This window comes from Rhinopithecus roxellana, chromosome 19, assembly GCF_007565055.1.
Source record: "Rhinopithecus roxellana isolate Shanxi Qingling chromosome 19, ASM756505v1, whole genome shotgun sequence".
In the NCBI taxonomy this organism is placed as follows: Eukaryota; Metazoa; Chordata; class Mammalia; order Primates; family Cercopithecidae; genus Rhinopithecus; species Rhinopithecus roxellana.
The window spans coordinates 41,328,744-41,400,832 of record NC_044567.1 but is presented as its reverse complement, the minus strand read 5'-3'; the positions used below and the strand labels follow the sequence as shown (position 1 = coordinate 41,400,832).

At 41.6% G+C, this 72,089-nt stretch overlaps 1 protein-coding gene across 2 annotated transcripts; it reads right to left on the bottom strand.

Annotated features, from left to right (window-relative positions):
• Positions 1-42,666: 42,666 nt before the first annotated feature.
• Positions 42,667-69,220, bottom strand: SLFN5 (schlafen family member 5). 2 transcript variants are annotated; one of them, XM_010379547.2, is made up of 5 exons: positions 69,097-69,220; positions 52,992-54,043; positions 51,599-51,724; positions 47,766-48,486; positions 42,667-47,584 (listed from the first exon to the last, which is right to left on the bottom strand). In XM_010379547.2, the coding sequence occupies exons 2-5, from the start codon at positions 54,001-54,003 to the stop codon at positions 46,774-46,776; spliced, it is 2,670 nt and encodes an 889-aa protein (XP_010377849.2). In that variant the 5' UTR covers positions 54,004-54,043; positions 69,097-69,220; the 3' UTR covers positions 42,667-46,773. The 2 variants fall into 2 exon arrangements, with proteins under 2 accessions (XP_010377849.2, XP_030778916.1); XM_030923056.1 differs by having other exon boundaries at positions 69,006-69,119.
• Positions 69,221-72,089: the final 2,869 nt, after the last annotated feature.

The following is a 72,089-nucleotide window of genomic DNA, read 5'->3' as shown; positions in this document are numbered from 1 at the left end:
GATTGTAAACTAGTTCAACCATTATGGAAAAGAGTATGGCAATTCCTCAAGGATCTAGAACTAGATGTACCATATGACCCAGCCATCCCACTACTGGGTATATACCCAAAGGATTATAAATTAGTCTACTACAAAGACACATGTACACGTATGTTTATTGCGGCACTATTCACAATAGCAAAGACTTGGAATCAACCCAAATGTCCATCTGTGACAGACTGGATTAAGAAAATGTGGCACATATACACCATGGAATACTATGCAGCCATAAAAAAGGATGAGTTTGTGTCCTTTGTAGGGACATGGATGCAGCTGGAAACCATCATTCTTAGCAAACTATCACAAGAAGAGAAAACCAAACACCGCATGTTCTCACTCATAGGTGGGAACTGAACAATGAGATCACTTGGACTCGGGAAGGGGAACATCACACACTGGGGTCTATCATGGGGAGGGGGGAGGGGGGAGGAGGGAGGGATTGCATTGGGGAGTTATACATGATATAAATGATGCATTGATGGGTGCTGACGAGTTGATGGGTGCAGCACACCAACATGGCATAAGTATACATATGTAACAAACCTGCACGTTATGCACATGTACCCTAGAACTTAAAGTATAATAAAAAAATAAATAAATAAATAAATAAATAAATAAAAAAAAAAAACATACGTGTGCATGTGTCTTTATAGTAGCATAATTTATAATCCTTTGGGTATATACCCAGTAATGGGATGGCTGGGTCAAATGGTATTTCTAGTTCTAGATCCTTGAGGAATCACCACCCTGTCTTCCACAATGGTTGAACTAGTTAACAGCCCCACCAACAGTGTAAAAGCATTCCTATTTCTCCACATCTTCGCCAGCATCTGTTGTTTCCTGACTTTTTAATGATTGCCATCCTAACTGGTGTGAGATGGTATCTCATTGTGGTTTTGATTTGCATTTCTCTGATGGCTAGTGATGAAGAGCTTTGTTTCATGTGTCTGTAGCTTGCATAAATGTCTTCTTTTGAGAAGTGTCTGTTCATATACTTTGCCCACGTTTTCATGGGATTGTTTGTTTTTTTTCTTGTTAATTTGTTTGAGTTCTTTGTAGGTGCTGGATGCTAGCCTTTGTCAGATGAGTAGATTGCAAAAATTTTCTCCCATTGTGTAGGTTGCCTGTTCACTCTGATGGTAGTTTCTTTTGCTGTGCAGAAGATCTTTAGTTTAATTAGATCCCATTTGTCAATTTTGGCTTTTGTTGCCATTGTTTTTAGTGTTTTAGTCATGAAGTCCTTGCCCATGCCTATGGCCTGAATGGTATTGCCTAGGTTTTCTTCTAGGGTTTTTATGGTTTTAGGCCTAACATTTAAGTCTCTAATCCATCTTGAATTGATTTTTGTATAAGGTGTAAGGAAGGGATCCAGTTTCAGCTTTCTACATATGGCTAGCCAGTTTTCCCAGTACCATTTATTAAATAGGGAATCCTTTCCCCATTTCTTGTTTTTGTCAGGTTTGTCAAAGATCAGATGGTTGTAGATGTGTAGTATTATTTCTGAGGGCTCTGTTCTGTTCCATTGGTCTATATCTCTGTTTTGGTACCAGTACCATGCTGTTTTGGTTACTGTAGCCTTGCAGTATAGTTTGAAGTCAGGTAGTGTGATGCCTCCAGCTTTGTTCTTTTGGCTTAGCATTTTCTTGGCAATGCGGGCTGTTTTTTGGTTCCACATGAACTTTAAAGTAGTTTTTTCCAATCTGTGAAGAAAGTCATTGGTAGCTTAATGGGGATGGCATTGAATCTATAAATTATGGTGGGCAGTATGGCTATTTTCACGATATTGATTCTTCCTATCCATGATCATGGAATTTTCTTCCATTTGCCCAAAAGTGGGCAAAGTATATAAACAGACACTTCTCAAAAGAAGACATTTACGCAGCCAACAGACACATGAAAAAATGCTCATCAACACTAGCCATCAGAGAAATGCAAATCAAAACCACAGTGAGATACCACCTCATACCAGTTAGAATGGCAATCATTAAAAAGTCAGGAAACAACAGATGCTGGCGAAGATGTGGAGAAGTAGGGATGCTTTTACACTGTTCAAGGGGCTGTAAACTAGTTCAACCATTGTGGAAGACAGTGTGGCGATTCCTCAAATGTCCTCTTTTATTTCACTGAGCACTAGTTTGTAGTTCTCCTTGAAGAGGTCCTTCACATCCCTTTGTAAGTTGGATTCCTAGGTATTTTGTTCTCTTTGAAGCAATTGTGAATGGGAGTTCACTCATGATTTGGCTCTCTGTTTGTCTGTTATTGGTGTAGAGGAATGCTTGTGATTTTTGCACATTGATTTTGTATCCTGAGATTTTGCTGAAGTTGCTTATCTGCTTAACGAGATTTGGGGCTGAGACGATGGGGTTTTCTAAATATACAATCATGTCATCTGCAAACAGGGACAATTTGACTTCCTCTTTTCCTCACTGAATACCCTTTATTTCTTTCTCCTGCCTGATTGCCCTGGCCAGAACTTCCAACACTATGTTGAATAGGAGTGGTGAGAAAGGGCATCCCTGTCTTGTGCCAGTTTTCAAAGGGAATGCTTCCAGGTTTTGCCCATTCAGTATGATATTGGCTGTGGGTTTGTCATAAATAGCTCTTATTATTTTGAGATAGGTTCCATCAATACCGAATTTATTGAGAGTTTTTAGCATGAAGGGGTGTTGAATTTTATCGAGGACCTTTTCTGCATCTATTGAAATAATCATGTGGTTTTTGTCTTTGGTTCTGTTTATATGCTAGATTACATTTGTTGATTTGCGTATATTGAACCAGCCTTGCATCCCAGGAATGAAGCCCACTTGATCACAGTGGATAAGCTTTTTGACGTGCTGCTGGATTCCATTTCCCAGTATTTTATTGAGGGTTTTGCTTTGATGTACATCAGAGCTGTTGGCCTAAAATTCTCTTTTCTTGTTGTGTCTCTGCCAGGCTTTGGTATCAAGATGATATTGGCCTCATAAAATGAGTTAGGGAGGATTCCCTCTTTTTCTATTGATTAGAATAGGTTCAAAAGAAATGGTGCCAGCTCCTCCTTGTGCCTCTGGTAGAATTCGGCTGTGAATCCATCTGGTCCTGAACTTATTTTTGTTGGTAGGCTATTAATTATTGCCTTGATTTCAGAGCCAGTTATTGGTCTATTCGGGGATTCAACTTCTTCCTGGTTTAGTCTTGGGAGGGCGTGTGTATCCAGGAGTTTATCCATTTCTTCCAGGTTTTCTAATTTATTTGCATAGAGGTGTTTATAGTATTCTCTGATGGTAGTTTGTATTTCTGTGGGGTTGGTGGTGATATCCCCTTTATCATTTTTTACTGAGTTTATTTGATTCTTCTCTCTTTTCTTCTTTATTAGTCTTGCTAGCAGTCTATCAATTTTGTTGATCTGTTCAAAAAACCAGCTCCTGGGTTCATTGATTTTTTTGAAGGTTTTGCATGTCTCTATCTCCATCAGTTCTGCTCTGATCTTAGTTATTTCTTGCCTTCTGCTAGCTTTTGAATGTGTTTGCTCTTGCTTCTCTAGTTCTTTTAATTGTGATGTTAGGGTATCAACTTTAGATCTTTCCTGCTTTCTCTCATGGGCATTTAGTGCTATAAATTTCCCTCTACACACTGCTTTAAATGTGTCCCAGAGATTCTGGTATGTTGTGTCTTTGTTCTCATTGGTTTCAAAGAACATCTTTAATTCTGCCTTCATTTCGTTATGTACCCAGTAGTCATTCAGGAGCAGGCTGTTCAATTTCCATGTGATTGAGCAGTATTGATTGAGTTTCTTAATCCTGAGTTCTAGTTTGATTGCACTGTGGTCTGAAAGACAGTTTATTATAATTTCTGTTCTTTTACATTTGCTGAGGAGTGCTTTACTTCCAACTATGTGGACAATTTTGGAATAAGTGCGATGTGGTGCTGAGAAAAATGTATATTCTGTTGATTTGGGGTGGAGAGTTCTGTAGATGTCTATTAGGTCTGCTTGGTGCAGAGCTGAGTTCAATTCCTGGATATCCTTGTTAACTTTCTGTCTCATTGATCTGTCTAATGTTGACAGTGGATGTTAAAGTCTCCCATTATTACTGTGTGGGAGTCTAAGTCTCTTTGTAAGTCTCTAAGGACTTGCTTTATGTATCTGAGTGCTCCTGTATTGGGTGCATATATATTTAGGATAGTTAGCTCTTCTTGTTGAACTGATCCCTTTGCCATTATGTAATAACCTTCTTTGTCTCTTTTGATCTTTGTTGGTTTAAAGTCTGTTTTATCAGAGACGAGTATTGCAATCCCTGCCTTTTCTTTGCTTTCCATTTGCTTGGTAGATCTTCCTCCATCCCTTTATTTTGAGCCTGTGTGTGCCTCTGCATGTGAGATGGGTCTCCTGAATACAGCACACTGATGGGTCTTGATTCTTTATCCAATTTGCCAGTCTGTGTCTTTTAATTGGAGCATTTAGCCCATTTACATTTAAGGTTAATATTGTTATGTGTGAATTTGATCCTGTCATTATGATGTTAGCTGGTTATTTTGCTCATTAGTTGATGCCGTTTCTTCCTAGCACTGATGGTCTTTACAATTTGGCATGTTTTTGCAGTGGCTGGTACTGGTTGTTTCTTTCCATGTTTAGTGCTTCCTTCAGGAGCTTGCATAAGGCAGGCCTGGTGGTGACAAAATCTCTCAGTATTTATTTGTCTGTAAAGGACTTTATTTCTTCTTCACTTATGAAACTTAGTTTGGCTGGGTATGAGATTCTGGGTTGAAAATTCTTTTCTTTAAGATTGTTGAATATTGGCCCCCACTCTCTTCTGGCTTGTAGAGTTTCTGCTGAGAGATCTGCTGTTAGTCTGATGGGCTTCCCTTTGTGGGTAACCCGACCTTTCTCTCTGGCTGCCCTTAACATTTTTTCCTCTCATTTCAACTTTGGTGAATCTGACAATCATGTGTCTTGGGGTTGCTCTTCTCAAGGAGTATCTTTGTGCTGTTCTCTGTATCTCCTGAATTTGGATGTTGGCCTGCATCACTAGGTTGGGGGAAGTTCTCCTGGATGATATCCTGAAAAGTGTTTTCCAACTTGGTTCCATTCTTCCCGTCACTTTCAGGTACACCAATCAGATGTAGATTTGGTCTTTTCACATAGACCCCTATTTCTTAGAGGCTTTGTTCATTTCTTTTTACTCTTTTTTCTCTAAACTTGTCTTCTTGCTTCATTTCATTCATTTGATCTTCAATCACTGATACCCTTTCTTCCACTTAATCAAATCGGCTACCGAAGCTTGTGCATTGTCATGTAGTTCTCATGCCATGATTTTCAGCTCCATCAGGTCATTTAAGGACTTCTCTACACTGTTTATTCTAGTTAGTCTTTCATCTAATCTTTTTTCAAGGTTTTTAGCTTCTTTGCGATGGATTCAAACATCCTCCTTTAGCTCAGAGAAGTTTGTTATTACTGATCATCTGAAACCTTCTTCTCTTAACTCATCAAAATCATTCTCCATCCAGCTTTGTTCTGTTGCTGGCAAGGAGCTGCATTCCTTTGGAGGAGAAGACATGCTATGATTTTCAGAATTTCCAGCTTTTCTGCTCTAGTTTCTCCACATCTTTGTGGTTTTATCTACCTTTGGTCTTTGGTGTTGGTGACGTACAGATGGGGTTTTTGTGTGGATGCCCTTTCTGTTTGTTAGTTTTCCTTCTAACAGTCAGGATCCTCAGCTGCAGGTCTGTTGGAGTTTGCTGGAGGTCCACTCCAGACCCTGATTGCCTAGATATCACCAGTGGAGGCTGTAGAACAGCAAATATTGCAGAACAGTAAATGTTGCTGTCTAATCCTTCTTCTGAAAGCTTCATCTCAGAGAGGAACCCGATTGTATGAGATGTCAGTCAGCCCCTACTGGGAGGTGTCTCCCAGTTAGGCTACTTGGGGGTCAGGGACCCACCTGAGGACGCAGTCTGTGCATCTCAGATCTCAAACTCCGTGCTGGAAGAAGCACTACTGTCTTCAAAGAAAGGGACATTTAAATCTGCAGAAGTTTCTGCTGCCTTTTGTTCAGCTATGCCCTGCCCCCAGAGATGGAGTCTATAGGGGCAGGCAGGCCTCCTTGAGCTACGGTGGGCTCCACCCAGTTCGAGCTTGCCAGCCATCTTGTTTACCTACTCAAGCCTCAGCAATGGTGGATGCTCCTCCCCCAGCCTCACTGCTGCCTTGCAGTTCAATCTCAGACTGCTGTGCTGGCAGTGAGTGGGGATCTGTGGACATGGGAGCCTCTGAGCCAGAAGAGGAATATAATCTCCTGGTGTGCCGTTTGCTAAGGCTGTTGGAAAAGCACAGTATTAGGATGGGAGTGTCCCAATTTTCCAGGTACTGTCTGTCATGGCTTCCCTTTGCTAGGAAAGGGAATTCCCTGATCCCTTGTGCTTCACAGGTGAGGCGATGCCCTGCCCTGTTCCATGGGCTGCACCCACTGTCTGACAAGCCCCACTGAGATGAACCCGGTACCTCAGTTGGAAACACAGAAGCCACCCATCTTCTGCATTGCTGATGCTGGGAGCTGCAGATTGGAGTTGTTCCTATTTGGCCATCTTGGAACCTCCCCTGATAAACATCTTTTTAAAACTAAGCAGATCTTGAGGAATTGAAAAACTCACGGAGTTTCAAAATACTATTGAAAGCTCTATCAATAGACTAGATCAAGTAAAAGGAAGAATTTCAGAACATGAAGACCAATATTTCTAGTAACTCAGTCACACAAAAATAAAGAAGAAAGAATTGTTTAAAAATGAATAATTTTTTTTAGAAACATAGGATTATGTTAAGCAACCAAATCTACAAAAGATTGGAATTCCTGAGAGAAGAAGAAAAAGTAAACAACTGGAAAACTTATTTGAAGGAATAATTCAAAAAAGTTTTCCTAATCTTGCTAGAGAGGTAGACATCCAAACACAAGAAGTCTGAGGAACACCTGCAAGATACTATACAAGACAAATGTCACCAAGGCACATAGTCACCAGAGTATCTAAAGTCAATACTAAAGAAAAAATGTTAAAGATACCTAGAGAAAAGGGTCAGATCACTTACAAAGGAACCCCATTAGGCTAACGATGGACTTCTCAGCAGAAACCTTACAAGTGAGAAGAAATTTGGTACCTATTTTCAGTATTCTCAAAGAAAAGGAAGTCCAACCGGAATTTTATGTCCTCCTAAACTAAGCTTCATAAACAAAGAAGAAATAAAATATTTTCCAGGCAAGCAATTGTTAAGGGACTTTATTTTTTACCACTAGACTAGCATTATGAGATATCCTAAGAGAGTTTTAAATATGGAAATGAAAGAATGATGCCTGCTACCACAAAAACACACAAGTATTATACATAGCTCACAGACCTTATAAAGCAACTACACAATTGGGACTACAAAGAAACCAGCTAACAACATCACAACAGGATTAAAAACCTCACATATCAATATTAACATTGAATGTAAGTAGTCTAAATGTTCCACTTAAAAGGCACAGAGTGGTAAGTTAGATAAAGAGGAGTCAGTGAAAGAGATAGGGGTAAAAAGTTTATTCAAAGGAATAATAACAGAGAATGTCCCAAACCCAGAGAAAGAAATCAATATCCAATTACAAGAAGGTTATAGAACACCAAGCAGATTTAACCTAAAGAAGACTACTTCAAGGCATGTAATAATCAAATTTCCAAAGCTCAAGGTTAAAGAAAATCTCCCAAAAGCAGCAAGAGAAAAGAAACAAATAACATACAATGGAACACCAATAAGTGTGTCAGCAGATATTTCAACCTTACAGGCCAGGAGAGAGGTGGCATGACATATTTAAAATGCTGAAGGAAAAAAAACACCTACCCTAGAATCATATATCAGGTGAAAATATCCTTCAAACATGAAGGAGAAATAAGACTTTCTCAGACATACAGAAACAGGGATTTCATAAACACCAGACCTGTCCTACAAGAAATGCTAAAGGCAGTACTTCAATCATAAATAAAAAGACATTAATGAATGAGAAAAAATAATCTGAAGGTACAAATCCCATTGGTAATAGAAAGTACACAGAAAAACACAGAATACTATAACACTGTAACTGTGCCATGGAAACTACTCTTATCTTAAGTAGAAAGATTAAATGATAAACAAATAAAAAATAATAAAAACTGCTACTTTTCCAGACATAGACAGCACAATAAGATGAATAAAAACAACAAAAAGTTAATTTTTTTTTTGAGACAGCGTCTTGCTCTTTCACCCAGGCTGGAGTGCAGTGGTGTGATCTTGGCTCGCTACAACCTCTGCTTCTCAGGCTGAAGTGATCCTCCCACCTCAGCTTCCTGACTAGCTGGGACTACAGGCATGCACCACCATGCCTGGGTAGTTTTTCGATTGTTTGTAGAGAGGGGGTTTTGTCATGTTGCCCAGGCTGGTCTCAAACTCCTGGACTCAAGCAATCTGCCCATCTAGGCCTCTGAAAGTGCTGGAATTATAAGTATGAGCCACTGCACCTGGCCAAAAGTTTTGTCTTGTAATCTATTTTGTCTGATACAAGTATAGCTACTCCTGCTCTTTTTTGGTTTCCATTAGCATAGAATATCTTTTTCCCTCCCCTTATTTGCAGCCTATGTGTATCTGTATAGGTGAAGTATGTTTCTTATAAGCAACGGATCATTGAGTCTTGCTTTTTATTTATTTTATTATACTTTAAGTTCTGGGATGCATGTGCAGAACATGCTGTTTTGTTACACAGGTATACACGTGCCATGGTGGTTTGCTGCACCCATCAACCCATCACCTACATTAAGTATTTCTACAAATGCTACCCCTCCCCTAGCCCCCACCCCCAGTGTGTGATGTTCCCCTCCCTATGTCCATGTATTTTCATTGTTCAGCTACCACTATGAGTGAGAACAGGTGGTGTTTGGTTTTCTGTTCTTGTGTTAGTTTGCTGAGAATGATGGTTTCCAGCTTCATCCATGTCCCTGCAAAGGACACGAACTCATCCTTTCTAATGGCTGCATCATATTCCCTGGTGTGTATGTGCCACATTTTCTTTATCCAGTCTATCATTGATGGGCATTTGGGTTGGTTCCAGGTCTTTGCTATTGTGAATAATGCTGCAAAAAACATACATGTGCATGTGTCTGTATAGTAGAATGATTTATAATCCTTTGGGTATATACCCTGTAATGGGATTACTGGGTCAAATGGTATTTCTGGTTCTAGATCCTTGGGGAATTGCCACAGTGTCTTCCAGAATGGTTGAACTAATTTATGCTCCTACCAACAGTGTAAAAGTATTCCTATTTCTCCACATCCTCTCCAGCATCTGTTGTTTCCTGACTTTTTAATGATCGCCATTCTAACTGTCATGAGATGTTATCTCATTGTGGTTTTGATTTGCATTTCTCTAATGACCAGTGATGAGGTTTTTTTCATGTGTTTGTTGGCTGCATGAATGTCTTCTTTTGAGAAGTGTCTGCTCATATCTTTTGCCCATTTTTTGATGGGGTTGTTTTTTTCTTGTAAATTTGTTTAAGTTCCTTGTAGAATCTTGATATTAGCCCTTTGTCAGATGGATAGATTGCAAAAATTTTCTCCCATTCTGTAGGTTGCCCGTTACTCTGATGTTTTTTTTTGTTTTTTTTTTTTTTTTTTTTTTTGTTTGTTTTGTTTTGTTTTTGCTATACAAAAGCTCTTTAGTTTAATTAGATCTCATTTGTCAGTTTTGGCTTTTGTTGCCATTGCTTTTGGTGTTTTAGTCATGAAGTCTTTATCCATGCCTATGTTCTGAATGGTATTGCCTAGGTTTTCTTCTAGGGTTTTTATGGTTTTAGGTTTTACATTTAAGTCTTTAATCCATCTTGAGTTAATTTTTGCATAAGGTGTACAGAAGGAGTCCAGATGCAAGTTTCTGCATATGGCTAGTCAGTTTTCCCAACACTATTTATTAAATAGGGAATCCTTTCCCCATTGCTTGTTTTTGTCAGGTTTCTCAAAATCAGATGGATGTAGATGTGTAGCATTATTTCTGAGGCCTCTGTTCTGTTTCATTGGTCTATATATCTGTTTTGTCACCAGTACCAGGCTGTTTTGGTTACTGTATCCTTGTAGTATAGTTTGAAGTCAGGTAGCGTGATGCCTCCAGTTTTGTTCTTTTGGCTTAGGATTCTCTCAGCTATATGGGCTCTCTTTAGGTTCAATATGAAATTTAAAGTAGTTTTTTCTAATTCCATGAAGAAAGTCAGTGGTAGCTTGATGGGGATAGCATTGAATCTATAAATTACTTTGGGCAGTATGGCTATTTTTACAATACTGAAACTTCCTATCCATGAACATGGAATGTTTTTCCATTTGTTTGTGTCCTCTCTTATTTCCTTGAGCAGTGGTTTGTAGTTCTCCTTGAAGAGGTCCTTCACATCCTTTGTAATTGTATTCCTAGGTGTTTTATTCTCATTGTAGTGATTGTGAGTGGGAGTTCACTCATGATTTGGCTCTCTGTTTGTCTATTATTGGTGTATAGGAATGCTCGTGATTTTTGCACATTGATTTTGTATCCCGAGACTTTACTGAAATTTCTTATCAGCTTAAGGAGATTTTGGGCTGAGACAATGGGGTTTTCTAAATATACAATCATGTCATCTGCAAACAGAGACAGCTTGACTTCCTGTCTTCCTATTTGAATATCCTTTATTTCTTTCTCTTGCCTGATTGCCCTGGCCAGACTTCCAATACTATATTGAATAGGAGTGGTGAGACAGGGCATGTTTTTCTTGTGCCAGTTTTCAAAGGGAATGCTTCCAGCTTTTGCCCATTCACTATGATATTGGCTGTGAGTTTGTCATAAATAGATCTTATTATTTTGAGATATGTTCCATCAATACCTAGTTCATTGAGAATTTTTAGCATGAAGGGGTGTTGAATTTTATCAAAAGCCTTTTCTGCATCTATTGGGATAATCATGTCGTTTTTGTCTATTGTTCTGTTTGTATGCTGGGTTATGTTTATTGAATATACTTGGGTATATTGAACTAGCCTTGCATCCAAGGGATGAAGCCGACAAGATTGTGGCGGATAAGCTTTTTGATATTCTGCTGGATTCGGTTTGCCGGTATTTTATTGAGGATTTTCGCACTGATGTTCATCAGGGATACTGGTCTGAAATTTTCTTTTTTTGTTGTGTCTCTGTCAGGTTTTGGTATCAGGATGATGCTGACCTCATAAAATGAGTTAGGGAGGAGTACCCTCTTTTTCTGTTGTTTGGAATAGTTTCAGAAGAAATGGTACCAGCTACTCTTTATACCTCTGGTAGAATTCAGCTGTGAATCCTTCTGGTCCTGGGCTTTTTTTGGTTGGTAGGTTATTAATTACTGCCTCAATTTCAGAACTTGTTATTGGTCTATTCAGGGATTTGAGTTCTTCCTGGTTTAGTCTTCTGAGTGTGTATGTGTCCAGGAATTTATCCATTTCTTCTAGATTTTCTAGTTTATTTGCATAGAGGTGTTTATAGTATTCTCTGATGGTAGTTTGTATTTCTGTGGGACCAGTGGTGATATTTCCTTTATCATTTTTTATTGTGTCTATTTGATTTTTCTCTCTTTTCTTCTTTATTAGTCTGGCTAGCTGTCTATCTATTTTGTTAATCTTTTCAAAAAACCAGCTCCTGGATTTGCAACGCCAAAGATTCTTGCCTTTGCCATGCCAAAGATTTGGTGTGGCAGCAGCCTGCGATGAGAGAGAGACACGAATTGGACCAAGAGAAAAAACGCTGTAGTCTTTATTAAGCAGAGTGACAGTACAAAGCTTCCATACCATGGAAGGGGTCCCGAGCAGGTAGCCAGTGTTAGATTTTTCAATCACCTTTTAAACTCTTTAAGGTAGGAAATATGTGCAGCAGCAAGATGTTACCAGAGCGAGAAACAAAGACAATTAACATGGCTCAGATCTTGAGGAAAACCGGAATTGTAATTTAGTTTTATATACCTTAAAACCTTGCTGTGGCATGACAAAGGAGACAGGATCTCATAGGATTTTACAAATTGTGTTTACAAGGAATTGGAATTGGGAGCATAGATAAGGTCTGCTGGTCACAGAAAAATGGGCTTTTAACATTCTGTTTGGACAAGCGGAGGCAAGATGGCGCATTTCCGGGTTCTTCACTGTCAACTTTCCCACGCCCGGGAAAGACACGGGTCGACTCCACAGGCCAACCCGACCTCTGACGGAGAAGAACCGGAACCACGCCTAGCCACGCCTACCGCCCCGCCCCCAACCCGCCTATGTCCCGCCCACTGCCCGCCCACTCCCGGGCCCAGGACATAAAAGCCGCTGGGGGTGGGGGGCGCGGTGTGAACTTCCTCGGCCCCTCCACCTACCCGGGACCCAGGAACCTCCTCGGAGAATGCCAGAGCGAACTTCCTGGGCCCCTCCTCCTACGCAGGACCCAGTAACCTCGTCCGAGAACGCCTGAGCGAACTTCCTCGGCCCCTCCTCGTAGGCGGGACCCAGGAACCTCGTCCGAGAACGCCGGAGCGACTTCGTAGGCCTCCACCGCTGGAGACCGGTGAACCTCGCTCCCTCCTTCACATTGGCTTGTAAATAAAATTTTTTTTTTGCCTTGCCTACTTGCCTTTTCTCTGGCATTTGCTCTGGGGGTCGCATTAAAGCAAATCACATTCCTTTTAGTTTCACGGGAGGGGGAAGGGAGAGAGGGAGAGAGGACACCGGGAAGCATACGGCAAAATTTTTGCTGTTTATAGGTTTCTTGGGGAAGAAAACACATGTACAAATTCTGATGTTAGGAATAATTTAAGCGTATATCTTCAATATTATTCATGCAGAACCAAAGTAACTCCTGATGCAGGAAATGAGTGAGTTTCATAGCTTTCTGAGCCCCTGCTTGACCCAGGAAGCCCAGCAGGCACCTCCTGTCAGTCCCCCCTCTAGACAGGACACCCCGACTGCTTTTGGGAACTGAGCAGCGGTCGTTCTGGCTACTTCCTGTTGATTAGGGGAGAAGAAGGTGCCCTGCAGTTGTGATGTCCTCCAGAGGGGAACTTTTTAGGCTAGTGAGGGACCAGTGGGTCAATCCAGGGTCCTCGGTAGAAGCTGTGAGTTGAACTCATTTGAACTCATTTGACGTTCCATTTGTAAGTCCATTTGTAGCTTGATGGCCTCGATTCTGGAGGAAACAAAATTGACAATGAGGTTAAAGATGCAAGGCCCCAAAGCGAGTAATAGTAGGATGGCTGTCCCAGGGCCTAGAAAGGAGAGGAGCCAAGGTATCCATTGGTTAAACATATTCCAGGGCCCTGAGTGTTCAAGCTCCTTTTTTCTACTTTCTATCCGTTTTCTTATTTCTTTGACTTTTTAGTAATGATTCCTGACTAGTTAATGAAATAGCAACATTTTTCTCCTAAGAAGAGGCAGGTTACTCTTCTTTGAGCTGTTAATAAGTCTAGGGCTCTCCGGTTTTGAATGACTACTGCAGCTAGAGAATTAAGCTGGTTTTGTAGGGTCACCAGGGAGTTGGCAACTTGTTCCATGTCATCATTTAATTCTCATGATAATTTATAGTATAATTGGGTGGAGGAGGTTATGCCTCCAATTTCAGTCCCAAGCCCATCCAGTATTCCAGCTCCTACAATAAGGGCTCGCGTGTGGCAAGATTGGGGTATAAGGAGACTTTGTAACTCTTGTTCAGTATATATGGACATGAGAGGTGCTAGAAAGGAGAGAAAGCATAGTTCTTTTGGAGTGCCGTTTAAGCATCAATAGGCTGTGTTATCACAGATGAAAAAAATGCCTGAAATTAAACAGGTGAAATCTGAGGTTATTGAGATCCAGGACTAACATTGGGAGGTATTCTCGAGAGCCGTGCTTAAGTTTATGCTTGTGAGATTTGAGGCCTGTGTGACTGGTAAATTGGTGCTTATGGGATCAATTAATTTGGTGGTGTTTAGGACTGGGGTGGATAATGGCCCCAGCTTTGGCTAATATGTCCCTCCCTAATAAGGGTGTGGGACGTTCGGGCATAACAAGAAAGGCATGTGTAAAGAGCAAAGTCTCCCAATTGCAGCTGAGGAGGCAAGAGAAATACCTGATTACAGGCTGTCCTAAGATTCCTCGGATAGTAATGGACTTTGAGGACAGTCGTCCGAGGCATGAGATTAAAACTGAGAAGTCCATGCCAGTGTCCAGGAGGAAGTCCACTTCCTGGCCCTCAATAGTCAAAAGTACCCAGGGCTCTGTGAGGGTGATGGCATGAGCTGGTGCTTGCCCCGGGCACCCTCAGTCCTGTTGCTGAATCATCTGGTTGGGTGCTTCTGGCCTAGGAGGCCTTCATCCTCTGGGGCAGTGTGCCTTCCAGTGATTGCCTCGGCATATTAGACATGGGTGAGGGGGAGGTTTGTTTTTTGTTAGACGGTCTTTCCTAAAGTGTCCTTGCAAACTGCACTGATAACAAGCACTGCTAGGCAATTGGTCTGCTCCTCTCTTGGTTCCCTCTGAGCCACCAAGGTCTGCCTGTCTGAGGGCCATGACTAAGGCTGCAGCCTTTGTTTTATCTCACTTTTCCCTTTGGGCCTGTTCCTCTTGGTCCCTGTTATAGAATACCGAGGTTGCCAGGTTTAATAATGTCTCCAAATTTTGTTCTGAACCTAAAGCAGACTTTTGGAATTTTCTCCTAATATCAGCCACTGATTGGGTGATAAATTTGTCCTTTAAAATAAGCTGGCCTTCTACAGAATCTGGAGTTAGGGAGGTGTGCTTTCTTAGGGCCTCCCTTAACCTTTCTAAAAAAGCAGAGGGGTTTTCCTCTTTTCCCTGTGTAACGGTGGATAGCATTGAGTAGTTCATTGGCTTTTTCCTATTCTTCCTCAACCCTTCCAAAATGCAAGTTAGCAAATGCCTGCGACTCCAATCTCCATGATCTGAGTCAGTATCCCACTGGGGGTCTACAGTGGAGACTGCCTGTTGCCCTGTGGGGAATTTTTCCAACTCCTCCAGGGTCATTCAATCGTTTACTTGGCTAAGGTACCACAGATCCCCAAATTGCTGGGCTGCTGCTAAAGCTTCTTCTTTTTCAGTAGAACTTAAGGTCTGATCAAGAAGCAACATGATATCTCTCCATGTTAGATCAAAGGACTGCCCCAATCCTTGCAGGACATCTATAGAGTTATCAGGATCATCCAAGAATTTCCCTAAATCTGCCTTTGTTTGTTTTCTGCTCTTTATTTGTTTTAAATCTGAGAGTGAGAAGGGGGCATGCATGTGAATGGGCCCAAATACTCCTACTGCTTGTAAGGGACATAGTTTGGGTGCCTGGCTCACAGAGTTTAAGTTCTCTTTCTGGTGTGCTTTTAACACTTTGGTGGGGCCGGATGCTTCTCTAGTTCTTTTAATTTTGATGTTAGGGTGTTGATTTTAGATCTTTCCCACTTTCTCCTGTGGGCAATTAGTGCTATAAATTTTCCTCTAAACACTGCTTTAGCTGTGTCCCACAGATTCTGGTGTGTTGTGTCTTTGTTCTCATTGGTTTCAAAGAACTTATTTATTTCTGCATTAATTTTGTTATTTACCCAGTAGTCATTCAGAAGCAGGTTGCTCAGTTTCCATGTAGTTGTGTGGTTTAGAGTGAGTTTCTTAATCCTGAATTCTAGTTTGATTGCACTGTGGTCTGAAAGAGTGTTATGATTTCCATTCTTTTCCATTTGCTGAGGACTGTTTTACTTCCAATTATCTGGTCAATTTTAGAATAAGTGTGAAGTGGTGCTGAAAAGAATGCATATTCTGTTGATTTGGGGTGGAGAGTTCTGTAGATGTCTGTTACGTTCACCTGGTCCAGAGCGGAGTTCAAGTCCTGAATATCTTTGTTAATTTTCTGTCTCATTGATTTGTCTAATATTGACAGTGCAGTGGGGTGTTAAAGACTCCAACTATTATTGTGTGGGAGTCTAAGTCTCTTTGTAGGTCTCTAAGAACTTGCTTTATGAATCTGGGTGCTCCTGTGTTGGGTGCATATATATTTAGGAGAGTCAGCTCTTCTTGTTGCATTGATCCCTTTACCACTATATAATGCCCTTCTTTGTCTTTTTTGATCTTTGTCAGTTTAAAGTCTATTTTATCAGAGACTAGGATTGCAACCACTGCAGCTTTTTTTTTTTTTCTTTCCATTTGCTTGGTAAATATTCCTCCATCCCTTTATTTTGAGCCTATGTTTATCTTTGCATGTGAGTTGGGTCTCCTGAATACAGCACACTGATGGGTCTTGATTCTTTATCCAATTTGCCAGTCTATGTCTTTTAATTGGGGCATTTATCCCATTTACATTTAAGGTTAATATTGTTATGTGTGAATTTGATCCTGTCATTATTAATGCTAGCTGGTTATTTTGCCCATTAGTTGATGCAGTTTCTTCATAGTGTTGATGGTCTTTACAATTTGGCATGTTTTTGCAGTGGCTGGTACTGGTTTTTCCTTTTCATATATAGTGCTTCCTTCAGGAGCTCTTGTAAGAGCCTTGTGGTGACAAAATCTCTCAGCATTTGCTTGTCTGTAAAGGATTTTATTCCTCCTTCACTTATGAAGCTTAGTTTGGCTGGATATGAAAGTCTGGGTTGAAAATTCTTTTCTTTAAGAACGTTGAATATTGGCCCCCACTCTCTTCTGGCTTGTAGGGTTTCTGCAGAGAGATTCGCTGTTGGTCTGATAGACTTCCCTTTGTGGGTAACCTGACCTTTCTCTCTGCCTGCCCTTAACATTTTCCTCTCATTTCAACGTTGGTGAATCTGACAATTATGTGTTTTGGACTTGCCCTTCTCTAGGAATATCTTTGTGGTGTTCTCTGTATTTCCTGAATTTGAATGTCAGCCTGCCTTGCTAGGGTGGGGAAATTCTGGATAATATCCTGAAAAGTGTTTTCCAACTTGGTTCCATTCTCCCTGTCACATTCAGATACACAAATCAAATGTAGGTTTGATCTTTTCACATAGTTTCATATTTCTTGGAGGCTTCATTCATTTCTTTTCATTCTTTTTTTTCTAATCTTGTCTTCACACTTTATTTCATTGAGTTGATCTTCAATCTCTCATATCCTTTCTTCCATTTGATTGATTTGACTGTTGATACTTGTGTATGTTTCACAAAGTTCTCATGCTGTGTTTTTCAGCTCCATCGGGTCATTTGTGTTCTTCTCTAAACTGGTTATTCTAGTTAGCAATTCCTCTAACCATTTTTCAAGGTTCTTACCTTCCTTGCGTTGGGTTAGAACATGCTTCTTTAGCTCAGAGGAGTTTGTTATTACCCACCTTCTGAAGCCTACTTCTGTCAATTCATCAAACTCATTTTCCATCCAGTTTTGTTCCCTTGCTGGTGTGGAGTTGTAATTCTTTGGAGGAGAAGAGGCATTCTGGTTTTTGGAATTTTCAGCCTTTTTGCCCTGTTTTTTTCTCATCTTTGTGGACTTATCTACCTTTGGTCTTTGATGTTGGTGACCTTTGGATGGGTTTTTGTGTGGACATCCTTTTTGTTGATGTTGATGCTACTCTTTTCTGTTTGTTAGTTTTCCTTCTAACAGTCAGGCCCCTCTGCTGCAGATCTGGTGGAGTTTCCTGGAGGTCCGCTCCAGACCCTGTTTGCCTGGGCATTACCAGCAGAGGGTGCAGAAGAGCAAAGATTGCTGCCTGTTCCTTCCTCTGGAAGCTTCATCCCAGAGGAACATCTGCCAGATGACAGCCAGAGCTCTCCTGTATGAGGTGTCTGTTGACCCCTGCTGGGAGGTGTCTCCCAGTCAGGAGGCATGGGAGTCAGGGACCCACATGAGGAGGCAATGTGTCCTTTAGCAGAACTTGAGCACTGTGCTGGGAGATCTGCTGCTCTCTTCAGAGCTGGCAGACAGGAATGTTTAAGTCTACTGAAGCTGTGCTCACAGCTGCCCCTTTCTCACATGTGCTCTGTCCCAGGGAGATGGGAGTTTTATCTATAAGCCCCTGACTGGGGCTGCTGCCTTTCTTTCAGAGATGTCCTGCCCAGAGATGAGGACTCTAGAGAGGCAGTCTAGCTACAGCAGCTTTGCTGAGCTGCAGTGGGCTCCACCCAGTTCAAATTTCCCAGAGGCTTTGTTTACACTGTGAGGGGAAAAGTAGCTACTCAAGCCTGAGTAGTGGTGGATGCCCCTCCTCCCACCAAGCTCACACATCCCAGGTCAACTTCAGTCAGCTGTACTGGCAGTGAGAATTCCAAGGCAGTGGATCTTAGCTTTCTGGGCTCCATGGGGGGTAGGATCTGCTGAGCTAGACCACTTGGCTCCCTGGCTTTAGCCCCCTTTCCAGGGGAGTGAATGGTTCTGTCTTGCTGGGGTTAGAGGTGCCAGTGGGGTATGAAAAAAAAAAAAAACTCCTGCACCTAGCTCTATGTCTTCCCAAATGGCCACCCAGTTTTGTGCTTGAAACCCAGGGCCATGGTGGTGTAGGCACCTAAGGGAATTTCCTGGTCTCCAGGTTGTGAAGACCATGGGAATAGCATAGAATCTGGGCCAGAATGCACCATTCTTCACACCACAATCCCTCACAGCACAGTCCCTCATGGCTTTCCTTGGCTAGGGAAGGGAGTTCCCTGACCCCGTGTGCTTCCTGGATGAAGCAACACCCCATCCTGCTTTGGCTCACCCTCCATGGGCTACACCCACTGTCTAACCAGTCCCAATGAGATGAGCCAGGTCCCTCAGTTGGAAATGCAGAAATCACCCGCCTTCTGCACTGATCTCACTGGGAGCTGCAGACTAGAGCTATTCCTATTCATCCATCTTGTCAGTACCCTCCCTTTTATAAAATTTTTCATGACTTATACGGATAATTTCTGACATGCCTCGACTTTCTGACTTGTAAACATCCCTCTCCTTAAACAACCAGTTAATTTACTTTAGGACAAGAATTTACCATGTAAGATGCTTCTTTATATAAATTCTTTTTTCTTTACTATCAAGATTAGAAGTTAGGGTATTTCACTAAATAGTTCAAGATATAGCTATCTTTATTAAACCAATATTAATGTTTCATTTATTAAAAAATTACAGAAGCAAAGATTATTGTGTTTGGACTGAGTTATAGTTTTGTGGCCTCTATGCCAAATTTTGACACCTTATAGTATTTGGCAGAAATAACTATGAAATTACTTGATTAATAAATGTAAACAAAAATGTTTGCTGGCAACTCTTAAGACATTTCTAATCTTACTGTACCAGTAAGTTTTAAAGATTCAAATCACGTGAACTGAAAGGTCCCACAGGTTTTACTTTTCCATTAAAAATATTTGATTTAAGTGCTTATTTTTCTTAGGTCAATTAATTAGAGCTTTTTAAATAAGCATTGCACATATAACACATATATAGCCACACAGACAACCAGAAGAAGATCCAGTAACTAGATTTTTTTTTTTTTTTTTTTTTTTGGCTAATTTCCCAATTGGATCACTGGCCTTTGGGTGAGACCCATTAAGAACAGGGCTAGGAAAACAGTTTTCCAGGCCTAATAAACAAGTATAGCTGGAAGACAAAGACAGATTTTGAGAGGTACTTATTCACCTTTAATTCCAGGGGTTCCATAAGGAAAACAGATTTTTCCCAAAACAGGATTTGTGGCACCTTTTCTGTTTTCCCAAGGAGTCCCAGGCCACCAGAAGTCATTTTAGGATTTTTCATATATGCACCAAGAGTGGCAAGACAGAATGGAGAAAAGTAATTCAGTTGACTGGGAAAACCTTTTCTAGGAAAACAAGATTTAGGAAGAGAAAAACATAAAGACCTTTTGAATATACTCATAGTTTGAATATTCATTTTAATTAAACCGAGTGCTCTTTTTCATTGGGGTGAGGGTGCAGGTTAGAATTATATAAATATCATGCCACATTAAATTAAAGGATTGAGTTATGTGCAGGAATTCCCTGCACGAATGAGGGGGATTTTCAGAGAAAGATCTCAGGCACTGTTTGATCTGCGACAAAATCAGACGTGGAGAAAGGGCATGAACATGAGCAATGCCTTCAACCCCAGCCACTTCCTGGAGAGGGAGAATGACAGAGGTGGTTTGACTGGTTGGAGCAGTTTTTGAACAGGTAACAGATGGAGAAGGAGGAGGAATGGGGTTTGGGGCTGAGACTTGGGGGCAGGAGGGGTCACTGAAGTGGAGGGTTCAGACAGGTTGAGGAGCAGATGCAGGGGGATAAGAATATGGAGGGAGTTCATCTGCAGGGTCAAAAGGGTTTTGGGGGAAGGGGTTTTGGAGGAAGGAGTTTCAGAGGAAGGAGAGACCTAGGGAGGGTTTTCATTAAGAAGAAAGATTTCATGAGGGGTGCAAGTTTAACACAGGAAAGGTTGGGATCTAAGGTAAAAGAAAACCTGAATATAGAGAGCCTCTTGCCATTTGCTGTTCCTGGTTATAAAGTTGTCAAGGTCCCTGAGAATTTGAAAGTCAAAGGTGCCATTTTCAGGCTATTGGCTGTCATTATCTAATTTGTATTGGGGCCAGGCCATGTTGCAATAAAAAAGCAAACGCTTTGGCTTTATGCTTCCCATAAGCCAAGTTTGGCAACATTGTGAAGGAGACAGCCCAATAGAGAGGACTTAGGAAAGTGGGATTGTTTGACACCCATGTGGACTGGTAAGAGGAAGCTGAGGGTATCTGTTTTTGTCTAGGCATCCCCAGATAAAAGACAGAAACCTGGAATCCTCTTTATAAACAGGATGATCAAGCTGAGAAGAAACTGGGCACCTCCCAGATTTCTTCTAGCTTAGTCCCACTGGTCCTCCATGGACCCAGGACAGCTGACCTGACCTTCCCTGGTACCGTGAGAAAACCAGGAGAGGGTGGATCTTACCAGTCAGCTGGATTAGTATCTGATGTTGGATGTTCTGATTGGAATTGGCAAAGGGTCCCTTGGACTGGAGCTGCACAAGGAAGAGAGAGAGAGAGAGAGAGAGAGAGAGAAGAGAAGAGGAGAGGAGAGGATGAGGGAGGAGGGAAGAGAGCAAAATACCCATTGTGGGCAACCAGAGGTGGAAGAGTTAAAGAAAGAGGAAAGAAACACGAAAAGTGACTCACCCATCAAAGACACGAAAAGTGACTCACCCGTCAAAGACAGTTTATTTTGGAGAATAAACCTGAGAGGGGCTTCTGGCTGATTTTGGTCAGGAGCACACTCTCTCACAGACTAAGAGTATTTGTTGGTTTTAGGGTGAGAGAGCTTATCATAGGCTTGGAATGTTTCTGTTTGGAGGAGAAGTTTATTGTGGGATTGGAATGTCTCTGGTAGAAGGGGAGGTTATCTTGGGGCTGACATCTCTCTGGCGAGGGGTTTATCTTGTGGTTGAAATGTTTGTGGTCGGAGAAGTCATTTATGGTTTATGGTCATGCTGACCTTAGCCATTAGGTTGATGCCCTTTGGATTTAGGTAGTTTTTGATCAAGGGGAACTTTAGAATGGTGGTGCTTATCCAAGATGGTGATGCTCCTGCTCTGTCAAAGTCCTAGGCTGCACACAGCACAGGAATACTGGGTCCAGCCCAGTAAACTACTTTTTCCTCCTGGGCCTCCAGGCCTATGATGGGAGGGGCTGCTGTGAAGGTCTCTGACATGGCCTGAAGACATTTTCCCCATGGTCTTGGGGATTAACATTAGGCGTCTCACTGCTTATGCAAATTTCTGCAGCTGGCTGAATTTCTTCCCAGAAAATGGGTTTTTCTTTTCTATTGCGTAATCAGGTTGCAAATTTTCCAAACTTTTATGCTCTGCTTCCCTTATAAAACTGAATGCTTTTAACAGAGTGCAATTCACCTCTTGAATGCTTTGCTGCTTAGAAATTTCTTCCACTAGATATCCTAAATTATCTTTCTCAAGTTCAAAGTTTTACAAACCTCTAGGGCAGGGGCAAAATGCCACCAGCCTCTTTGCTAAAACATAACAAGAGCCACCTTTACCTCAATTCCCAACAAGCTCCTCATGCCCATCTGAGACCACCTCAGCCTAGATCTTATTGTCCATATCACTGTCAGCATTTTGGTCAAAGTCCTTCAACAAGTCTCTAGGAAGTTCCAAACTTTCCCACATTTTCCTGTCTTCCTCTGAGCCTTCCAAACTGTTCCAACCTCTGCCTGTTACCCAACTCCAAAGTCACTTTCACATTTTCTGGTATCTTTTCAGCAATGCCCCTCTACTGGTAACAATTTACAATATTACGCTGTTTTCATGCTGCTGATAAAGACATACCCAAGACTGGGAAGAAGAAGAGGTTTACTTAGACAGTTCCACATGGCTGGGGAAACCTCAGAATCATGGCGGGAGGTGAAAGGCACTTCTTACATGGTGAAGGCAAGAGAAAGTGAGGAAGAAGCAAATGAGGAAACCCCTGATAATCCCATCAGATCTCATGAGACTTATTCACTATCATTAGAACAGCATGGGAAACACCGGCCCCCATGATTAAACTACCTCTCCCTGGGTCCCTCCCACAACACATGGGAATTCTGGGAGATACAATTCAAGTTGAGATTTAGGTGAGGACACAGCCAAATCATACCAATGACTGTACTAATTTACATTTCATTCAACAGTGTACAAGGGTTTTCTTTTTTCCTCATCCTCTCCAACACTTGTTATCTTTCACCTTTTTTGTAATAGTCAATCTAACAGTATGAGGTAATATATTATTGTGGTTTTATTTACATTTCCCTGTTTAGTGATGTTGAGCAGTTTTCTAAATATCTATTGGCCATTTGTGTGTATTTTGAGAAATGTGTATTCAGATTATTTGCCCAGTTTTTAATCAAGTTATTTGTTTCTTTCTATTGAGTAGTTTGAATTCCTTGTATATTTTGGATATTAGCCCATTTTATGCTGTATAATTTGCAAATATGTTCTCCCAATCCGTGGACTGTATCTTCACTCTGTTAATGATTTCCTTTGCTGTGCAGTAATTTTTTTGCTTCATGCAATACCATTTGTCTGTTATTGTTTTCATTGCCTGTACATTCGGGACCTATCAAAGAAATCACTGCCCAGAACAAGCTCACGTTTCTTATGGTGAGAAGGAAAAGTCTATATTCTGAAAAGATGGCAGATGTTTTATTTAATCAGAAATTAACTCCCTTCAAGGACCCTTTTTTAGATTCTTCCTGAGATTATTCCTGAGGATCCTTGAAGGGGAGTTAATTTCTGGGAAATTAACTCAGGAAATGGAAGTTTCAAGGACTGTGATTCTTTAGGCATGAGTATAGTCTAGAGGAAGATGTGACAAATCACATAATTGGGCTTCAAGCAGTGATGGCCCAGGAAGGCCTAACTGGACTCCTAAGGACTCAGCAGAACTGAAGGCATTTGAGAGCACTCACTCCTTCTGTCAGACTCTTTCCAAAATTAAATCAAGGAGAAATATTGTTTTCCCCATGATGCTGATGAAGCCTGACTACTGTGAGGAAGGTGGGACTTTACAAGGATGGTGTTAAAAGTAGAGATAAACACGCAAAGGAAAGGAAAGAAAATGGCGCTATAAAAATATATTAACTAACCAGCCAAGGTAAGTGAAAGGGGAGAAAAACAAGAAAATTCAGTGTTGCAAAAGTGATAATTTGCAACTGACAATGTTTGCTCTGATTCTGTTTTTCTATCCTACCCCTGCCTCTGCCTCTCTTGGCCTCTCCAAGACGTTACACAATGCCCGCCACCACCACCCCCAACCCCATCCTTCATATCCACGCTCCATCACAGTGCGAATGTCAACACTGAGAAGCACCTTCCCTAGGGTTTCACATGGCAGCTTTTTGCTTACTGAGGCCTCCCTCACTTCTCAGTCTAATGTACCAACCCCTCTTACCAGACAGACAAACCAGACAGACACATATTTGCAGATATCAAGAGCCTTTCTATTGTACTGCTTTGCTTTACAACCCTATTATCCCTTTTCAGACTCTGCCATTCTGTGTACCCATGTTTGTTCACATATTCCAGAACTTTCCTGTCATGTCTGCCTCTGGACTCCCAGCACCTAGATCACACACAGGCTGGAATAGGAGCTACTTCTCTCTTCTTAGATGGAAAGCCTTCCAATCAGTTATCACCCTTTAGAATATACAGTTGTGTCTCACCCTGGAGGCTGGAAAGAGTGGAAGATTTTGTACAACAATTGATTCAGCTGCCCTTGGAGGGGTCTGAAATGTGACCTGCATCTTTGCCAATATCTGTTAGGATTTTTGACTTTTTAATGATAACCATTCTGATTCATGTAAGATGATGTCTCACTGTGGTTTTAATTTGCATTTCTCTGATAATTAATGATGTTGAGATTTTTTATATGCTTGTTGGTCATTTGTATGTCTTCTTTTAAAAAAAGTCTATTCAAATCCTTTGCCCACTTTTGTTGTTGTTGTTGTTGTTGAGTAGTTTGAGTTTCTCATAAATTCTGGATGCCAGTCCCCTGTTGAATGGTTGAATGGATAGTTTGCAAATATTTTCTCCCATTCTGCAGGTTGTCTCTTCACTCTGATTAATTTTTTTTTCCTGTGCAGAAGCTTTTTAGTTTCATTAAGTCCTATTTGTCTATTTTTGTTTTTGTTGCTTGTGCTTTTGAGGCCTTAGTTATAAATTCTTTGCCTAAATCAATGTCCACAAGGTTTTCTTCTAGATGTTTTATAGTTTCAGGTCTTATAATTGAATCTTTAATCCATCTTGTATATTGTGAGAGATAGGAGTCCAGTTGCATTCTTCTGGATGTGGCAATCCAATTTCCCTACCACCATTTATTGAAAAGGGTGTCCTTTCCCCAGTGTATGTTTTTGTCAACTTTGCCAAAGATCAGTTGGCTATACATGTGTGGCTTTATTTCTGAGTTCTCTGTTCCATTTATCCATATGTCTATTTTTATACCAGTACCATGGTGTTTTGTTTACCATAGTCTTGTAGTATAGTTTGAGGTCAGGTAATGTGTTGCTTCCGAGTTTGTTCTTTTTGCTTAGGATTGCTTTAGCCATTTGGGCTCTTTTTTGGTTCCATGTGAATTTTAAGATTTTTTTTTCCAAGTCCGTGAAAAACAACATTGGTATTTTGATAGATATTGTATTGAATCTGTAGATTGCTTTGTGTAGTATGGTCGTGTTAATGATATTAATTCTTCAGATCCATGAGAATAAGATGTTTTTCTATTTGTTTGTGTCATCTACAACTTCTTTCATCAGTGTTTTGTAGTTTTTCTTGTAAAGATCTTTTATCTCCTTGGTTAAATATATTCCTGGGCATTTTATTCTATTTTACTTATTTTTTGCAGCTATTATAAATGGGATTGCTTTCTTGATTTGGTTCTCTGCTTGATCATTCTTAATGCATAGAAATGCTAATGACTTTTGTACATTGATTTTGTATTGTGAAACTTTACTGAATTCATTTATCAGATCTAGAGGTTTTAGAAGAAGTCTTTGGCAATTTCTAGATATAAGGTTATATTGTCAGGGAAGAAAGATAACTTGACTTCCTCTTTTCCAACTTGGATACCTTTTATTTCTTTCTTTTGCCTGATCGCCCTGACTGTGAGTTCAGTACTATGTTGAATAGGAGTGGTGAGAATGGACATCCTTGTCTTGTTCCAGTTCTTAGAGGGAATGCTTGCAACTTTTTCCTGTTCAGTATGATGCTGGCTGTGGGTTTTTTGTATATGGCCTTTACTATTTTAAGGTAGTTCTTGTTAAGTTTGTTGAGTATTTTTATCATGAAAGGATGCTGACTTTTATCAAATGCTTTTTCTGCATCTATTGAGATGATTCATGAAGGATTTTTGTATCACTGCCAGGCAGATGTTTTTCATTCTGTTAAAATTTTTAGTCATGTTTTCCCAGTTAACAAAGAAGCAAAGTTAAATACTAAACTGCAATGTATTGAGAATATGTAACATTACTTTTACCAATGAAACCAGAAAGAATCCTTCTCTAAGTTATTTAGGAAAATGAAATGGATAGCAAATAAGTACTAAGATTTATTTGTTATCATTGCAGTCAAATTGCTTACCTAACAAATTTACTCGAAAGCAAATTTCCACAAATGCTGAGAATGTTGCCACAGTAAAGCACATTCTTAATCTTTTCTATGATCTTCATAGTCAAAACTACTTCAAGTAAGCCACAAATTCTTCATTTGTCTTGAAGCAAGTCTTTAAAGGCAATTCATGCTGTTTATTTATGAGTAAACTTATACCTCAGATCCAAACTGGCCACATAAGAATTTGCTAAACGCAAGCACGACTGTCAGAAGGAACATTAGCATAGCTTCATGTTTTAGGTGGCGGTAAGCTGATAAGACTCAAGATAAATTATTTGCAAGCCTGAATCACTTAGGAGCTGTGTGTTCCTCTCAGATCGCAGAGTGAAAACCATAATCAAGACACATACACTTCCATGTTTCATTCATATTCACTAGCTTCACTAGCGTGCATAGGATGGCTCCTCCATCCTGCATCATTCCATACTCTAGACCCAGGTCTACAGCCCCACTGCTTAAAAAAAAATCAATGCTTTTTGAGAAACAAAGCACATTTCCTTATTTATTTATTTATAATAACAGCTGTATTGAGATACAATTTACATACTATTAAGTTCACTCTTTTAAAGTATACAATTCTGGGATTTTTAGTATTCTCATAGAGTCGTGCATCCATCTTCACTATCTAATTCCAGAACATGTTCATCACCCCAACAAGAAACCCCCATACCCAGAGCAGTCACTCTTCAATCTCCTCTTCCCTACCTTCAGTCCCCGGCAACCACTAATCTACCTTCCGTTCCTACGGATTTGCCTTTTATGGATATTTTATATAAAGAAATACATACAATATGTGTCTGTACTCTTTCACTTACTCAGCATAATGTTTTCACAGTTCATCTGTTGTAGCATGTATCAGTACTTCATCCTTTTTTGTGGGTGAATTTCATTGTGTACCACATTTTGCTCATCCATTCAATAGTTGATGTTTGGACTGTTTCCACTTCAGACTATTACGAATAATGCTGCTATAAACTTTTGTGTACAAATTCTTCCAAGGACATATGGTTTTACTTTCCTTGCTGAGTCATATAACTTTTTGAAGCACTGCCAGATTGGTTATTTGTTTTGTTTTGTTTTCTTAGAGACAGGGTCTCTATCACCCAAGCTGGAGTGCAGTAGTGCAATCATATCTCACTGCAGCCTCCAACTCCTCAAGAGCTTCCTACCTCAGCCTCCTGAGTAGCTAGGATTTCAGGTGCACCGCCATATCCAGATAATTTTTTATTTTTATTTGTTATGGAGACAAGGTCTTTCTATGTTGCCCATGCTGGTCTTAAATTCCTGTCCTCAAGCAATCTTTCCACCTCAGCCTTCCAAAGTGTTGGTATCACAGGCATGAACCACTGCACCTGGCTATCTTTTCACTTTATTAATGATGTCCCTTGAAGCACACACAAAAATTTAATTTTAATGCAGTACAGTCATCTTTTTTCCCCTCTTTTGCTTTTCCTGTCACATCTAATAAATCATTGCCTCATCCAAGCTAACAAAGATTTGCTTCTATGTTTTATTCTAACAGCTTTCTAGTTTTAGCTCTTACAAGTAAGCCTATGAATCATTTTGAGTTATTTTCTTGTATACAATATGAGGTATAGGTCTAACTTGATTCTTTTGCATGTGGATATCCAGTTGTCTCAGCACTATTTGTTGATAAGACTAGTCTTTCTCCCATGGAATTAACTCGATACTCTTGTTAACAATCAGTGAATCACAAATGAATTTATTTCTGGACTTTCAATTCTATTCCATTGATTTATATGTCTACCTTCATGCAATACCACACCACCTTAAATTTTTGGATCAAGAAGAGTGAATCGTCTAAATTTGTTCTCTTTCAAGATTACTTTGACTATCATGGATCCTTTGATTTCCATACAAATTTTAGGATCATGTTATCAATTTCTGCAAAAAGAGAAGCTGGAATTTTGATAGAGATTACATTGAATCTATAGATCCATTTGGAGAGTATTGCCATCATAACAAAATTAAGCCTTCCAATTCATGAACATGGAATATTTTTCCATTTGCTTAATTCCTTTAAATTACATCTCATAGTTTTCAATGGACAATTTTTTTTGAGACAGAGTCTCACTCTCTTGCCCAGACTGGAGTGTAGTGATGTGATCATGCTCACTGCAGCCTCAACCTCTAAGGCTCCAGTGATTCCCCAATCTCAGCCTCCCAAGTAGCTGCTACTACAGGTATGTACCACCATGCCTGGCTAGTTTTTTTGCATTTTCTGCAGAGATGGAATTTTGTAATATTGCCCAAGCTGATTTCAAACTCCTGGGCTCAAATGATCCACCCACCTCGGCCTCCCAAAGTTCTGGGAACACAGGGATGAGTCACCACCCTCGGCCAATGGACAAATCTTACATTTTTCTTATTCTTTTTTTTTTTTTTTTTTTTTTTTTTGAGATGGAGTCTCGCTTTGTCGCCCAGGCTGGAGTGCTGTGGCCGGATCTCAGCTCACTGCAAGCTCCGCCTCCCGGGTTCACGCCATTCTCCTGCCTCAGCCTCCCGAATAGCTGGGACTACAGGCGCCCACCACCTCGCCCGGCTAATATTTTATATTTTTTAGTAGAGACGGGGTTTCACCGTGTTAGCCAGGATGGTCTCGATCTCCTGACCTTGTGATCCGCCCGTCTCGGCCTCCCAAAGTGCTGGGATTACAGGCTTGAGCCACCGCGCCCGGCCCATTTTTCTTATTCTTAAGTATTTTATAATCTTTGATGCTTTCACAAATTGAATTGTTTTCTAAATTTTATTTTCAAATTTTGTATTGCTATTACACAGAAATACAACCGATTTTTGTAACTAGATCTTGCCTCTTGCACCTTACTTAACTCATTTATTCTTTGTAATAATTTCCAACTGGATACCTTAGTTTTTATATCATATCATATGCAAATAGAGATACTTTTAGTAATTTCAGTGTCATCTCTTTTCTTGGTCAGTCTAGCTAAAAGACTGTCAATTTCTTTGATCTTTTCAAAGAAACAACTTTCAGTTTCATTAATTCTCTCTATTCCTGTTCTCAGTTTCACTTATTTCTGCACTGGTCTGTTATTTTCTTCCTTCTGCTTGCTCTAGGTTTAGTTTGCTCTTGTTTTCCTAGTTTCTTGAGGTGCATGGTTAGGTTATTGGTTTGAGACCTTTCTTCTTTTTAAATATAGACATTTACAGCTACAAATTTCCCTATAAGCATTGCTTTAGCTGCATCCCATTAATGTTAGTACATTGTGTTTTAATTTTTATTCATCTCAAATAATTCTCTAATTTCTTTTGTGATTTCTTCTTTGATCCTTGGTATTGTAGTAGGTTACTTGGGCTGTCATCAAATACCACAGGCTGGCTGCCTTAAACAATAGACATTTATTTTCTCACAGTTAGGGAGGCAAGAAGTCCATGATCAAGATGCTGACAAATTTGGTTTCTGGTGAGGGCCGTCTTTCTAGCTAGTAGATGGCCACCTTCTCACTGTTTCCTCACGTGGCCTTTTCTCTGTGCACTTTGGGGTTGGGGGTAGGGAATCTCTGATTTCTGATGTCTCTTCCTATTCTTACAAAAGCCCCAGTTTTATCAGATTGGGGCCCACTCTTATGACCTCATTTAACCTTAATTACTTCCCTAAAACCTTCAACATGTCAATTTTGGGGGAACACAATTCAGTCCATAAGTTATTTGTCTCATTATATTCCCATATTCATTAACTCCCTCATTCTTTCATGTTGAATAAAGATTTCCATAGAATGGGTTGAAACAACTGTTGTACAAGATCTTCCACTCTCTCCAGCCTCAGAGTGAGAACACAGCTTTATATTCTATAGGGTGATAACTGATCAGAAGGCCTCCCATCTAAGAAGAAAGAGGCAGCTCCTGCCCTTGCCGGTAGTATGAAACTAGCAGGTCTAGGTTGTTGGGAGTCCGGAGGCAGACACGACAGGAAAGTCCTGGAATACGTGAATAAATACAAGTACAAGTACAAGGAATAACAGATAAAAAATAGATTGTAAAGAAAGGCAGTACAACAGAAAGAACTCTCAGTATCTATGAGTGCGTCTGTCTGGTCTGTCTGCTTGGTAAGAGAAGTTGGTAAATTAGACTGGGAAGTCAGGAGGTCCCACTGAGGAAAGAGCTGTCATGTGAAACCTGAGGGCAGGTACTTCTCAGTCTTGATAACCCCCACCGTGAGGAAGCAGAAATGCCTGAGTCTCTGGGGGAGGGTAGGTATGAAGGACAGAGAGGGGCAGTGTGTCAGGCCTTGGAGGGGCCAAGAGAGGCAGAGGCAGGGGAGGGTAGACAAACAGAATCAAAGTAAACACTGTCAGTTACAAGTTGCCATTTTTTGCAACACTGGATTGAATTTTCACGCTATTATTTTATACTTCTTTTTTTTCCTTTCATTGGCAGGATTAGTCAGTATGCTGCCAAAACACATTTTTCCCTTTGTATTATTGTGAAATTCTGCTGTTTATTACTACTTAATATTATCCTCTTTGAAGAACATTTTATGTCTCTCATTGCCTCAGTGTTCCTGGGAGAAATATTTTCCCCTTGACTTAACCTCAGAGAGAGCCAATAGGAGGAGCCAGCCACCCCCAAGTGTTGTGGGTTCTACTGAGTCCGTGGAAGTCCAGCTAGGCCTTCTTGGACCATCCCTGCTTAGAAACAAAATCTGTGATTCGTCACTCCTTCCTCTAAAATACAACAAGGCCTAAAGACTCACGACCCAAAAAGACCTAGATTTTCTAAGAAAAGGAAACCAGAAAATGATTATTTGAATAAGTTAATTTTTCAGTTATATATATAAAAGTAGCCCCATTATCTGCCTAGAATATAGACTTTTACTTTTCATTCAAGAACTGCACACTTGAGTAGACATGTTGATCACTTATGAGAACCAGCTCTGGTAATTATGTAAGGGATTGAGAAATTTGCTTTATAATCTTAAATACAAGACATGGTCACAGAAAAACGCAAGATTTGCCTATTGTAGAATAACATTCAAAATCTCATAATTGGGCCAGGCGTGGTGGCTCACACCTGTAATCCCAGCACTTTGGGAGGCCGAGGCAGGCAGATTACAAGGTCAGGAGTTCGAGACCAGCCTGGCTAATATGGTGAAACCTCATCTCTACTAAAAATACAAAAATTAGCCAGGTGTGGTGGTGGGCGCCTGTAGTCCCAGCTACTCGGGAGGCTGAAGCAGGAGAATCGCTTGAACCCGGGAGGTGGAAGTTGCGGGGAGCCGAGATCGCGCCACCGCACTCCAGTCTGGGTGACAGAGTGAGATTCTATCTCAAAAAAAAATTCATATTTGTTTTGTATCCTAGAGCTGTATGTGCTGATGTCTTCGTACAATACTTCATATAAAGTTTAGAACTCTGGCTAGTAAATGTCAGAGTAAGTCCAGACAACTATACACACACACACACACACACACACACACACACACACACACACACACACATATATATATATTGTTTTTGAGACAGAGTCTTGCTTTGTTGCCCAGGCTGGAGTGCAGTGCACAACCTTGGCTCACTGCAACTTCTGCCTCCCAGATTGAAATGATTCTCCTGCCTCAGTCTCCCGAGTAGCTGGCACTACAGGCGCACGCCACCATGCCCAGCTAACTTTTGTATTTTTAGTAGAGACAGAGTTTCACTATATTGGCCAGGCTGGTGTCAAACTCCTGACCTTGTGATCTGCCCACTTCGGGTTCCCAAAGTGCTGGAATTACAGGCGTGAACCACCATGCCCAGTCTTCTCCCTCAGTATTTTATAAAATGGATGAAAACTGTAAAGATATAGCCAAAAATTAACCAGCAATGGTGAGATGCAGAGAAACAAGCAAACTTTTGTTTCTTTTCTTCATTACTTTTAATGGCAAAAACTGCAATTACTTTTGCACCAACCTAATAAAAAGAATAGTCAAGAAAAGAAACAGAGAATTCTGACCTCATTATATGACTCTTCTCTCTATCCATGCCTCAGAAGCAGAACTGAAAAAGAAGAGTGAAGCAACAAAATCTGTTGAATTTTTATGAAAACATGAATTGAAAGAGAAGCAGCTAAAAGGATGAGCAGCAATTCACAATTGCAAAAATGAGGAACCAGCCCAAATGCCCATCAATCAATGAGCAGATAAAGAAACTGTGGTGTGTGTGTGTGTATATATATATATGTATATATGTGTATGTATGTATATATGTGTACACATATGTGTGTATATATGTGTACACATATGTGTGTATATATGTGTATTATGTGCAAATATGTGTGTATATGTATATACATATGGAATATCACTCAACCATAAAAAGAAATGAATTAATGGCATTTGCAGCAACCTGGATGAGATTGGAGACTATTATTCTAAGTGAAGTAACTCAGCAATGGAAAACCAAACACTGAATGCCCTCACTTATCAGCAGGAGCTAAGCTATGAGGATGCAAAGGCATAAGAGTGATACAATGGACTTTGGGGACTCGGGGAGGAAAGGGTGGGAAGCAGGTGAGGGATGACGACTACAAATTGGGTTCAGTGTATACTGCTCGGGTGATGGGTGCACCAAAATCTCACAAATCACCACTAAAGAACATACTCATGTAACCAAACACCACCTGTTTCCCAAAAACCCATGGAAATAGAAAAAAAAAAAAAAAAAAAAGTGAGTGGGCAGTTCTAGGAAACAGCCAAGAAAATCCTGAAGTACTGGGGCCTCTGGTTTCTTCCAAAGGAGCTCTGCAGAGCTGTGCAAGTACCAGCTGCTGACTGGGAAGTTCTTTCTGGGTGAGGCTTGGCATTATTTCTAACAAGATTCCAGGTGATGCAGGAGCTGCTAGACCAAAGACTTCACTTTGAGTAGCAAGGGTCTAGAATATTTCCTTTCTACTAGAAATAGATGGATCCCAGATCTACTGACTCAAAATCTGTGTTGTAACAAGATCCCCCAGGTGCCTCATATGCACCTTTTAGAAGTGCTTGCCAGATGCTATCTTTCCTAGGTCCATATTATTAACCTGGTGTATCCCACAGGAGGCCTGGCAGGACACATGTTAAATTAAACTAAATTTGACCTGAGGATGCCTCAATACCTGAGTCCATATGTAACAAACAAGCACCTAACTTACTATACAAACAAACTGAAAACCTATCTTAGAGTTTTATCATCTTTTTTGTAGCAACTAGCTGAGTCTCAGCCAATCACAGCAGCCAATCACAGGCTGCCAACTGATCAGATTATGTCCAAATAAGGCAAACGCCGTGCTGTAACCAAACAAGCTGTTTCTATACCTCACTTCTGTTTTCTGTCTATAAATGCTGCCTGCCCACATTGAGGCTCAGAGCCCTCTGAATCTGTTCACAAGTCCTTCTTTTCTCGATTAAATTCTGTTAAATTTAATTTGTCTAGTCTTCCTTTAACAAACACAAGGTACATTTAAAGGCATAATTAGAGAAGAGTTCAAAAGGGACTATTTACAAAGGTATGGACAGAGAAGAGGGAGGCCACAGGAGATAATGTATAGTTTGGGGCTACTGGTGAGGGGCAGGCAGCTCTGTTGAGGGGAAGAAGTTGTTACTGGAACCAGGAGATCAAAAGACCTGTCAAGAGGCTGCATCATAGGAGGTTTAGTTGTGGGTCATAGCCTGCATGCATTACTTGCAAGAGGACAACCAGAAGAAAAAAAAAATAGTCTCACATCGCTGTCCTCCCTCCCTCTCATCTTCAGCCATTGTCCCCATTGACCAAGCGGCCAGAATTCAGATGGCAAGGGAGCCCTACCAATATTATCCAACAGCCTCTTGCAGCCCAGGGCAGGCTAGAGAAGGATGGAGAATAGATGCCAAAGGAATAAATGGAGAATGTCCAGCACACCAACTCCCCAGTCCCCTCCTACTCCAATCTTATCATTCCTCTGGGTGAAGAGTTAATGTCCCCAACACAATGAAGTGTGTTAAGCTACCATGGTATCAATTCAGTCAAATGTTCATTTGAAACCAAAAATGCTAGCCATGGCCAATCTTCTTTTTATAAGGCCACAGGGAACAGAGGAGAAAGAAATATCAATACTTAGCAATTTTAGATTAAACTAAATTTGGCCTAAAGCTGCCTCCGTACATAGCAAACTGTAACCTAAGGTAGTATGTAAACAAACTGCAACCTAACTATAGAGTATAGTCTTGTAACAAATAGCCAAATCCTATCCAATCCCATCCATAGCAGCCAAACTTCAGCCAATCACAGGCTGCCAACTGATCGGACCATGTCCCCAGAAGGTAAATGCCAAGCTGCAACCAATCAAGCTGTTTCTGTATGTCACTTCCCTTTTCTTTCTGTAAATACTGCCTTCCCAGGTTGCTAGGGAGTGTTCTCTGGATGTCTCCTGGGTTCTGAATGCTGCCTAATTCATGAATTGCTCTTTGCTCAAGTAAACTTGCTAAACTTAATTTGTGTAAAGTTTTTCTTTTGGTAAAATAAAACCTATCTGTAGTTGTACCTACTTCTGAAGCTAGTCACAAGGCCTCAGTTGATAGTTATAGCATCTTTCTCCCACAACCCTCTCTAAGTTCTGCCTGCCCGCCTCAGTTGGATGGGATTCTCTACTGGGTGAGGTTACTTAAACTTTCATTCCCCTGTGGGTTCAAGTTCATGGAGATGGCTATCATATCACCCAAAATACACAAACATGTATACCCACTTAGATGACTTCCCTTCATCATTGTCTTGCAGTGTTACCCCTGAGTGGAGCTGGAGAGTAAAAGCCATCCACTCTTGTTGAGACCTATGGACATGAAGCTTCATTTGCAAATCAGGCCCACACCTTTTTGTCCTCCTTTAGCTGGTCATGTGCCCCAAGAGGTTATTGCTGTAAGTGGAGAGAAAGGCAGTGAAGCAGTGGATGTTGATCGTATGCAAGTCTGAGCCACCTGCTGTTACAGCTTATTCATTTCTTGCAGACCTATGAGGCCCCAGTCTTACATATATGAGTTCCATTTTGTGATGAATTCTGCTGTGTATGATTTAGTGGAAGAGATGACCCCTATGGATTTGATAAGAGTTCAGGTCACACAGGTACTTGGTACCCATGGTCAGATATTCAGTCTCAATAGGGTCCCATGGGAAGTGAGATACTGATTTCATATGGACAGTACTTGTTGGCAGAAGAGGGCATAGCCTTCCTCCAAAACCCTAGGGATTCTGTTATTGGGGATTTTGGTAGATCTCTGACTTCTGCAGAGTCTTCTATTATCATTAGGTCTGCTGGGTCATTGTGTGCAAATAGTTGCATATGTACACCACAACTTGGACCTGCTAGAGAGAACTTTCCTTCTCTGGCAGTCTTACTGCTTGCCAGAAAATGGATTAGCCTGTCCAAAATTCAGATAAACAAGCAAGCATGGGGCTTCGTAGGTTATTCTTTCTTTTAGAGATGCTGTTTCAACATGCCCCAAGGTACCAAACTCCAGAAACACCACTGATGTGACAGGCTCTGAAACCTGTGAAGTTTGTCACCTACCCTCTGGCATGCATGTATCCAAGGCACACTTGATATACTTATTCATCAGGTCCAATTAGCATAATATCATCCCTATGGGATAATGAAATAATCACGAATTATCCTGATTACATCATGACAGAGTGCATTTGAGTTGATGTAGTCATGAAGCAAGATGGCAAAGTATCCTCTTGCCCCACCACTTAGATCAAACTGCTTCTCATTTCCTTGTCTTGTGGAAATCATGTGGAGGAGCAGAGAAGCCAGCAATAGCTGCAAACCAGGTGGCCAGGGACTGTATTAACTTGCTCCAGTGAAGACACCACAACCCAGAAGAACAGGCGATATTGGTATCACAGCCTGTTTGTGAAAATCACTGGCATTCTCCATGTCCATCTACTTTTTCACCAAAGAGATGGGTTAAGTGAGGATGTGATAGGAATCACTACTTCCCCATCTATTAGGTTGTTGATGGTAGGATTAATCTCTGAAACTCCCCCCAGGAATGTGTGATTGCTGTTTTTTTTTGAAACAGAGTCAAGCTCTGTTACCCAGGCTGGAGTACAGTGGTGCCATCTCGGCTTACTGCAACCTCTGCCTCCCAGGTTTAAGCAATAGACTACAGGCATGCACCACCACGCACGGCTAATTTTTTGTGTGTTTTTAGTAGAGATGGGGTTATGGCCATATTGCCCAGACTAGTCTCAAACTCCTGAGCTCAGGCAATCTGCCCACCTCGGCCTCTCAAAATGTTAGGGTTACGTGAGACACCATGACTGGCCAAGATTGCTATTTTGATGTGGGTGAAGAGTACAATTCTAGGGACTTCTATTTGGCCCTTCCTAATATAATAACTCTCACTTTTTGGATCTGGAAACTGATGTGGGAATTCTGGCGGTTTTCAATTCCTCTGTCTACTATACATTGTCCAGACTAGAGAAATAACCAAAGGACCAGTGATTATCTGGCTCCTTGGGCCCCCGCTCTGCCTGCTGGACCAATGTGGCACTTCAGTCTCTGCCAGAATCAGAGCCAGAATCACTCAGAGCCAGAATCTAGGAATCCCTGGATAGTTCCATTTCCCCAGTACAGAGTCACCCTATTAAATGTCTGCAGGTCCCTCTGATGAAGGACTGAGGGAAGATTCATAGAATGTGTCTGCAGCCATGTAACAGGATTTTTCTCAAAGGTCTCTTTCCCAAAAAGTTGTAGAATTTTGGATTAGTTTATATTTGGAGACTGGATAAGGGGTTTTGATTCCCCGCCATGACAACTAGAGATAGGGTTATGCCCAGTATATCTGGGATTTTTCTGCCTATGTAAGTCAAGCCACATTTTAGTAGACTGCCCATCTATTTAATCTGTAAGGAGGATGCCATGATCATCACTATGGATCCCTCCTGGTCAAAACATTCAGATTACCACTCCTATCCTATGGTTTATTGGAATAATTATGTCCATCTTGTCTTGGGTGTTCAATAATGGCTGCAACCTGGCTTCTACCACTGCGGGATTCCACTACTTCCATTTAGGTAAGGGAAGCCAGTTCCAGTGTTGCATACCCCACTGTCATTTCTGGCCTACAGAGAACAGTCACCAAAGAGCTTCACAAGGTTACCAGTGCCCATGGCTAGTGAAGCACCCTGGCACAAGATATTTAAGGGGGCATTCACTTTCAGGCTCATGCATTCAGGATCAGTACCTGAGGGTGAGTGCCCAGTTAAATGTTGTATCCTGGGTGTCTGCTTGCCTCCCCCCTCACTCCAGCACTGCTAGTACCTTCCTCTCTGATGCATTTCTTAATTCCTTGGTGATAGGTGCATCCCCTGGGCTTGCTCAGGGATTCTGGCTAGGGGGTAGTGTCGAAGCATGTTGCACACAGTAGCTCCATTTCAATATTCTCATATCCCTGAGTCTTTGAGCTCCTTCTAGAACAATGCCTCTCAAACTGTAATGTATAATGTGCATATAAAGCACATGGAAGTGTTGCTAAAATTCTGATTCAGAAGGTCTAGAATGGGGCCTGAGATTCTACATTTTAAATAGCTCCCAGTGATGCTGCTACAGCACTTCCACAGGACACATTTTGAGCAGCAGGTTTCTACCAAATGCCGTGTAAGTCAGGGCATCTCAAACTCATTAACTGTAGACCAACATTGAGTCAAGGCATCAGTGAGCCAAAATCAATTGGCCAAATCTAGCAGAATATCAACTAATCCCAAGCCAACACATTCAGTCCCCACTGAGTGTCAATGCTTTCAGCCAGATCAAGGCTTTATTTCATTCTTCTTCACTTAACATCTTTAGTATGCGTTCCCATACTTGCTGCCCAGGTTCTGCCAATACACACTAATGAGATCTGGAACAGTTTTATGTACAAGCTCCCCCTTCAAGGAACAGGCCTTTATTTCTGCATTTGGATTATGTTGAGATCTAATTCTTATTATGGACTGGGGAGCAGTCATTCAGTCAATAGAAGGGTTTTGTTTGTTTGTTTGTTTGTTTGTTTGTTTGTTTTTGCCAAGGAAGGATAGTCCCCTTAGGCACAGTGTAGCTGCCTGTCTGAGAGGTATTTGGGGCTCCAAAAGTTCTCAGTATCTGCCCAAATATCTTTATGCCGTGTCTCAAGGTCCCACTGCTTCCATACCAGTGCTTTTCCCATAGTGTAAGAGATGTGATGTGGTTGCAGATTTAATTGGCATTGAACTCATCATCCGTTACAAACAGGTCCTTGGCTTGGTGCTCAGTCATATCTACCCTGCATCTATAGAGGATGAGGGACTTGTCCAAAACTGTCATCAAGGCGTTCCAGTTTTCTATGGATACTGTCAGCTGGATAGTTTTGCTTTCAATCTCAATTTTTCCATTGTCTAAACTTCCTAGAGCTATCGAAATTCCCAATTTACAATCTTTATAATTACTATTGTCACCATGGAAACTAAATCCCTTTAGAAACTAAATTCATGAACTGGAATTCCCAGTGCCTTGTCCTCTATCTTCACTTCATCTTATGCCACCACTAGTGATAATTAGTGTGATCTGATGTGTGTGTGTGTGTATATGTGTGTGTATGTGTAAAACTGTTAACAAATAGCCTGAAAGATACCCACCAAAGTCATGATAGTTACTGCCTCTGGAGGAAGGGAAGATACATTGGATGTGAAAAAGAAGAAAGAAGAACTCAAATTTAATTGCAATATTGCATTTCTTTTATTTTTTTTAAAAAAGGCTTGAAGCAAATATAAAAATGTTAACACATATTTTTGTATATATAAACACTTTTTGTATTTTCTGCATTTTTCAAATTTAACCCCTCCCCACTCTCCACACATCATTATTCATTATGATCATGAGGGGTTTATCCCAGGATATTGATTGATAGAAAACTAAAAGAGTAATTTATAAAATCATTACATGAACAAGTAAAAACACACACAGCAAAATTTACATCAAAATTGTTATGTGGTACAGAATCCAAAAGTCGTAAGAAGCAAAAGCTATCTTTTTTCACTCTGGCACCCATCTGCTCTTTCCTGGAGTCAAACACTGTACTACTTTTTTAGGTATACTTCCAAAATACTTACTGCATTTACAAGCACATACCTATATTGATTCTACAAGAATAAGATAGACATTTTCAGCATGTTGCTTTGTTCAACACCACAGTACATCTTAAAGACAGCCCCACATCAATACATATAGAGATCTCCCTTTTCTATGGCTTCATAGTATTATCATGTGCTGATATGCCAAAAACGAATCCCTTAAACCCTTTTGGGTAGATACTTATTATTTTGCAGTCTTCTGCTCTTAGGAATAAAGTGAAATTCAATAACCTGTATAGGAGCATTTCACACATGTTTGAATATATATGTAGAATAAATTCCCAAAAGAGAAATTGCTAGAGAAAGAGATAGAAGGATTTACAATTTTGATAACTACTGCCAGATTTTTCTCAGTAGAAGTTGTACCAATTTACAGCAATGCATGCAAGTGCTTTTCCCCTGCCAAACAGTGTGTTACCAATCTGAATAGTTTTGTCAATGGATACTTCTGCTATCATGAGTAATGATTCCATATGTTTAGGAGCTATTTTAAATTCCTTTTCTGTATTCTACCACCTGTCAAATCCTTTGCTCATTTTTTCTTTGAGAACTTAGAATTTTTATCTTTGATTTGTAGAAGCTATTTTTTGAAAATAAGAAATTAACTATTTGGCTTTGATATTTGTTGCTATTCTTTTCCCAGTGTGTTGTTTCTTGATCTTTTATGCTGTTTTTGGTACAGAGATAATTTAGTTTAAAATAGTCAATATTTTCCTTCCTGGTTTCTGATTGAGGGCCATACTTAGAACTTCCCCAGGCTGAGATTATTATTTTTTTAAGTCCTACTTTTTCTTCATGCACTTCCATGATTCCATATTTTTACTTTTAAACACTTGGTCCTCCTGGAATTTATTTTGGTATCTAGTCTGAGGTATGGCCCAAGCTTAAATTTGTTTTAGCTAGGTACCAGAATTGTTAATCAGATATTGAATAATCCATCTTTCCCCAATTAACTTGAATGCCACCTTTAACATATGCTGTTAATACATTTCAACATGTATTTTAAGTTTACTTTTGGTCATTCCATCTTGTTCCATTGACCCTCCACACATCAGCACCACATTGTTTTAATTATTGTAGCTTTATAAGATGTTTTAACATTTGGTCATGCTAACTCACTCAGGTTTCTTCTTTTCTAGATTTTTCTTGGATATTCTTGCCTTGCAGTTTCCAATATATATATTTTTTTCTTTTGAAACAGGGTCTCACTCTAGCTGCCCAGACTGGAGTGCAGTGATGTGATTTTGGCTCACTACAGCCTCGACCTCCCAAGGCTTGGGTGATTCTGCCACCTCAGCCTCCCAAGTAGCTAGGACTACAGGTGCGCACCACCACACCCAGCTAATTTTTTGCATTTTTAATAGATACAGGATTTCACCATGTTGTCCAGGCTGGTCTCGAACTCCTGGACTCAGGCAATTCACCTGCCTCGACCTCTCAAAGTGAAGGGATTACAGGCGTGAGCCACCATGCTTGGCCTTCATTATATTTTACAATCATTTCAATGCTATTGGGGAAAATCTGTTGGCATTTTTATTGGGATTACACTGAATATATAGATTAACTTAGTGAAAATGGATATATTTATAACTTTTAATCTTCTTATCCAAAAAGTGGTCTGCTTTTTATCTGTTTAAGTTCTTTTTTGTGCTCTTCAGTTTCATTGTATAGTTTTATTCTTACAGAACTTATACTTTCTTCTTGCAGTTATTCTTAATTATTTTATCTTTTTGTTGGAATTATAATATGGCTTTTTCTTTCATCATATTTTCTAATTACATGTAGTCTCACATAATAGGCAATTAGAAAATAATATGTATAGACTTAACCTTATGTCTCACTAATTTATTTGTTCTCCTTTCCTTCTTAAAACCACTACTTTCTCCTCAATTCATTTTTTTCTTGTTAGAGTACATTGTTCACATACTCTTGCTAATAGCCCATCCCTATATGAATAGTTTTTCTGATTTGGAACAAGCAGGAAGTTTTTTAAGAATCACTTATAGCCCATCCCTATATGAAGATGAATAATATAAGTACATTATTCGTACTTGTTCCAAATCAGAAAATCTATTTATTTTGCCCTTGACTCTGAATGAGAGTTTGGGTAGAGAAGTCTAGGTTCGATGTTGTTTTTCCACAGCAGTTTGAATATGCTGCCTGTATTCTGCTTACATCTACTCTTGCTACTGAAATAATTATTGTCAAATTCACTCTTCTTTTGTAGATTTTCTAAACTTTTTCTTTTAGGATTAAAAAAGAATCTTTGATGTTCTGAATCTTGACTGTAATGTGTTATGCTTGACCTATACATTCTGCCACTATTCTGGAAACTCTTTTAGTCAAAAGAGGTATGGTGGTGGTGATTTTACCCCCCAAGGGACATTTGGCAATATCTGGAGACATTTTTAGTTGTCACAACTGACAACCAACCCTGGGGTAGGGGAGGGAGGGTAGTGGATTTGCTACTGGCATCTAGGGAGTAGGGTCAAGGATGCTGTTAAACATCCTACAGTGCGTAGAGAAGCCTCTCACAATAAAGGGTTGTCCAGCCCAAAAAGCCAACAGTGCCAATGCTGACAAACCCTGAGGTATGAGTATTTTAGTTCTAGTCCTTGGTCTGGCCAACTGGGGGCAAAATGAATTTGGCCTCAGCCTCATGGCAACACTTTCTGACTGGAAGATTCTGTCCTGGCTTTGTGACAATGGTTGTCCTGGCCTGTGGCGGTGCCAGCCTCAGTGTATTACTGTGGTTTACCTAGCTCTTCCCTACCTGTACGAATGCCTCATAGGTGTTAGTTCATGGAGAGGTGCTTTTCTTGTTTGTGAGGATGGCTATGCTTATGGCAATGCTTTAAAATATCTTCCCTATTATTACTATGAGTTTGTTTTAGTAGAGGGCGATTTCAGCATGTGACCTTCAAGGTCTTTACACAAAGGTGCAAAGTCAATAAAATTAATTCTAGCAACACTGAAAGAGAAAAGGAAGCAACAAATCACTCATAAACTCATCAACTAGAAATCAAGATTAATAATATTCCAGAAAGCTTTAAAAATATATCAGAGAGGCCGGGCGCGGTGGCTCAAGCCTGTAATCCCAGTACTTTGGGAGGCCGAGACAGGCGGATCACGAGGTCAGGAGATCGAGACCATCCTGGCTAACATGGTGAAACCCCGTCTCTACTAAAAAATACAAAAAACGAGCCGGGCGAGGTGGCGGGTGCCTGTGGTCCCAGCAACTCGGGAGGCTGAGGCAGGAAAATGGCGTAAACCCGGGAGGCGGGGCTTGCAGTGAGCTGAGATCCAGCCACTGCACTCCAGCCTGGGCGACAGAGCGAGACTCCGTCTCAAAAAAAAAAAAAAAAAAAAAAAAAAATACATCAGAGAAAATATAAGAACAGATAGATAGAATTATGTTAAATCGAATAATGTGAACATACTATTTTACATACTATTTTGAAATTATTTTTACATTTATTTCATTTGAATGAAAGAAAAAGCAACTAATAAAATTGAAGGAAGAGCTGAACTACAGAATATTTTTATTTAACTCAAGAACTTTTAGTTGCAGGAAGATTTATCTAATATTAAAATGCCTAAATTGCAAAAAGCATAAAATGTTTGGAGCCATTTTTAAAGTTGTTTTGAAATACATATTAGCACTCAAACTTCCCCACTCCCTAACTTTTGTTAATTGCTATAATGGATATCTGTTGTTTTGATGTATCCAACATCCTTTCATCCTACTGATATTCTTTGGGGGAACATCTTTCCACTTTACATCATGTTTTGTGGAAATTTTTCAACCAAGGAACTTGCCCTTTGCGGGCTAAGAGTTGAGTACAGTATGCAAACTAGATAATGCAACTCTCTCACTGTAATTTAACCTTCTTAAATCAAGTAAAGAAAATGACTGTGGCCGAGTCACCCCTGCCACGTAGGTCCTTGTAACTTCCCAGGCACCTCTCCCCTCTAAGGCCTATTTGGTCAGCTTGTCCTTTTATTCTATCAGGTCTTCCCTAATGATTCCAATAAATTATTTTTGTTTGTTTTTTTAAATGATCCAAACCCTGGTTTTATGGATTGAAAACAGAAGAATCTATCTGATATGTTTGTAACATTCTTTTCTGTAATTATAATTCCTACATATCTTAATTATATACATGTGAATGGATTTAAACTTAACTTTGGCCCAATTGCAATAATCTTTTATTTTCACATATTGCTTGCTTATCTAGATTTCCTTACTAAGTAACTTTTCTTCAAGAATGATTCATAGGTCCTATATTTCTAGAACTATTTTATGTTCAAAAATACACATGTGTTGCCTTTGTACTAGAATAATATTTTGACTAGGTTTAATATTTTTAGGTCAAAATTTATTTCCCTAGGAACTATACACATGTTGTTTCACTGCCTTCTTAGATGCTTCTGGTCAAGATAGAGGAACAGGGACCATATTTATCCTCCCTCCTGAAACAATTGCAAAATCAGACAAAATATATGAAACAACAGTTCTCAAGATATTGGAAATCAGTCAGTGAAGGATACTGATCCCTGATCCCTGTCCTAATGCAGCATGTGGGAAACAGATGAGGTCACCTCTGTAACTGCCCCAGCTTACTGTCTGTAGAGAGTTTCTAGGCTGTAGTTCAGAGAGGGAGAACTTGGGTACAGTGGGACAGGCTTTCAACTCTTGTGTTATTGAATTTACGAACTTCTCAAGTTCTTCTATGGTGTGAGACATCAATGGGGAGGTTTTGTTTGTTTTTTGAGACAGAGTCTCACTTTGTAGCCCAGGCTGGATTACAATGGTGCGATCTTGGCTCACTGTAACCTCTGCTTCCTTGGTTCAAGCAATTCTCTTGCCTCAGTCTTCCGAGTAGCTGGTATTACAGGGGTGCACCACCACACCCAGCTAATTTTTGCCTTTTTAGTAGAGACAGGATTTCACCATGTTGGCCAGGCTGGTCTTGAACTCCTGATCTCAGGTTATCCACCTGCCTTGGCCTCCCAAAGTGCTGGGATTACAGGCGTGATCCACTGCGCCCAACCTGTGGTGAGTTGTCTTCTATACCCTGAGTTATAATCCTTTCAGGATGGGTTCTTCATCTGGCTCATGCCATGTTTCTTTGCTACATTTTCCCCATTGTCTTTCTGCCTAATGATCAGATCACTTATCTTTCTAATGCTTAATCAGGGCAGCTGGGTAGAGTCTTTCTTTTTACCTTAAGATAGTATAGAAGGGCTCTCTTTGGCAACTTTCTTAGATGAAGTAGACTTGTTTGGCTTCTTCTCCAGTGTGTAGCTGGAGGCTTGGGTGGTGTCTTCCATCTACTTTTCTGTAGCCTGATCTGATCTGGTGTGAGATGAGGGCCTCGCTGTTAACCTGGTTTCTACTCTTTATTGTTGCCTAGGAAATTCCATTAAATCCACTGAATTCCATGAAGGAGGCAAAGCATCCAGGAATAAGACACAGCTCCCTTCACTGCAGTCATGTGAAATCCTGGAAAACTCCTCCTGTATCCATGAAGACTGCTTGGGGACAATCAGGAGTTTTTGTGCTCAAGGGTTTCCCTGACGTTTCCCTGAGCTGCCTGCTCAATACGTCTGCCACCACGCTTCAAATTGCCATATTAACAGGAATTCTGGTTTTCTTTTCTTTATGTGACATCTATTCATGACTACACTGGGCAGGTGAGATAGTAGCTATGCCTTTATATAAAACTTTTAAATTCTATTTTTTATTTTATTTATTTATTTTTTAGAGACAGGGTTTTGTTCTGTCACCCAGACTGGAGTGCACTGGTATGATCACAGCTCACTGTAACCCCAGGCTCCTGGGCTCAAATAATCCTTCCTCAGCCTTCTGAGAAGCTAGGACTCCAGGTGCACACTATCATTCCCAGCTAATTTTATTTGTTTGTTTGTTTGTTTGTTTTTGTAGAGACAGAGTCTTGCTATGTTGCTCAAGCTGGTCTTGAACTCCTGGGCTCAAACAGTCCTCCCACTTCAGCCTCCTAAAGTCCTGGGATTACAAGCATGAACCACCATGCCCAACCTATTCCAGTTTTTAAATGTTCGTACATATCTATTAGATGTCTATAGTGTAAGGTTGAACTCCATTCTTTGCTTCTCTGTTGCTGGTAAAATTTTGGCTATATTTTCACTAATTTTGCACATTCGTTTACATATTAGTAGAGGAACAGTCTGTGATCTGGATTTATTCAGACCTTTATTCAGAATTACCAACTGTTTTATTAGTCATTTTATCTTAAATGTGTCTCTACTTACTAGTGATTTGCAGTATATTCCAAGTTAGTTGTAAAAACATTTCACAATAGACTAATTTCATGCTTTCCTGTGAAACTGTCTTAAATTTAAAAAGTAAAGTTTTTAATATTGTAAGTAGCTGCCAGAAATAAACCAATGCTAGCTTCAAGTTCCTACTTCTTACAATGAGAATTTTAAATTTCTTTCCTCTTGGGAAATAGCAGGGCCTTGCCGTTTTTAATAGTGAATCAACTCTGAATTTTTTAGTTTCTGTCTCTCAGAAAAGATGGATTTGTTTGGCTTTAAATATTGAGAGAGTTTCTAGAGACCCACGGGAAATGAGAAATACGCACTTTTTTTAGCAATGACTTTTGAAAGACTAGCTAAAATCCTGAAGACTCAGCAGAAGAAAGATATTAAACTGACTTTGTTGTTTTGTTGATTATTAAATTAAATGGAAAAACAAAATGCAAACTTTGAGTCCAATACATTCATCCCCCTAGGCCCTCTGTAATCTTCAAATCAATCAGTAAAACACATCGTGTCTCCCTGGGGGACTGTGGCAGTCTTACCTTCATGTAGTAACCTAAGATACTCCATAAGAAAAAAAAATTAGAGCTAAGGAACAGATTCCAAATAACCAAAAGGCACACAAAAAGCGTTTTAAAATATACTGATCAAAAACACTAATGCCGTTAAAAGAAAAAGCAGAAAATAATAAAGTAATATAATGTGGTCTTGCAAAAAACAGCCTGTGATCTTACATTTCAAAACATGTCTCTCCTGTTCCTGGCACATACAAGGCCAGATGAGCTACCCGCTCCATCCTTCACATTCTCCCTGCATATCCCATTCAAACTTTTCTGCACACGGCCATGTTAAAAAGTAATGAAAATATCTGAGTCTGCCTGGCACACTCAGAGATTCTCATGACAAGTTCTTCCCTCACTGAGCACTTCCCTGACCACCCAAAATAACCACCCCCTCCCTCCATCTACCTACACACACACACACACACACACACACACACCCCTCTGAGTCTCACGGTCCTCTAATTACTGATATCCCTTATTACTATGGGAAATTCCTTGTCTATCTATGTACTTGTCAGTGGTATGTCTCTGCCCTAAAGGAGAAATCTTACATCGATTTGCCCTCAATCCCCAGCACCTAGAAAAGTATGTGACTTAATAAGTGAGTGTGTGCCTACATGTTTGGATCAAATGGTTTCACAGTTAATTAGAGATGAGAATCACTTAATTGTTTCTTAGGCTTGAGTTTTCCTGTCACACAGAAGCCTTCAGAATATACAGATGTCTTTTTGCCCTAGAAGCCAAACAGAGCAGAAGATTGTAGACCCCAGCTTGTTGGGTTACTCCTGGATTGATTCCAAATACGATATTTCTTTCCAGGCCAGAAAATCGACAGACACTGTCCAACACAATGTGATTGGTCAGAACATCCAATGCGTCACCGACCTGTAGTAACAGATCACATTCCTCATTGAGCTGAGACATTTTTCTCTTCCTCATTGCTGTTAGAAGCCTGTCTTTACATTTTTCCACTTCACTTGCTTTGGTGAAAAGCACAGCAATATCCCTCGGAGCATAACCATTCTGCAAGAGGAAACGGCATTTATCCGCTACATAGACCAGTATCTCCTCCAAGTTCAAGTCTTCAATAATCTCTAAGTTGCCTGGGACACCTTGAGCCCATTTAGGTTCATAGCGCATCACCAGGGACCCAGGGGGGAGGTTAGGTGGAGGATTTTGTCTGGCTTCCTGCATTATTTGTTGTAGGTAATTGGCTATTGGATCTGCACTGCGGACCACTCTGGTGATCTCTTCTCTTGGATACTGGTCTGAGGGAGGTGGGAGGCCACTGCAACTCAAGTGATTGGTCTGAAAGTAGTCCAGAAAGATCCAGAGAACTCCTGGGCCATCTCTTGCTGTCTGAGTGATGAATTTTGCTTTCCCATACCAGTCTCCATCTTCAGTGCGGAAATTCTGAGCGTCATCAATGACAATGTGCTGGACGTGTTCAAAGTTGTTTTTCATGAAGGTTTTCCGGGTCACTGGCTGGCAGATGTTTTTCTTGCTGAAACAGTAAGAAACACAGTCAGGTTTTTCCCCAATGAAACAAACAAAGCCAATTCTACTCTTAAACTCCTCTGGGCATGGTAAATACAATATGAATTTTAGCAAGTAAACTGAAAGCCACACCAGCCACAGTCACTCAAGAAAAGAAAGTGGACAGTGAACACAGACAGGCAGCATACCTCATCAACTTCTTCAGGGGGTAATTTTCACAGATGTAGAGAATGTTAGTCGGTTCACAGTGAAACACATTCTTGATCTTCTCCATGATCTTAAGAGCCAAGATGGTCTTCCCTGATCCAAGTAAGCCATGAACAAACAACTCTCTGGTCTTGCGAAGATTCTTTGAAAGCAACTCATACTGTTTATTTGTCAGTAGGTTCAAAACCTCAGAGCCCAGCTCTTCACTTAAGAAGGATTTGAACCCAAGCAAGACTATCACGAGGGACTGTAACAGGGCTTCCATGTGCTGGGGGGTCATGAAGTTATAGGATTCAGGGTAAATTTGTAAATATGAACCGTAAATGCGCTGTGCTTTTCTATCAGAATTCAGCACACAGACCAAGGGGGTAATGCATAACCTCCCAGTGTAGCCGCCTTTGTTTACCAGCTTCTGCTTCAAAGAATAAGCAACTAACATAGAATAGCCCTTGCACCCTGCATCCCACTTGCTGAAGATGGTGTAGAGAATAGGGGTGTTGTTCTGGGAAATTAGAAGAGCATCACAGATGACTCCCTGCTTCTCTTGCAGACCTAAGTCCACAGCCCAGCTTTGAGAAAAAATCAATATTCCTTGAGAGAAAGGGCGCATTTCTGTATTTATTAAGTCTCTGAGTCCTTTATGTTGTGAGAAGAGTTCCTTGTAGAGGCTTTCTGGAGTATACACCACTCTGTCTGAAAATACTAGACAGGGAAAGAATGGGAAGAAATTAGAAAAGCCTCAGACAGGCTAGTAATCATCATTATACGTAGAAGGTTCAGTCAACACTGGCACTCTACCATGTATCTACAATAGGTTATACATTAGTAATAAAAAGATAAACAATTCTCGTTTTGATGGAGCACTAATTAGTTGGTATAAACAGACAATAATAATTATGGTACAAAGTGGTCAATACAACCAGAGGGAAGGACAGAAAGTATTATGTGAATACCAAGGAAAGGTACAATTTAGGAAAGAAGAAAATATGAAAGTCTTTATGAAGAAGGAAACCACCTGAGCTGATTCTTTTCTCTCTTTTTTCTTTTCCTTTTTTTTTTTTTTTTTTTTTTTTTGAGATGGAGTCTTACTCTGTCACATAGGCCAGAGTACAGTGGCATGATCTCAGCTCACTGCAACCTCTGTCTCCTGAGTTCAAGTGATTCTCCTGCCTCAGCCTCTGGAGTAGCTGGGACCAAAGGTGTGTGCCACCACGCCCGGTTAATTTTTCTATTTTTTGTAGAGATGGGGTTTCACCATGTTGGCCAGGCTGGTCTCAAACTCCTGGGCTCAGGTGGTCTGCCCGCCTGGGCCTCCCGAAGTGCTGGGATTACAGGCGTGAGCCACCACACCCAGCTCTGAGCTGATTATTAAAGGATGACTTTGAGTTAGTGAGTTGAAGAGGAGAATAGAGAGATGGTCAAAAGAGGGCACATGAGTCACACTCAGGGACAAGAAACAGCAAGGAAGCCGGGCGCAGTGGCTCATGCCTGTGATCCCAGCACTCTGGGAGGCCGAGGCAGCTGGATCACTTAAGCCCAGAAGTTCAAGACCAGCCTGGCCAACATGGTGAAACCCCATCTCTAGAAAAAATACAAAAATTAGCCAGGCATGGTGGTGCGTGCCTGTAATCCCAGCTGCTCGGGGGGCTGAGGCACGAGAATCGCTTGAACCCAGGAGGCAGAGGTTGCGGTGAGCTGAGGTCACACCACTGCACTCCAGCCTGCACAACAGAGTGAGACCTTGTCTCAAAAAAAAAAAAAAAAAAAAAAAAAAAGCAAGGTCCATTCAGGTCACTCACTCCAAGCAATACAATATGGAAGATTCTGTCCTGGCTTTGTGACAAAGCAGTTTGTGTTGCTGACATCCGAAGTGTGAAGCAAAGAGGTGGAAATGAGGATGGGGAGGAAGGCATTAGAGTGCCATCTTAACACCTGGCAAGATTACGTACTGTATGGTTTCATTTACGGATGCCAGATGTTAGGGATTTGGGGAGTGTTTGACTAAAAAGGGACAGCATGGAGACTCTTTTTTGGCGGGGGGGAGGGACGCGGTCTTGCTCTGTCACCTAAACTGGGGTACAATGGTATGATCATGGCTCACTGCAGCCTCTACTTCCTGAGCTCAGGTGATTCTCCCACCTCAGTTTTCCAGGTAGCTGGGACTACAAGTGCACGCCACCACATCCAGCTAATTTTTGTATTTCTTTGTAGAGACAGAGTTTCACCATGTTGCCTAGGCTGGTCGTAAACTCCTGGGCTCAAGTGATCCTCCCACCTCCGTCTCCTAAAGTGCCGGGATTACAGGTGTGAGCCACCTCACCTGGCCATCTTCCTTTTTCTTTCTGGTAGGATAAAATGATTCTAAGCTTCTTCCAGAAGAGAAATGCCATGATAATATCATGTTGGTGAAAGTGTATTTGGATATATGTTTTGGATTACAATCTGGTGATATCCATCTAAATTTACAAGCAATTATACTATTTGGAATTTTTTTTTCTTTTCTTTTCTTTTTTTTTTTTTTTTTTTTTGAGACAGAGTCTCGCTCTGTCACCCAGGCTGGAGTGCAGTGGCGCAATCTTGGCTCACTGCAACCTCCGCCTACCGAGTTCAAGAGATTCTCTTTCCTCAACCTCCTGAGGAGCTGGGACCACAGGCGCATACCACCACGCCCAGCTAATTTTTTGTATTTTTAGTACAGAAGGGGTTTCACCGTGTTAGCCAGGATGGTCTTGATCTCCTGACCTTGTGATCCACCTGCCTCAGCCTCCCAAAGTGCTGGGATTACAGGCCTGAGCCACTGCGCCCGGCCACCACTTGGAATTTATCCTTAAAGAATATCTCAGGTATATTATGGTAAAATGTATACTGTAGCAATGTTTAAAAATGAAGAAATTAAACATCATATAAAAGTCCATCAAAAACATGACTGGGCTGGGCACTGTGGCGCATACCTATAATCCCAGCACTTTGGGAGGCTGAGGTGGGTATGTTACCTGACGTCAGAAGTTTAAGACCAGCCTGGCCAACATGGTGAAACCCCGTCTCTACTAAAAATGAAAAAAAAAAAAATAGCTGGGTGTGGTGGCATGCACCTCTAATTCCAGCTACCTGGGAGGCTGACGCAGAAGAACCGCTTGAACCCGGGAGGTGGAGGTTGCAGTGAGTCAAGGTTTCACCATTGCACTCCAGCCTGGGCAACAAGAATGAAACTTTATCTCAAAAAAAAAAAAAAGACTGGTGGCTGGGCGTGGTGGCTCATGCCTGTAATCCCAGCACTTTGGGAAGCTCAGGTGGAAGGATTGATTGAGTCCAGGAGTTTGAAACCAACCTGGGCAACACAGGGAGACTCCATCTCTAACAAAGTTAAAAATTAGCCGGGCATAGTAGAGTGCTGCTACTTTGTAGAGACGGGGTCTTGCTATGTTGCCCAGGCTGGTCTCAAACTCCTGGACTTAAGCAATTCCACACCTCACCCTCCCAAAGTGCTGGGATTATAGGTATGAACCACTGTGCCCAGTCTTTTCACTTTCTTTAAGGTGTATTTTGAGAAACAGCTCTTAATTTTAATGTAGTAAAATTTATCAATCTTTTTGTTTAAGTTTGATCCTTTTGTGTCTGGTTTAGGAAATCCTTTCCTACCCCAATGATATAATTATTCATATATATTTTCTACTAACAGTTTTAAAGGTTTGGCTTTCATATTTAAGTCCTTAAACCTCTGGAATTGATTCTGTATATAATATAAAGTAGGAGTCAATTTTTTATATGAATGAACAATCAACATATTCCAAAGCAACCAGAGATGGCCAATTACCTGGAAAGTAGCGTTTCTGCTGCTCTTTCAGACATTCCAAATTCTTATGAATGCACACGGTCTTGCTACGGGGTGTGGCAGATGACAAACTCAACGCAAGGACCATCTCAGGACACCTGGAAAGATCTTAAGAAGCAAGAACCAAGGATTCAATATGCAAAAAGGCAGATCCCAACTTACAGCTGAACTGTGCTGCAAGGTCTTTCACCTAGTCTTACAACTCAAGCCACGGCCCATAGATACTTGCCTTTACATCTCAGGTCAGCTCAGGAAAGCCTACTGAGGTTTTTGAAGACAAAAACCTAGCATGAAGCAACACTTTTTGATTTTATTATGTCAAAACGAAACTATATTTCTATTATTTGTTTATTTATATTTCGAGACAGTCTCACTCTGTTGCCCAGGCTGGAGTGCAGTGGCATGCTCTCAGCTCACTGCAACCTCCATCTCTCAGGTTCAAGCGATCCGCCTGAGTAGCTAGGATTACAGGCGTGTGTCACCACATCCAGCTAATTTTTTGTATTTTTGGCAGAGACGGAGTTTCACCATGTTGCCCAGGCTGGTCTTGAACTCCTGACCTCAGGTGATCTGACCCCCTCGGACTCCCAAAGTGCTGGGATTATAGGCATGAGCAACCATACCCGGCCTGTTTTTATATTTTCAGAATGCTATTTTTTAAAGAAAAATGATGAGAAGATGCAAAGGCCAATGGATATAGATATCCGAGCAGATTCTGAAGTGGACTTTGTTTTTTCTGGACTTTTGAAGAAGTTACTATTGGTTTTCTCTTGTCTAATTTTATCTCAGGCTTTCCTTTTCCAGAGTAGATGCATGTCACCAGCCATCCTCTGGCTTATCACGTACTGGCTCCCCAAAGGAAAAAATGGGAAAACAGAGCGAAAGCCATAATTTGGTCATGTTTTGGTCCAAAAAAGGGAAGTGGGCAGTGAGAAAGGGCAAATATTTAAGAAGGCAAAGTCAGAGGAAAGTGGCAGTAAATTAAAGGGGACACATCTGTACATGTGAAAAAAAGAAATTTCCTGAATAATTAAATGCAAGCTCATAATAGAAAAATAAGAGAAGAGGCTTGAATATGTACATGAGAAAGGATGTGAAAATTGAAATAACTAGGTCAAACAGTCCCCTGCACCAGTTTTTAATGGGGATACTAGCCAGGGCATCTATTGAATGAAGACTAATTAAGATGGCAGAAAAAAGAAGGGCAATAATCCACTAACTGCATCTACAGGGATTGATAAGTCAGACAATTGCAACTCAGAGAGTAAATCTCTTTCCCCAGATTCCAAGGAATACCATGTCTCTCTTTCCTCGCTGATCTGCCCTGCCTTGCTGCCAGCAAACATTACAACCATTTTGGATATTGCTCCCTAACCTGGGTCGGCTTCCATCATCCAAGCAGTCCATTCTCTTGTGGGCAATTGTCTCACACGGTTGTCCTTCACCTGCCAGGAACTAGGTGCTTTGGCAAACACCGCACAGCAGAATTGCTCCACCTTGATTGCACAGACATATCCACGAAGGGCCCCCTTATCATGCACTTCAAGGAAGTTAAGGACATACTGTATCTCAGGCCTCTGTGTGCAGAAATGATGGACAGGTAGCTTCTTAATACAGCCATCAATAGAAGCCCTCAGGCTAGTAAGGTCTATTTTCTCTTTTTCACATCCGATCACTTGACAAGTCCCATCGTGCACACCAAAAAATACATATCCTCCTTCAGTATTTGCAAACGCAGAAACACACTTCGGAAGTCTGTCTTTAACACAGTGTGACACATCTGTTGAAAACATTACAAATTCAACATGTTTGGACTCAGGAAAGTTGAGTTTTTCCAGATACTGAAGCCGCTTTCTATCAAATAAAGCAGCAGCTAAGGCCTTTGTGTTACCTTCATATTGTACACTACTCTGAGCTGCCTGTGGACTTAATGAATTGGAAACACTAATATTCATAAGAGTCTGAGTCCTCCATTTGAGGAATGCCAGAGCTTCCTGAGAATCCATGATATCAGTGGATGTTCTCTGTCTGTGGTACAAATTGGAGCATAAGGTAGCAAGTGGCACACCAGCCTCTGTGTTCCATGATTTCACAAAAATCAAAAAGTGGTTTTCTTGCTGCATCTCATCTAAATGGCTTCTGAAAATTGGAGGCACATCCAATCCTACTCCATGACTTTCATAATTGTAGCCTTTGTTCTCAATCTCAGCCTTGATTATGCCTCCACCAGAATTCAGCAGAGCACATACTGCTTGCAGGATGATTTCATTCTGTTTCTCCCGCAGGCGAGGGTCCATCTCCTGCCTCCGCTGAGTCCCAAGGATGACTTTTCCTGCATCTATAACACACTCCGGAAAGTTTGTATTTGAATCAATCCTAAGACCCATCTTCTCAGCACTTGGCCTATTCCTATTCTGAAATGTTCTCCTGAAAAACAGAAAGATAGAACCATTAGAACAGGACAAGAATAGGAGAGGCAGGAAAATCAACAGATTAAGGCCATCCTGCTGAGGTTGTTCCATTCATTTATTCGTGATATGATTTGACTGTGTTCCCACCCAAATGTCATCTTGAATTGTAGCTCCCATAATTCCCATGTGTTGTAGGAGGAACCCCGTGGGAGATAATTGAACCATGGTGGGCAGTTCCCCCATTTTGTTCTCGTGGTAGTGAATAAGTCTCATGAGATCTGATGGTTTCATAAAGGGTTTCCCCTTTCACTTGGCTTTCATTTCTTTCTTGCCTGCCTCCACGTGGCTTTCACCTTCCGTCGTGATTGTCAGGCCTCCCCAGCCATGTGGAACTGTGAGTTCATTAAAGCTCTTTTTCTTTATAAATTAGTCTCAGGTATGTCTTTAACAGCAGTGTGAAAATGGATGAATACAATTCCCACATAGCTGGAGGTCAGATTTATACATTAATTAAACTTGTAAGGCGAGTTGAGGAACTGAGTCTGCTGGAAGCACACCGCCCCCACAGAAATGACCAACAGGTTATCTTTATGCTGTGTATTTAGTAACTTTCTGCCAAGTTCTCAAAGTGGCAGAGTCTCACAGGTCAGCTGCAGAAAACAGAAAATTTTACGTTGATATTTGTGGACTGGAACTGGGAAGCAATGAGAAAGCTTTTGTGATCAGAAGTATCTCTGGGGTGTGCTAATATTTATTGTTTTTCTTGATGCTTTGTCTTTCTCCTCTCCCTGAGACCTTGGCAATTTTCAGATTATTTTATAGCCTAATATCAGGAGGGGACACATCTGATTGAGTTAGCAATCTGTCTTGTTGCTATGGAACAGATACATAGCAATGATGTTAGCTTCCCCTAATCCAAACGGTTTCCATCTTGTCAAAAAAAAAAATCATATATATACATCCTAGCTGTGTTTCTGTGAGCAGGGGCATTTTCAGTGAGAAGGGGCATAGGCAAGACTGAGCCCAACATCTCAGCACCTGGAGGATGCAGTTATTCAGCTTGCTCCAGAGTAACTCTACAAGACATCAAGCACTGCTGCCAAAACAAAAAAAAAAGTGTTTACTCCAGTGAGAACAAAGGATCTGAGATCCAGTAGATAATAAGTCATGAGTACACAATGTAAACATTGGCAAAAGAGCTCAAGTTTTTGTTGGGGTGTTACCAGGAAAAGCCACCTGCCCCAGCTGCCAAGAATTGCCACTGGAATGGCAGGTCCTTGGTGAAATTCACTGTATCCAAGACCTAGTCTTAGACATTTCAGGACCACAAAATTAATCTTTTTAGAACCCCAAAGTTCCCTTCTGAGGGAAGGTGATTTCGTACCCCAAACTCAAAATAGAAATAGCTGAGCCACAGTGATTACTTGATTACTGTTCAGTGGGAAATGTAAGTATCGGGGAGCTCAGGCGTTTATTTCGAAGCGTCTCATTCCTTCCTGTAGATGCAGAGCAGTGGTCCCCAGGATCAGTTTCATGGAAGACAATTTTTTCATGGACGGGGGTTGGGGGTTGGTGAGGGGATGGTTTCAGGATGGCACTGTTCTACCTCAGATCATCAGGCATTAGATTCTCATAAGGAGCATGCAGCCTAGACCCCTCACATGCACAGTTCACAATAGGGTTCATACTCCTATGAGAACCTAATGCCACCGCTGATATGACAGGAGGCAAAGCTCAGGCGATAATGCTCACTCACACTCACCTCCTGCTGTTCAGCCCGGTTCCTAACAGGACACAGACAGGTACTGGTCCACGGCCCGGGGGTTGGGGACCACTGGTGTAAAGTATGTGAAGCCAGATTTCAGAAGGTTGCTTGATAAGCATAAAATCAGATCAAAAGAGGCTTTTTATGACCTGATTGACCTCAGTATCCACAATTTCATGCAGCTGTGCCACAAGGCAATCAGTAAAAGGAAGGTGGCATCTTGTAACAGTAAATCGCTTGGACTGTGGAATGAGGAAAACCTGAGTTCAAACTCCCAGTATTTGCCAGCTTTATGTCTTTGGGAAAATTGTTTTAACCTATTTTCATATACTCTGAAACAGGTTTAAAGGAACCAACATGGTAGTGTTTTGTGAGATTAAAACAGAAAAAAAAGCAGATATCCTGGAGAGATGAACAAGAATTTTCAAAGCATTGCTGTTCAAAATAGCAAAAAATTGGAAATAAATGTTGATAAAGTCATTCTCAGTATGGAAAATGACATTCGCTTTCACTATAACAGGCCCTATTTTGTTTTGTTTTTTTGAGATGGAGTCTAGCTCTTGTTGTCTGGGCTGGAGTGCAGTGGCGTGATCTTGGCTCACTGCAAACTCCGCTTCCTGGGTTCAAGCGATTCTCCTGCCTCAGCCTCCCGAGGATCTGGGACTACAGGTGCCTGCCACCATGCTCGGCTAATTTTTGTATTTTTAGCAGAGATGGGTTTCACCATGTTTACCAGGCTGCTCTTGAACTCCTAACCTCCAGTGATCCGCCTGCCTTGGCCTCCCAAAGTGCTGGGATTACAGGTGTGAGCCACTGCGCCTGGCCTATATGCACTATTTTGAATGAACTCTATGAATACAGTGTCGTAAAAAATACACAAACCACAGAACACATCTATTATGATTCCATTTATATGAAGTTCAAAAACAGGTAAAACTAAATAGTATATTATTTAGGGAGACATATATAGGTAGTAATATCATAAAGAAAAGTAAGGAAATAATAGATATGACATTCAAAATAGTGGCTACCTCTGGTTGGGGAGGAAGAGGATGGAATTAGGGAGACAGAAATAGGGGAGAAATATACAGGAAGCTTCTTAGCTTCTAGAAATGTATTTCTTAATTGGCGTGAATACATGTGTGTTCATTTTAATATTATTTTTATGCAATAAAGTTATATTCTCTGTTGTACATGTGGTATACTTTACAATAAAATTATCCCAAAATGAAATGAGTTTTCGTTTTTTCCCCAGGCATTGTTATACAAGTACAAACTTACTGCTCAGGCAGACAATGGTCCCCTGCAGGACTCCATCCATTGTTCCATGTATGCCTTTTCATCTCTAGTTAAAGCCCTGGGGCTCTACCTCCTAACTCTGAGAGACACACAGATTAGATCAGATTCTGCTAAAACACCCACGCGTACGCACACGTGCGCAGGCATACACACACACACACACCCCATAGAAGTCGTTTTCTAAAAGCAGATTCAGTGTTTTCTACATTGTTTTTATTCCAACTGACATATTTCCCAGCAGTAAATGTAATATGTGCTCAATGTGTCCAAAAAAAACAACAAAAAAAACCCAAAGGCAGAACTGAAGAAAAATAACACTTATAAATTCACCATTTAAAGATTTAGCATTTCTAATGCATTTCCTTCAGCACTTGCCTCTAAATATTTTTGTGTTGTTGGTTTGCAGAGCGATTAAAAATAAGATTTGTCTTTTTTTTAACATAATTAATCCTTTTTCTAATTAGAAGAATAACAGGAGATTCCAACATAAGAATCCCAAGAAAGATGTCTGTACCTCCTTCACCCCTCATAGACTATTGAAAACAACAGTGAGTGTTTTAAAATCCAGAAATTTATTTATCTATTTTTATTTTTTTGAGACAGAGCCTTGCTCTATTGCCCAGGCTGGAGTGCAGTGGCTCGATTTCGGCTCACTGCAGCCTCTGCCTCCTGGGTTCAAGTGATTCTCCTTCCTCAGCCTTTCGAGTAGCTGGGACTACAGGCGCAAGCCACCATGCCCAGCTAATTTTTGTATTATTAGTAGAGATAGGGTTTTGCCATGTTAGCCAGGCTGTCTCGAACTCCTGATTTCAGGTGATCCACCTGCTTCAGCTTCCCAAATAGCTGGGATTACAGGCATGAGCCACCACGCCCGGCCGAAATCCAGAACTTTAAACCTCGATATATATGCAGAAGGAATGCCAAGTGCAGTGAAAACTGGAGCAGGAAAGTTGATGACACCAAAATAGAATGCCTGCAGTGACGGATGCTAGGCATTGCTGGCAAAATTTGAAGTTCTCTGAAGTAGGAAGAAAACCAGTGACTCATGCATGATTACAGAACCCTCTGTCATAAGAGTTGGCACCGTGAACTGAGATTTCAGATTTCACACTATCTGGACAGTGTCCTTGCCCTGCCCCCTGCATTTCTTCCCACAAAAAACTGGATGCAGGAAACAAGAGATTCAACAAGGAAAGGAAGTTTAAAAATTCCCTGGCTGTGAAACCCCATCTCTACCAAAAAATACAAAAAACTAGCCGGGCGAGGTGGTGGGCGCCTGTAATCCCAGTTACTCGGGAGGCTGAGGCAGGAGAATGGCGTAAACCCAGGAGGCGGAGTTTGCAATGAGCTGAGATCCGGCCATTGCACTCCAGCCCAGGTGACAGAGTGAGACTCCGTCTCAAAAAAAAAAAAAAAAAAAAAAAAAAAAAAAAAAAAAAAAAAAAAAAAAAAAAAAATTCCCTGGCTGTTTGTGAAGGGAGGTCCGGGAATGACAGCTGTACAGCAGGCCTACAGATCACCAGGCAAAACTGCACAATAGAGCAGCAGCAGGCTTCGGTGGACAGCGCCTAAGACCATGCAATTGACAGATCACTTAATCAGTCAGTAAACTGAAAGGGTGGAGAGTAGGGGATGAATTGGTCATAGGCACTTAGGAAGATAGGCAAATACAAAAGTAGTATAGTAAATAAAAGATAACCATAAAGCATTATCTGGCACAGTTGTAAATAAAGTCCTAGTCATGATAATATAAGCTCTGAATATTGTTCTGATAAAAAATGATGATATAAGATATAGTTGTATTGGCAGGATGTGGAGAAGGAAGGCATAGGATAAGAAGTGTTGGCCAGGTGCAGTGGCTCATGCTTGTAATCCCAGTACTTTGGGAAGACAAAATGGGTGGATCACCTGAGGTTAGGAGTTCGAGACCAGTATGGCCAACATGGTGACATCCCATCTCTATTAAAAACACAAAAATTAGCCAGGTATGGTGGCATGCGGCTGTAGTACCAGCTACTCAGAAGGCTGAGGCATGAGAATCACTTGAGCCCAGGAGCTGGAGACTGCAGTGAGCTGAGATCATGCCACTGCACTCCAGCCTGGGTGACAGAGTGAGACTCCATCTCAAAAAAAAAAAAAAAAAAAGTGTTAACTATACTCAGGCCAGACACAGTGGCTCACACCTGTAATTCCCCCATTTTGGGAGGCCAAGGTGGGAGGATTGCTTGAGGCCAGGAGCCTGGGCAACATAATGAGATAATGGGTCCCCATCTCTTCAAAAACCAAAACACCAAGCATGGTGGTATGCACCTGTAGTCCTACCTACTTGGGAAGCTGAGGTGGGAGGATCTCCTGAGCCCAATGGATTGAGGCTGCAGTGAGCGAAGATCATACCACTGCACACCAGCCTGGGTGATAGAGTGAGACCCTGTCTCCAAAGATTAGAGAGAGAGAGAAAGAGAGAGAGAGAGAGAGAGAGAGAGAAATATACAGTCATCTTCCAGAAACAAACAATATCTTCTGTGGTCTGAATGTTTGTAACTCCCTAAAGTTCATTGTTCAAATCCTAACCCCAAAGGTGATGGTATTAGGAGGTGGGGCCATTGGAAGCTGATTAGGTCACGAGGATGTACCCTCATAAGTGAGATTAGTGCCTTATGAAAGAGGTCCAAGGGAGCATATATGCCCCCTCTACCATTCAAGGACCCAGTGAGAAGGCACCATCTCCGAGGGCCCTCTCCAGATACTGAATCTCTCAGCACCTTGGACTTCCCAGCCGCCAGAACTGTGAGCAGTAAATTTTTGTAGTTTATAAGCCACCCAGTCCATGGTATTTTGTTACAGCAGCCCAAATGGACTAAGACAATATCTAAAATAAGAGGGGGTAGGAGGGAGAACGGAGAAAATAAGCATGCTGTTTAGAAATACAGAAACAAATGCCAGAAGAAAAAGCCAGAGACACAAGAGGTTCCTGGCAAGCAGGAGAAGTGGGAGAGGGCGAGGCCGTTCCTTACTGTGTCTGAGGAACTGTGATTTTCCAAACTCCATTCATGAGACTCCCACTTCCAGTCAGAATAGAGTACTAGGGACTAGGCTCCTCTCCTGTCTGAAACAACTAAAATAGTTTTGAAGCAAATTTGATGAACACTAGAAAAAAAATCAAGATCTAAGATGTTCCACAAACCTTAAGTGCAAGAAATGTGAAAAAAAAAAAAAATACGGAGGAACATCATAATTAAGTTGTTCAAAACCAGTGATACAGAAAAAAATCTTCAAAGCATCCAGAGGAAAAAGGCACACTATATAAAGGGAAACAAAAGGTGACATTAGAATTTTTCCAGTATTGTGTTGTTGACAGGTGACACATAACCTGAAAATAGCCTCAGCTTTCCTTTTGGTTTTTGTTTTTTTAGAGACAGGGTTTCACTCTGTCACCCCGGCTAGAGTGCAGTCATGGCTCAATGCAGCCTTGAACTCCTAGGCTCAAGCTATCCTCCTGCCTTAGCCTCCCAAGTAGCTAGGACTACAGGAATGTGCCACAATTCACAGCTAATTTTTTAAATTTTTTGTACAGATAGGGTCTTACAATGTTGCCTAGGCTGGTCTCAAACTCATGACCTCAAGCGAATCTCCTGTCTCAGCCTCTTAAAGTGCTGGGATTACAGTTATAAGCCACCATGCCCCACTGCTCAGCTGTCTTTTTAATTTTCCCACGGATGTTGATTTAAGACAGTGACCAATTTGTCTATATCATAATGAGTAATTTCATGTAGAAATTTAGCTAATATCCATTTTAAATAATTTGGTGCCAGCAAGTGGCCATTTTGAGAGCACCAAAGATTATCAGAGTAAAGATTCAACCAGATTTTTTCATGGGCGGATCACCTGAGGGCAGGAGTTTGAGACCAGCCTGGCCAACATGGTGAAACCCTGTTTCTACTAAAAATACACTACAAAATTAGCAGGGTGTGGTGGTGTGTGCCTGTAATCCCAGCTACTCGGGAGGCTGAGGCAGGAGAATCACTTGAACCTGGGAGGTGGAGGTTGCAGTGAGCCGAGATCATGCCCAACTGCACTCCAGTGTGGGTGACAGAGTGAGACTCTGTCTCAAAAAAGAAAAAGAAAAAAAAAAAGGAATGTCTGTGCTGCATGAGAAACCATGAGGTCAGGCGAGGAGCGAGCCTAGAGCTAGTTTGGCAGAAGCATCATCAAGTTTTCCAGTGACAGCTAATGACCTAAAACAAGAGAAATAAGCCTTTTAAACCGCTCAAGAGTGAGGCTACAGTAAATAATGGGGTTTTAATGGTTTCCATGAAGTTAAAGGCCCAAGGGCTTGTCTAGATCGCTCTTGCACAAATAGAAAAAAATGGCTGTCTACAGTTGGGGTGCTTTGGGAAGGAGGCTGTTGAAGAACTGATATCAGGTTCCTGGAGGTCTTTATGTTTGGACTTTCAAAGGAGAAAATCCCTCACTGAAGACAGTCAATCCGTAAAGAGGTGCTCCAATTTCAGAAAACTTTGGCACCTATTGTCTTCAATATCCAGTTAAACCTAGAAATCCTTTCATCTGTCATTTTGTGAGAGATTTACAATAACTTTGGATAATCTTTAGTCTATCAGGAGAGAATATTTATCCCTCCTTAGACAAGTTTACCTCAAATAATGAATTGTGTTTTGGTAAAATTGTAACTTAGCCTTAAAAATTTTATGTCCCTTTTCTACTAAAGCTGAGAGCAAGTAAATGGAATCCTTTTAACAGGCTTCCTTGTTCTCTGAACAAAGTAGGAGATCATTTTTATATTGTATCAGAACTGAATCACAAGGGAAAACTTGTATCTTTTAACTCTTGATTGAGCATTTGGACAAAAACAGGGGCTTCAGTGAATCTCTGGAGCATGACTGTCCAGTTATATCATTGTCCTTCCCAAGGCAAAGGCAGGAAAGTATTGACTGTCTTTGTCTAAAGGTGCACTGAAAAAGGCAGAGAAAACTTCTACTACAGTAAAGCAAGTGACTTCTAGGTAGAATTGATGACAGATGGTGTGTGAGTTAGGCACTACTAGGAAAAAAGGAATGACAATTTTGTTGACGGTTCTGAAGTCTTAAATCAGTATCTCCATCTACTTGGTTTCTTTGCTGGCAGGACAGGAGTGTTACTAGGGGATATAAGAGGACCTTTGCATATAAGGCCTTCAACTGTAGGTTCGAGTCCTTCCTTTGCTTCTCACTTCAATGGATATTGGGGAAGTTTGAGTAATCATTTTGACAGAATCTGTCTGAATTTAGTAAGTTCTGCTTATTATTTTGCTGCTCCAATTATTTGTCCTATGTGAGTGGAATTTTTAGCCCCTTACACTGTCAGGTTTGGTGTCAAGATATTTATTTGGAGCAGGCATCAAATATAATAGAGAAAGCAAAGGTGTATTCAGAGCAGGTGCAACTTGATTATGAATAGAGAAGTCTCTGAAACATCAGCACATATTACAGTTCCATTTGCAAATTAAGTCTCTATTAAATTTGGCATGGTATCAAAAAGCAGGAAGGAATGTTTTTCAGTCAAGGACTAAGGGCTACAGTTGAGGGCTGGGAGATGGAATAAATATGTGGCTTATATGTAGGTTATTTGAAATACCTACCACCTGTGTGGTATGTTTACTCAGAGGAAGAGATTGAGCAAAAGGGACGGGGTTTAATGTAGAAAGAGTAGCACCATGTTTACCAGAAATCCAGAAATTGATGAGTTTGACCACCTGTATTTATAGTTAAATCATCTTGAGTGTTTAGGGAAAGGCAGACTATTGGGTAGTTTCTCCTTCTTCTGAGCACCCTCGTTGATCTGAACTGATGGATTTTTATTTGTCTTGATTCTGTTTACAATATCTATAAGTGTCCTTGTCAATAGGTGGTTGATTGGGAAGTGAGCCACAAGTTTATTTCGAGTCCTGTCTCATTTTAGTTCTAAAGCTCTTTCAAAATGCTCTGCCAGGTGTTACAATTCAGAAAAAGGGGTTGTTTTCCATTCTAATTTCTGTTTTAGAATTAAGTCTCCAATTTCATGATTAACTCCACTGACAAAATGAGATGAAAGGGCTGCTTTTTACCACCTTCTTTAACTGATGTGTTGGAAGGTATTTCGTAGTCTATCCTGAAAAGGTCCAATGGTTTTATTTTTTTGTTTGCATGGTCCAGTGGATTTTTATTAGAAATGTTTTGGGTATGGCTTTTAGGAGACTTTGCCTTACTTTTTGGATCCTTTTCCTTAAACCCTCAGATTTACTGTGGAAAGAGGGATACTGTGGGTCCCTTTCTGAGTCTGTCCAATTAGCTTTTGCCCTCCAGGATTTAGCACCTTAGCTTCTGACCAACATGTGTACACGTTGATAGAGGTTAGGTAACCCTACGTCATATGTACCTAGAAGAATTGTAAATTCTTTTATGAATTTTTGCTGGTCTTGTCTGGGTTTAGGGAAACCTTTAAGTATGACTTTTAATTCAGCTTGGATCCAAGGTTTAAATTCTACAGATGCCCGCATACCTGGCTTAAAGAGAGGGATGGATATTCAGAGGCAACTGGAATTTTGGAGTTTTATGAGAGTTATTGGGCAAAGGGAGGGGGTCTGAAAAAGGGGAAGAGAAGTGAGCAGTTGACTGAAGTACAGGAGAGAGATTATTGAAAGTAATGGCAAAAATCGCAATTACTCTTGCACCAACCTAATAGAAGGATAAGGGGGAAGAGAGAGAGCTGGATACAGGGAGGCACCTGGAAGACAAGAAAAAGAAGCATTTACTAGGGAAATTAGTCTAGCTCTTTGTTGCTTAAGTTTGTCAAATTTCCCATTGGCTTTGGGCAAAGAATCTTTCAATGAAGAAATTTTTTATCAGAATTTCATTTGGAGGCCTCTGCCTACCAACAAAAAACTGCAGCCCCATTGATCCTGAGAAATCTTACTCCTACTTTTCTAAGGTGCATGTCAAATGAACAATTTTGTTCAAATCAAATGTTCCCCAAAGTAGCCAGTAAAGGCCCAAATCATCCTTGGAGTCATGCCATTAGGAAGGTAGGAAAGTAGGTGCATGAGTTAGTATTGTACAAAGAAGAAGCAGTTTCTCCTAGATGAGGAGGGTATGCAGACTTAGAAGATCCCATGAGAGCTGTTGGCCATCAGTAGGAGTATAATTCTTGTGCATTTTGCGTCTCAGGTCCCCAACCTTACAGTTGGCCACCTCCTAACACAGACCAAACAATCTTTGCCCCCGAGTAGGCAGAAAACCAGAGAGAGCACTCCCTGTGGACCAAAGTGAAGCTCTCAGGACAAAAACGCAAGACGGAAGGAGAACCTGAGCTGGTTTTATTGGTGACTCCATAATAAAATTTGTTCACATGGACATGGGTTCAGGGAGAACCACAAACTCACTGGACTGTGAAGTGAGCTTGAACAGGCTTATAGGACCTATGCCTGTGTCCGACCCTGTCATTTTCCTTCTTCAGACAAACCACTTTTAAACAGCACAACACAAACACACACAAAAGAGAGCCAAAAAAGGTGAAAGAGAATGGCCTGATTCCACCTAGGGTGCCAAATAAATGGGAACCAATAACAAAACCCAGGTATCAAATGAGAATAAGTAGCTGAGGAACTCAACCCAAAGAGACATTCAGAGCCAGTGCTGACTTATCACATCAGTGCAAACTCAACAAGCCACTCGCTGCAAGGTGCAAGATGCCTCTGTAGCAGCCATCCTGTTTGAAAATGGGAGTCCACACAGTGGGCAGTGCAGATGGTATCTTGGTGGAACCTCCAAAGAAACTAAAGACATTAATGAAGTCTGCCTGGATGAGAACAAGCAGAGGCTGTTTATTCAGAGCTCACTATAACGAGGGAGTCAGTCGCCAGCATCACTCACATTCGTCAGAGCCTCAAAGACAGGCAGGAGACAGAAAGACTGATAGTGACAAAAAGGGAATGCTCAGGTATGGTATGATTCAAGGGTGTTGTCATAGGGAAGCTGGAAGCAGGCTAACCAGAAATGAACATCCTGTATGATTAGTTTGGGGAACATATTTGGCTTTCTCTGACTGGTCCTAAGTTGGAATCTGGAGTAAAAATTAAGGAAGCTGTCAGTTATTGACCAGGTCCTGACCACTACCAGTCAACTGCTGCAGAAGCTGTGGTTTGGCTTCCCAGGCTGGTTACTGCAGCAGTTGTGGGTCAGAGTTCTATTTTTGTATATGTCCTGGCCAGAGTTTATATATATATTTAGCCTCTCAACTATAAAATTTCTAGAGAAAAATATAAGAGAAAATATGTTTGCCTTGGGTTAGGCAAACAATTCTTAGAGATGACATTAGATGAACAAAAGAATTTTTTTTTCTTTTTTCTTTTTTTTTTTTGAGATGGAGTCTCCCTCTGCTGCCCAGGCTGGAGTGCAGTGGCGCTATTTCGGTCACTGGAACCTCCGCCTCTTGGGTTCAAGCGATTCTCCTGCCTCAGCCTCTCGAGTAGCTGGGATTATAGGTACCCGCCACCACGCCTGGGTAAATTTTGTAATTTTAGTAGAGATGGCATTTCACCATGTTGACTGGGCTGGTCTCAAACTCCTGACCTCAAGTGATCTCCCCGCCTCAGCCTCCCAGTGCTGGGTTCATAGGCATGAGCCACTGCACCCGCCCTAGATGCACAATAAATTTTTTCTAAATGATATATTGGACTTTAAGAACTTCTCTTTCTGAAAGACACTATTAAGAGAATGAAAATATAAGCCCCAGTCCGTCAGAGGAGGGGACAATAGGAGGAGCGAGAGCATCAGGATGGTGCTAATGGATGCTGGGCTTAATATCTAGATGATGGGATGCTCTCTGCAGCAAATCACCATGGCAACACATTTACCTATGTAACAAACCTGCATGTCCGGCACAAGTACCCCTGAACTTAAAATAAAAGTTTAAGAAAATATAAGCCCCTGACTGGAAGAAGATATTTGCAAATTACATAACTGATAAAGAACTTGTACGTAGATTACATATAGAACACTCAAAAAGTAATGATAAAAAAATCCGAATTTAAAAATGAATAAAAGACTTGAATAGACAATTTACCAAAGAAGATATACGGATACAAATAAGCACATTGAATTACGCTCAACATCATTAGTCATTAGGGAAATGCCTATTAAAACTTCAGTTTTACACATCTATTCATCTATTAGAATGGCTAAAATGACTAATCATACTAGTTGTTGGTGAAGATGTAAAGGAATGGGCATCCTCATAAACTCCTGGTAGGGATATAAAGGGGTATGACCATTTTGGAAAATAATTTGGTAGTTTCTTAAGAAGTTCTGCATGCACTTACCATATGACCCAGCCATTCCACACCAAAGTGTTTACCCAAGAGGAAAAAAAATAGGCATATGTCCATACAAAGACTTGTACATGAATGTTCATAACATTTTTATTTGTGAAAGCTATAAACTGGAAACAATCCGAATGCCCATCAGCAGATGAATGAAGAAGCCAATAATGATTATCCATATAATTGAAGACCACTCAACCATAATAAAAAGGAAAGAACTATTGGTACCCACAACGACATAGATGGATCTGAAAACAATGATGCTGAGTGACAGAAGCCAGACATAAAAGAGTGTATATCATATGATTCAATTTGGAGTAGTCCTCCCTTATCTTTGGTTTGGCTTTCCATGCTTTAGTTACCAAAATAAGCTCTGGTCCAAAAATATTAAATTAAAAATTCCAGAAATAAATGATTCATAAGTTTCAAGTTTCATTCTGAGTAGCCTAATGAAATCTCAGGCCATCCACTCCCTCTCACCCTGGGACGTGAATCATTCCTTTGTCTGGTGTACTCACCCTGTATATGCTACTAGCCCTTAGTCACTTGGTAGCCTTCTTACTTATCAGATCGACTCTAATACTGCTTGTATTCAAATAACTCTTATTTTATTTAATGGCCTCAAATCTCCAGAGTAGTGATGCTGGGAATTCAGACATGCCAAAGAAAAGCCTTTCTTTAAGTGCTTTCTTTAAGCGAAACAGTGAAAGTATAGGAAAAAAACATAGTAGATACATGGTTTGGTGCTACCCATGGTTTCAGGCCTCAACGTAGGGTCTTGGGACATATCCCATAGTTAAAGTGGGACTGCTGTAAACACCTGTGAATTTTTACAATCAGGCCAGGAGTCAATCGCAGCATTTTCCTCTCCTTCCTTTTACATGGAAATAATAAAACTGCTTATTTTCTTAAACAAAAGAGTTTAAGTCTTGTGACATTTTTATGGTGGGGGGGGGTTCAAGCAATTCTCCTGCTTCTGGCTCCGAGTAGCTGGAATTACAGGCATGTGCCATCACACCCAGTTAATTTTGTTATTTTTTGTAGAGATGGGGTTTCACCCTGTTGGCCAGGCTGGTCTCGAACTCCTGACCTCAAGTGAACTGCCCACCTCACGTGATACGCCCACCTTGGCCTCCCAAAGTGCTGGGATTACAGGCATAAGCCACTGTGCCCCACCTCTTGTGACATTTAAATGAAAGTTTCTGACACAGGATGTTATCACACTGAATTGCTTGTCTGTTATCCTGCCACAGGAACTCTCACCTCCCATCATACAGACAGATTAGGAATCGGTTTCTTTTTCCCCTACAAAGGCAGGCACAGACTCCGCCCCCTTCTCACAGGGCAAGACCAAACTCAAGCCACTGCTCTCACCTCCTAGAGGCTTGGCTCTAAACCACCGCCCTCCCATCTGCTATTGGTAGGGGAAGCGGAGAAACTATTGAAAAGTTCCCCCCATCCTCCCTCAAGCATCCCCTCCTGCCTGCATTAGTGCCAAAGGATCCCCTTCTGGTACAACCGAGACCCTCGAGATTTCAGCACCCCAACATTTTTAGTGACGAAACCATGAAAATTCTGATGAGGCCCTTGCTTGTTTGCACATGTTAGCTACCCGCTTTTTGCCCAATATTCCTTTTTCTAGCAATATAATTATAAACTGCCAATGCACCATTTCTTTGTCAAGCAGGGGAATATTGCTTCAGAGTCATAAAAAATTTAGCAGAAGGAATGAATGCCTTTAAGGGCATTGCGACTAGCTGCTGACGCCAGGAAGTCCGGTGGTTCAAGGTGTAATCTGAGACTAAGAAATAGACTTTCCCCCTAGGTTTCCTGAAAGTCCCCCTCCCTTCCTTCCTAGTTGCATAAAAACTCCCCGCTACTTATTTTTGTTAGGGTGGATTTGAGAGATCTTGCCCTCTTGCCTTCTCGCTTTGGCCAAATGGAATAAATCTTCCTCTGTCTCCAAGCACCTGTGTGTCAGTGTTTGGCATCAACAGCACATCTGGTCCTGAGCCTGAGCCTGAATTTGGGCTTCTACAACTCTGGCTCCCGGGACACATGCAAGAGGGAAACGGAATCACACCTTAGTCTCAGCCACTGCGGACAGAACCCACTGGGGCTCTAGTTAGTCACTGTATGGGGGATACAGGGCTTCGTGGGCTGCCCTAGTAGCCTGCCCCTGTTGTTACAGTTTCAAGACTGACGTTCCAAGCCAGGAGCTTATAGGCAAGCCTCTGGAACAAAGCCTCTTGTAATAGACTGGACATTGGCCCTATTTGTCCCCAGGCCACAACCCATTTATCTTCATCCTCGGGAGGACCTCCTTCGTGCTCCTGAACCGTGGGGAAATGTTGCCAGGCGTGGTTTGGCAAGATTTAGGCTGTGCTGGGTCGGCGCCTCTCCCTCCTCCCCAGCTCGCCCCGCGTTCCGAGCCTCCCCAGCTCCCAAGTCCTCCGCCGCTAGCTGTCGTTGGAGGTGCTCCTGAGTCAACAAACTAAATCTCCCCAGCGGGAAAGACGCTCTCCGGCAGCGCCCAGACCTGGGGAGCTGCAGTCGCCGCACCTTGCCTTCACCACAGCCCCATAGGAGAACCCGCGCAGGCTGGAGGAGGTTTGGGGAAGGCCTGGGCAAAGAAGCGCGGGGGATTCATTACCCGCCGGGGTTCTCCTCTGCAGCGCGTCTCCCTCCAGGAGCAGGAAACGGAGCCTCCCAAGTCCAAAGCAGAGAAGTTGATCCCGCGGGGTCCCGGGCTTATATCAGCTGAGCTACGTGACACCTCCCAGGGCGGGGCATCGTGCAGGAGACAGACAGAGGGACAGCCCAATAGCATCATTACGTGGAGCGGGAAGCCCACTCCTGAAAAGACAACAGCCTTGGTAAAGGAGGGGAAGCGCTTTGTTGCCTCTCTGTGTTTTCTATTTTATTTTATTTTATTTTATTTTTAGATTTTCAGTTCTTATTTCACCCAGAGAAGGAGACCTGGGTATCTACCCCCACCTCCTTCAGAACCTCCCCGGCCCCCCTCGGAGTCTTCCTGGGACGCCACAAGCTGGGAGAGCGCTCCGCAGGTTCCTCCGCCAGCGCCTCCAGATCTTTTGATTTCTACTCGAATTACACAGTCAGCTGCTCCAGCTCTGTGCTGGAAGGAGGGCAAGGGGTATGGCGAGACTCGTTGGTAGATGGGGCACTGGGAGGAAGGGAAAGCAGAAAATTAAGCCTCTGTTTTCGCCTCCCTCCTTCCCCCACTAATTCCAGAATGTTGCTTCCTCCTCCTTACTTTTGCTGGCGCCAAGGGCTCCGACCAGCACCTGCCAGGCGTAGGTGTGGCCACGGGGGCGAAACCTGGCAGGCTCTGGAAAGAGCGTTTTGTTGACAGGAAAGAGAAACTGTTCCTTGTATTCATCACCTACCGCAGACTTCATCACGCCCGAGTCTTAGACGGGGCTGTCAGATTTCAGTGTGTTTCTCTTAATTGTAGTACCAAATTTGTACTGGGCGCTGGCGAAGGGCCTGGGTCCGCCCCGCGCAGCCCTCCCGTGCTTGCGGCGTGCGCTGCTGCCCTGTGTGGCCTGTGCTGGGAACCTGAGGGCCAAAGTGGGCCCCGCCGCAGCACGGGGGTACGAGGGAACCAGGAGCTGGCTGCCTGGGGGCAGATTTGAACCCGTGCTCCCGGCGGATATAAGTAGCACTTGGGGACTCCTATTCAGCCCAATCCTAATTCCAACTGCCCTCTCTAGGTACCTACCCTTTACCCTTTTTCCATTTTACAATTCTGGTGAGTAGATGTTTCTCTATCCCTTCTCTTCCAACTCCAGCGCTCAGAGCCAGGAGAACTCCTGGAGCCCGCCCAGCAAGACCCTCTCTCTCCCATCTTCTGCTCAAGAGCTCGAGGTCTCAGTAGACCGAGCTGAGGAACGGCCGCCTGTGGAGCCTGAGCCAGGCGCAGACTGGGTCGTCACAGTCTGGTCCGGGGCGCTGGAAGTTTTACCCACTTCTCAAGAACCGACCAGCAAGAGATCAGGCCTGACCGTTTGCAAGTGACAGAATCCAAAGCTTTGAGCTCATGGGAAAGTGGCTGTAAAGAAAGTCACTGCAGGGCCACACAGGTCTCTGGCGAGGCTACCCAAGAACATTTAAATCCCTGCCCAGAGAAGAAGAGGCTCCAGTTGTCTTGCACCTTCCTGGGAATTGGCAGTCCCTCAGAGCAGGGGTTCTGCAGCCACCGGCAGCGCCAGGAGACAAGGATGGTGGCCAGTTAGCAGAAAATCAAGGCAGACGGAACAGTCTGGAAAACACCACCTATGGTCACCTCTGGAGCCTGGAATTATGGGATAACTTTTCGATTTTTAAATGTATTGTCAAATAGCTAAAGTACACGGAAAGTACAAAATAATAGCAAATTGAACACCCGTGTATTCACCACACAGCTTAAGCAATAACATCAGCAATATTTGTGTACCCAGCTGGTCTCATTCCCTCTTTCCACTTGTCCCCTACTCACCTGATAACCAGTACAATTTTATGAATGTGAAGTTACTAATTCCCATGCAACTGTTTATACTTTTAGTACATGCCTATATGTCCCTCATCAACACATGACACTGTTTCAACACATTTATATGCGTTTAAACTGCATGTAAATGGCATCATGTTGGCCAGATGCAGTTACTTATGACTGTAATTCCAGCACTTTGGGAGGCAGAGAGGGAAGACGGCTTGAGGCCCAGAGTTTGAGACCAGCCTGGGCAACATAGCAAGACTCTATCTCTACAAAAAAAAATTGTTTGTTTGTTTGAGACAGAGTCTCGCTCTGTCACTCAGGCTGGAATGCAGTGGTGCCGTCTCGGTTTGCTGCAACGTTGGCCTCCAGGGTTCAAGTGATTCTCCTGCCTCAGCCTCCCAAGTAGCTGGGACTACAGGTGTGCGCCACCATGCCCAGCTAATTTTTGTATTTTTAGTTAGAGACGCGATTTCACCATATTGGCCATGTTGGCCTACAAACTCTTGACCTCGTGATCTGCCTGCCTCAGCTTCCCAAAGTGCTGGGATTACAGGTGTGAGCCACTGCCCCCAGCCAAAAAAATTGTTTTAAATTAGCTGGGTGTGGTGGCGCCTGCCTATGAAGTCCCAGCTACTCAGGAGGCTGAAGCGGGAAGATGGCATGAGCCCAGGAGCTGAAGAATGCTGTGAGCTCTGATTGTGCCACTGCACAGGCAATAGAGTGAGACTCTGTCTCCTAAAAAAAAAAAAAAGTATCATGTTGTATGTGTTCTGTAGAACTTACTCCCACACTTTAACATTTTGCTTTAAAGATTTGTTCGTGTATTTAGATCATTGCTTTTCATGGCTGTATGAGCTGAATCATTTCTGCTGTTCTTTCCATCCATACCCATTGGTCTCCAAAGTATCCAGGCCTCCCCAAAAGTTCCTGCAGGAGACCTCAGTTCCACTGGCTTTCAGGTCATAATTGTTCCAGCACTACTTTTCCATTTCTGGTTCCAACCCTCCTCTCCCACATTCTCAAGCTTCTAGAGGGTCATGAGAGAGGAAAGATGCCAAATGCCTTTGATAAAATGTCGCCTTTCCAGTGGTTTGCATGTTTGTTTGTGTGGAGTGGGAGGGAAGTGAGGGCAGATGTGACTTATT

Coding starts and splice junctions, on each gene's coding strand:
- SLFN5 (XM_010379547.2), bottom strand. CDS start 54,003: ATGGGTCTTAGGATTGATTCAAATACAAACTTTCCGGAGTGTGTTATA. Junction 51,725..52,991: donor GATGATGGAAGCCGACCCAG/GTTAGGGAGCAA, acceptor TTGCTTCTTAAG/ATCTTTCCAGGTGTCCTGAG. Junction 47,585..47,765: donor CCCCTGAAGAAGTTGATGAG/GTATGCTGCCTG, acceptor TTACTGTTTCAG/CAAGAAAAACATCTGCCAGC.